Source organism: Rhinoraja longicauda, chromosome 1 (assembly GCF_053455715.1).
Source record: "Rhinoraja longicauda isolate Sanriku21f chromosome 1, sRhiLon1.1, whole genome shotgun sequence".
Classification (NCBI taxonomy): Eukaryota; Metazoa; Chordata; class Chondrichthyes; order Rajiformes; family Arhynchobatidae; genus Rhinoraja; species Rhinoraja longicauda.
Window position 1 is genome coordinate 5,491,037 of NC_135953.1, and position 72,089 is coordinate 5,563,125.

Consider the following 72,089-nt stretch of genomic DNA (forward strand, 5'->3'; position numbering starts at 1 on the left):
GAGCTGTCACTTGTCCCGGATCGGTCGCAGTTAAATTCCCCACTAGTTAAAATTCCCCATTGTTTATTTTGGCTTGTTTTTTTACAGTGCTGGAGCGTCGTTGTCACTGGAGCCGAAGCTGCGCTCCAGCGACCACCTGGGCCGGAAAACGGGTTGCTACGCAACCTCCGTTAGGTAGTGCCCGGCCCTCCGGACCGACAGCGGCCCCCGGACCTACAGTGTCCGGACCTACACTGTCCGGACCTACGCTGCCCGGGCCTACAGCATCCGGACCTACAGTGTCCCGGGCCTACAGCATTAGGGCCTACAGCGACCCCCCCCCAGGCCTACAGCATCCGGGCCTACAGCGCCCCCCCGGGCCTAATACAGGACAAGGGCAGTCCCGTACGGGACAAACCAATTTAGCCCAAAATACGGGATGTCCCGGCTAATACGGGACAGTTGGCAACCCTAGCTCCAAGGTGTATTCTGCCATGGAACTAGCAACTAGTGTTTCCAATGCAACTATCTTTTCAGCTTTCAATGTCCAAAGGTCATGAGGTCACAAGGAATAGGAGTAGAATTAGGCCATTCGGCCCATCAAGTCTACTCCGCCATTCAATCATGGCTGATCTATCTCTCCCTCCTAACCCCATTCTCCTGCCTTCTCACCAAAACCTCTGACACCCGCACTAATCAAAAATCTATCTATCTCTGCCTTAAATATATCCACTGACTTGGCCTCCACAGCCTTCCGTGGCAAAGAATCCCACAGATTCACCACCCTCTGACTAAATAAATTTCTCCTCATCTGTTTCCTAAAGGAACTTCCTTTAATTCTGAGGCTGTGACCTCTGGTCCTAGACTCTCCCACTAGTGGAAACATCCTCTCCACATCCACTCTATCCAGGCCTTTCACTATTCTGTACGTTTCAATGAGGCCCCCCCTCATTCTTCTAAATCCCAGTGAGTACAGGCCCAGTGCCGACAAACGCTCATCACAGGTTAACCCACTCATTCCTGGGATTATTCTCGTAAACCTCCTCTGGACCCTCTCCAGAGCCAGCACGTGCTTCCTCCGATATGGGGCCCAAAACTGCTCACAATACCCCAAATGCGGCCTGTAGTTCTTCAAGCAACGCCCTGGGGGGAGGAAGCCGACGATCCCGGACCCTGCTCGCCCCCCATGGACCGGAGAGGAAGGGGTCGGAGCCAGTACGGGGCGGCCGGTGAGCAGACCGGCTACGGGCGGGAGGGAGTTTAGGGCCTTGACGGGGGAGTGGGCCCGCTGGAGGCCCTGCAGCAGCCTGGGGCACGATTAGACCGTGCACTGCTGGAGGCCCAGCAGCAGCCTGGGCTCGATTAGACCGTGCAGTGCTGGAGGCCCAGCAGCAGCCTGGGCTCGATTAGACCGTGCAGTGCTGGAGGCCCAGCAGCAGCCTGGGCTCGATTAGACCGTGCAGTGCTGGAGGCCCAGCAGCAGCCTGGGGCAAGATTAGACCGTGCACTGCTGGAGGCCCAGCAGCAGCCTGGGGCAAGATTAGACCGTGCACTGCTGGAGGCCCAGCAGCAGCCTGGGGCAAGATTAGACCGTGCACTGCTGGAGGCCCAGCAGCAGCCTGGGCTCGATTAGACCGTGCAGTGCTGGAGGCCCTGCAGCAGCCTGGGGCTCGGCTGGACCGGGCACCGTTCCAAGAGGCCGAGCACGTGGACTGCACGCGGCCGACAGCGGTGGAACGGTGCCAGAGGACGCTGCGGCTACGCTTGGCCAGGCCGACCCTGCAACGCCGCCAGGACACCAGACCTTCATGGTCAGGTCAAGTTCCCTGCACTTACAACATCTGGGACTTGGAAATGGCACCAAACAGGCGACTCTGTACACTGTCTCAGTGTACTACTGCTGTACACTGCTATACACTGCTATTCACTCCCTCTTCTTCCCCTCTCAATAGACAATAGACAATAGGTGCAGGAGGAGGCCATTCAGCCCTCCGCGCCAGCACCGCCATTCACCGTGATCATGGCTGATCATCCACACGCAGTACCCCGTTCCTGCCTTCTCCCCATACCCCCTGACTCCGCTATCCTTAAGAGACCTATCTCCCATCGGGCCAAAGGTAACGTGTGAAAACGCACACCTCCAGATTCAGGGACAGTTTCTTCCCAGCTGTTATCAGGCAACTGAACCATCCTACCACAACCAGAGAGCAGTGCTGAACCACTATCTACCTCATTGGTGACCCTCGGACTATCCTTGATCAGACTTTGCTGGAATTACATTGCACTAAACGTTATTCCCTTGTCATGTATCTCTACACTGTAAATGGCTGGATTGTAATCATGTGTTGTCTTTCCGCTGACTGGTTAGCACGCAACAAAGACTTTTCACTGCACCTCGGTACATGTGACAATAAACTAGACTAAACTGAACTATACGTGTACTGTATCTAAGATGTGCTTATGTACAGTAATACTTGTACTGAACTGTACGCAGCAGTGAATTTCACGGTACCTCGGTACATGTGACAATAAAGATTCATTGAACAACTTCTCAGGTATCTATGGCAAACCTGCCCTCATCAATGCCATTCCCATTTGGGTAATCTTAGCCACATAGAGTGTTAGAGTCATAGTGTGGAAACAGGCCCTTCGGCCCAACTCACCCACATCGGCCAACAATGTCCCAGTTACACTAATCCCGCTTGCCTGCGCTTGGTCCATAACCCTCCAAACCTGTCCTATCCATGTACCTGTCCAACTGTTTCTTAAACGACGGGATAGTCCCTGCATCAACTACCTCCTCTGGCAGCTCGTTCCATACATCCACCATCCTGGAAATCCGTTCCCAGTCATTGTTTGTCATAAGGTCATGAGTGATAGGAGCAGAATTAGGCCATTCAGACCATCAATTCTACTCCGCCATTCAATCATGGCTGATCTATCTCTCCCTCCTAACCCCATTCTCCTACCTTCTCCCCTGACACCCGTACTAATCAAGTATCTACCTACCTCTGCCTTAAAATTATCCACTGACGGCCTCCAGAGCCTTCTGTGGCAAAGAATTCCACGGATTCACCGCCCTCTGACTAAAGAAATTCCTCCTCATCTCCTTCCTAAAGGAACGTCCTTTAATTCTGAGGCTGTGCCCTCTGGTCCTAGACTCTCCCACCAGTGGAAACATTCTCTCCACATTCACTCTGTCCAAGCCTTTCACTATTCTGTAAGTTTCAATGAGGTCTCCCCTCATTCTTCTAAACTCCAGCGAGTACAGGCCCAGTGCCGACAAACGCTCATCATACGTTAACCCACTCATTCCTGGGATCATTCTTGTAAACCTCCTCTGGACCCTCTCCAGAGCCAGCACGTCCTTCCTCAGATACGGTGCCCAAAATTGCTCACAATGCCCCAAGTGCGGCCTGACCAGCGCCTTTTGGAGCCTCGGCATTACCTCCCTCTTTTTGTACACAAGCCCCCTTTGAAATAAATGCTAGCGTTGCGTTTGCCTTCTGCACTACCGGTTCTAGCCAGCGAATCTATCAAGCCATTGCCAACACATCCAGAACAAGTAGGTCAGAAGCACGTGGGAAAGCCCTTGTCCATTGCCCGAAATTGTGGGCGAAACCGAAAATCCTCTTTCCTCTCACACTCCAGAGTTCTTCCATGAACAGGAAAGCTTGAAGGTCGTTGTCATGTGAACAGAGAGGGCCACAGACCCAACAAGAAACCTCTGAGATAAATATAGGCTTTTCAAGGAAATTGCGAAGGCACGCGGTAGTTTAGACTTTAGAGATACTGCGCGGAAACAGGCCCTTCGGCCCATCGAGTCCTTGCTGACCAGCGATCACTAACACTATCCTACACACACTGGGGACAATTTACAATTTTGTCGAAGCCAATTAACCCACAAACCTGTACGTCTTTGGAGTGTGGGGAGAGAAACCGGAGCACCCGGAGAAAACCCACGCAGGTCACGGGGAGAGCGTGCAAACTCGGTACAGACAGCACCCGTAGTCAGGATCGAACCCGGGTCTCCTGGCGCTGTGAGGCAGCGACTCTACCGCTACGCCACCGTGCCTCCCCAATACTCCCAGTGTCTTCGTCCAGCCTTAACTCGTCGTTAATAACAATAAGGTAAATAAAAATAATTGAAACGAGATAATAGCTACAATAATAATTATACACATTTTTACAGATTCTGTACAATGGGGTTTCCTGAATGAAGTACACACATTATCAAGCAGAACAAAGTCAAAGAAGATGAGAGAACATTTCAATGATTGGTAAACACCGGTGTGATTTTTTGCCATTGGCAAAACCCAGGGTGAAGGTTCAACGGTCAGAGAGCAGGACACCATCTTCTCGGGTCAATTCAGGATGTCAAATAAGCTCTATCCGTGTCACATCCCGCGAATGAAGTGAAAAGGAAAGACACAAAAGGAATTCTAAGAGCCAGGACAAGCCGGAATAGAGGGATTTTAAGGATAGGAAAGTTGAGGGCGCACTTGGAGTAATGTGTTCAGTTTTGGGCATCGTGTTATCGGAAAGATGTTGTCAAGCTGGAAAGGGTGCAGAGAGAGGATTTATGAGGACGTTGCCAGGACTCGAGGGTCTGAGCTATAGGGAGAGGTTGGGCAGGCGTAGGATTCTATTCCTTGGAGCGCAGATAGGCGATCTTGTCGAGATTTCTTTTTTTTTGTTTTAGTTTTAGACTTGCAGTGTGGAAAAGGCCCTTCAGCTTGTTCCATACACACACTAACCTTTGTGTGAAAAAGTTACCTCTCGGATTCCTATTAAATCTTTTCCCCTTCACCTTGAACCTGGTCCTCGATTGCCCTACGTGTGTGCGTGCAGCGCAGGTTTACTAGGTTAATTCCCGGAATGGCGGGACTGTCATATGTTGAAAGACTGGAGCGACTGGGCTTGTGTACACTGGAATTTAGAAGGATGAGAGGGGAACTTATCGAAACGTATAAGATTATTAAGGGGTTGGACACGTTATAGGCAGGAAACATGTTCCCAATGTTGGGGGAGTCCAGAACAAGGGGCCACAGTTTAAGAATAAGGGGTAGGCCATTTAGAACTGAGATGAGGAAAAACTTTTTCAGTCTGAATCTGTGGAATTCTCTGCCTCAGAAGGCAGTGGAGGCCAATTCTCTGAATGCATTCAAGAGAGAGCTAGATAGAGCTCTTAAGGATAGCGGAGTCAGGGGGTATGGGGAGAAGGCAGGAATGGGGTACTGATTGAGAATGATCAGCCTTGATCACATTGAATGGCGGTGCTGGCTCGAAGGGCCGAATGGCCTCCTCCTGCACCTATTGTCTATTGTCTATTGTCTACTCTGGGCAAAAGACTCTGTGCATCTACCCGATCTATTCCTCTCATAACATGCCATGCTTTGTCCTGTATCTCTCCTCTTCCAGCTTTCTTCACCCCCCCCCCCCCCCCCCCACCACCCTTACAATCAGTCTGAAGAAGGGTCCCGACCCGAAACGTCACCTTCAACCAGAATGTGATGAATCTGTGGAATTAATTTACCAGGGGAGGCTGTGGAGGCCGAGACGTGGTGTTTTTGTTTGTTCTGGAGGAGATGAATAGATTCTTGATAAGTGCGGGTGTCCGAAGGTTACGGGGAGAAGGGGTTGAGAGGGAAAGGTAGATCAGCCATGATTGGATGGCAGCGTAGAATTGATGGGCCAAACGGCCTAATTCTACACCCATTACTTACGAATCCACGCGTGTTTTTTTCATCGAGCGAAGGCTTTAAACTGCAAGCCAGAACAACGAGTGGCCTCGACCCGAACCCGAGACCCTGGGGCAAAACTGTCCATCTCATAAATAACCTGGGCGCACACTCAAACACACGCTCACGCACACACGCACACACACACGCGCACACGTACAAACACGCCCAGTTTCCCTTTAAATAGTGGTCAGCTCAGAACACTCCCTTCCACGAGTATAAAAATAGAGCATCTTTACGTTTTGATTTTTAAAAGAAAAAACCAAACGCAAGTATTGATCCCGGGGACAGTCAGTGGTTGGTCGGTCGGTCGGTGGAGGGAGTTCCCTCCCTCTCAGCCCCTGCCTTTCCGCTGGTGCCGGTTTCTCCGAGTCCTTTTGGTCACCGTGGTGAATTTGAAAGGCTTGTGGTGGTCCTCCTTGTCCTTGGGCAGCCTCTTCATGAAGTGCACCTCCCGCTGGTTCTGCTCCGTTTTGGAGCCCTTCCTGGGCCTCCCCTTCCTGGTGAAGCCCAGGTACCACCCCTTGTACTTGGCCGACATCAGGGCGGTGTAGTTGTTCTCCAGCACCTCCTCCACGAACACGCACTCCCGGTTCTTGCCGTTCAGCTGCGTGAAGAGAGAGGGGGGAACGTGAGGGCGGGCCGCGCGGAGGGAGGCACAGAGAGAGAGAGAGAGAGAGAGAGAGAGAGAGAGAGAGAGAGAGAGAAAGAGAGAGAGAGAGAGAGAGAGCCGCGGGGTGACACAGGCCCTTCGGCCCGACCAATGGAATGTTGGCCTTCATAACAAGAGGAGATGAGTACAGGAGCAAAGAGGTCCTTCTGCAGTCATACAGGGCCCTAGTGAGACCGCACCTGGAGTACTGTGTGCAGTTTTGGTCTCCAAATTTGAGGAAGGATATTCTTGCTATTGAGGGCGTGTAGCGTAGGTTTACTAGGTTAATTCCCGGAATGGCGGGACTGTCATATGTTGAAAGACTGGAGCGACTAGGCTTGTATACACTGGAATTTAGAAGGATGAGAGGAGATCTTATCGAAATGTATAAGATTATTAAGGGGTTGGACACATTAAAGGCAGGAAACATGTTCCCAATGTTGGGTGAGTCCAGAACAAGGGGCCACAGTTCAAGAATAAGGGGTAGGCCATTTAGAACGGAGATGAGGAAAAACTTTTTCAGTCAGAGAGTTGTGAATCTGTGGAATTCTCTGCCTCAGAAGGCAGTGGAGGCCAATTCTCTGAATGCATTCAAGAGAGAGCTAGATAGAGCTCTTAAGGATAGCGGAGTCAGGGGGTATGGGGAGAAGGCAGGAACGGGGTACTGATTGTGAATGATCAGCCATGATCACATTGAATGGCGGTGCTGGCTCGAAGAGCCGAATGGCCTACTCCTGCACCTATTGTTTATTGTCTATTGTCTATTGCCCCACCTACACAAGTCCCACCTGCCTGCGTTTGGCCCATATCCCTCACAACTTATCACGAACGATCTCTTAGTGTAAGGAAATAACTGCAGATGCTGGTACAAATCTAAGGTATTTATTCACAAAATGCTGGAGTAACTCAGCAGGGCAGGCACCATCTTACTCCAGCATTTTGTGAAACCCATTCCTTCTCTCCTGAGATGCTGCAAGAATGATATCTTGTTATCCACTTTGCTGCTGTAACATTGTAAATTTCCCCGGTGTGGGACGAATAAAGGAATATATATATATATATATATATAAACCTGTCAATAGACAATAGCCAATAGACAATAGGTGCAGGAGGAGACCATTTGGCCCTTCGAGCCAGCACCGCCATTCAATGTGATCATGGCTGATCATCCACAATCAGTAACCCGTGCCTGCCTTCTCCCCATATCCCTTGATTCCACTAGCTCCTAGAGCTCTATCTAACTCTCTTTTAAATTCATCCAGTGAATTGGCCTCCACTGCCCTCTGTGGCAGAGAATTCCACAAATTCACAACTCTCTGCGTGAAAAAGTTTCTTCTTACCTCAGTTTTAAATGGCCTACCCCTTATTCCTAGACTATGGCCCATGGTTCTGGACTCCCCCAACATTGGGAACATGTTTCCTGCCTCCAGCGTTTTCAATCCCTTAATAATCTTATGTGTTTGAATAAAATCTCCTTTCATCCTTCTAAATTCCGGTGAATACAAGCCCAGTCGCTCCAATCTTTCAACGTACGTCAGTCCCTCCATCCCGGGGATTAACCTGGTGAACCTACGCTGCACTCCCTCAATAGCAAGGATGTCCTTCCTCAAATCTGGAGACCAAAACTGTCCTATCCATGTACCTGTCTAACTGTTTCTTAAACGTTGGGATAGTCCCAGCTTCAACCACCTCCTCTGGCAGCTTGTCCCATACACCCACCACCCTGTGTGTGAAGTTTAGTGCAGAGATGCGGCGCGGAAACAAGGCCCTTCGGCCCTTCGAGTCCGTGCCGACCCGAGATCACCCTGCACACTAGTGCTATCCTACACACACACACACTGGGGACAATTTACAATCTTACCGAAGCTAATTAACCTACAAACCTGCGTAGGAACGAACTGCAGATGCTGGTTTAAAACAAAGATGGACACAAAAAGCTGGAGTAACGCAGCGGGACAGATAGCATCTCTGGAGAGGAATGGGTGACGTTTCGGTTTGACCCGAAATGTCACCCATTCCCTCTCTCCAGAGATGCTGCCTGTCCCGCTGAGTTAAGCCAGCCTAATGTACAAACCTGTTTGTCTTTCCGGGACCGCTGGGAGTTGAATACATCGTTGACAATGAGCGTATGATAGTTGTATAATAGTTGAACATTTGTCTTGTATTATGGTGGTGGGTTCTATTTTGGTTTTATTGTATTGTAAATATTATTTTAATATTTGAATAAATATTTTTGATTTAAAAAAAACCTGTTTGTCTTTGGAGTGTCTTTTCCCCTTTCTCTCCCCACACCCCTATCTCTCTATCCTGTGACAATAGACAATTGACAATAGGTGCAGGAGGAGGCCATTCGGCCCTTCGAGCCAGCACCGCCATTCAATGTGATCATGGCTGATCATTCTCAATCAGTACCCCGTTCCTGCCTTCTCCCCATACCCCCTGACTCCGCTATGCTTAAGAGCTCTATCTAGCTCTCTCTTGAATGCATTCAGAGAATTGGCCTCCACTGCCTTCTGAGGCAGAGAATTCCACAGATTTACAACTCTCTGACTGAAAAAGGTTTTTCCTCATCTCCGTTCTAAATGGCCTACCCCTTATTCTTAAACTGTGGCCCCTGGTTCAGGACTCCCCCAACATTGGGAACATGTTTCCTGCCTCTAACGTGTCCAACCCCTTAATAATCTTATATGTTTCGATAAGATCCCCTCTCATTCTTCTAAATTCCAGTGTATACAAGCCTAGTCGCTCCAGTCTTTCAACATATGACTGTCCCGCCATTCCGGGAATTAACCTAGTGAACCTACGCTACACGCCCTCAATAGCAAGAATATCCTTCCTCAAATTTGGAGACCAAAACTGCACACAGTACTCCAGGTGCGGTCTCACTAGGGCCCTGTACAACTGCAGAAGCTTTTCACGGTACACGTGACAATAAACTAAACTGAACTAAAGTAAACTAAACTAAACTAAACTAAACTAAACTGCCTAAACTATTTATACACCAGCCTTTATTTTTATTTTTGCTCTCTTTATGTTTCCTAGGCCGTGCCATGAGGCATCACACATCAGACCCATGCCAACACTGTGTGCCTTGGTCACTCGAACCTCCCCCATCATTAACTACACACCGGTCGGTCACAGTGGCGCGGCAGTAGAGTTGCCGCCTCACAGCGCCAGAGAACCGGGTTCGATCCCGACTACGGGCGCTGTCTGTATGGAGTTTGTACGTTCTCCCCGTGACCTGTTTCGGTTTTCTCCTGAGATCTTCGGTTTCCTCCCACACTCCAAAGACGTACAGGTTTGTAAGTTAATTGGCTTGGTGTAAGTATAAAATTGTCCGAGTGTGTGTGTAGGATTATGTTAATATGCTGGGATCGCTGGTTGGCATACACTAATGTGGGCCGAAGGGCCTGTTTCCGAGCTATAAACTAAATTAAACATTGTAAATTGCTCGAGTTACTCAGCGGGACAGACAGCATCTCTGGAGGTGACGTTTCGGTTTGACTCCTTTTTTCAGACTCCTTCAGTCTTCTTCACTCTGAAGAAGGGTCTCGACCGGAAACGTCACCCGTTCCTTCTCTCCAGAGATGCTGCCTGTCCCGCTGAGTTACTCCAACATTTTGTGTCTGCCTTCGATTTGACCATAGAAACATAGAAAATAGGTGCAGGAGTAGGCCATTCGGCCCTTCGAACCTGCACCGCCATTCAATATGATCATGGCTGATCATCCAACTCAGTATCCCGTACCTGCCTTCTCTCCATACCCCCTGATCCCTTTAGCCACAAGGGCCACATCTAACTCCCTCTTAAATATAGCCAATGAACTGGCCTCAACTACCTTCTGTGGCAGAGAATTCCACAGATTCACCACTCTCTGTGTGAAAAACAACTTTCTCATCTCGGTCCTAAAAGACTTCCCCCTTATCCTTAAACTGTGACCCCTTGTTCTGGACTTCCCCAACATCGGGAACAATCTTCCTGCATCTAGCCTGTCCAACCCCTTAAGAATTTTGTAAGTTTCTATAAGATCCCCCCTCAATCTTCTAAATTTAACCATAGAAACATAGAAAAATAGGTGCAGGAGTAGGCCATTCGGCCCTTCAAGCCAGCACCGCCGTTCAGAATACAGAATACAGAATAGAATACAGAGCTTTATTTGTCATTCGGTACTGAGGCACCGAACGAAATTACATTCAATATGATCATGGCTGATCATTTAAAATCACGTTCCTGCTTTCTCCCCATATCCCTTGATTCCTTTAGCCCCAAGAGCTAAATCTAATTCCATCTTGAAACCAGCATCTGCAGTTCTTTCCTAAACTAAACTAAACTAAACTAAACATACCACAGCAGCTTTCCCTGGATACTCCAGGTGATTCAGGCTTATATAGAGTTTACTGATTATCAGTGGGGCGGGGATGGAAAAAACCTTTGTTGGTTCTGGGCTTGGTCTGATGCCAAGGTTTGTGTTGGTTGGCAGCCCTGGTGAACTTCTCCACCTTGCATGACTGTACTGGGCCCCAGGGAGTTTCCTAAGGCCTGTCCACAATCCACTGCTATGCCTCGGACACTGCCTGTGCTCTGATGAAGAACAACACTGATCTGAAGGGAGTTGAATCAACCTTTCCATTGCCTTGCGTAGGGAGGAACTGCAGGTGCCAGTTTAAACCGAAGACAGGCACAAAATGCTGGAGTAACTTGGTGGGACGGGCAGCATCTCTGGAGAGACGGGACAGGTGACGTTTCGGATGGAGAAAAGTGCGGCCATTACTGGAGTATTACTGGAGTACCTCCGCTCAGTCCGCCTTAACCGACCTGATCTCCGGTGGCTCAGCACTTCAACTCCCCCTCCCATTCCCAATCTGATCTTTCTGTCCTGGGCCTCCTCCATTGTCAGAGTGAGGCCCAGCGCAAATCGGAGGAACAGCACCTCATATTTTGCTTGTGTAGTTTACACCCCAGCGGTATGAACATTGACTTCTCTAACTTCAGATGGTCCCTCTGTTCCTCTCTAACCCCTCCCCCTTCCCAGTTCTCCCACTAGTTTTCCTGTCTCCGACTGCATTCTATCTTTGTCCCGCCCCCTCCCCTGACATCAGTCTGAAGAAGGGTCTCGACCCCAAACGTCACCCATTCCTTCTCTCCTGAGATGCTGCCTGACCCGCTGAGTTACTCCAGCATTTTGTGTCTACCTACTGGAGTATAAAAGTAGGGAGGTCAAGTTGCAGTTGTAAAGACAATAGACAATAGACAATAGGTGCAGGAGGAGGCCATTCGGCCCTTCAAGCCAGCACCGCCAAGCAATGTGATCATGGCTGATCATTCTCAATCAGTACCCCGTTCCTGCCTTCTCCCCATACCCCTTGACTCCGCTATCCTTAAGAGCTCTATCTAGCTCTCTCTTGAATGCATTCAGAGAATTGGCCTCCACTGCCTTCTGAGGCAGAGAATTCCACAGATTCACAACTCTCTGACTGAAAAAGTTTTTTCCTCATCTCAGTTCTAAATGGCCTACCCCTTATTCTTAAACTGTGGCCCCTGGTTCTGGACTCCCCCAACATTGGGAACATGTTTCCTGCCTCTAACGTGTCCAACCCCTTAATAATCATACGTTTCGATAAGATCCCCTCTCATCCTTCTAAATTCCAGTGTATACAAGCCTAGTCGCTCCAGTCTTTCAACATTTGACAGTCCCGCCATTCCGGGAATTAACCTAGTAAACCTACGCTGCACACCCTCAATAGCAAGAATATCCTTCCTCAAATTTGGAGACCAAAACAGCACACAGTACTCCAGGTGCGGTCTCACTAGGGCCCTGTACAACTGCAGAAGGATCTCTTTGCTCCTATACTCAACTCCTCTTGTTATGAAGGCCAACATTCCATTGGCTTTCTTCACTGCCTGCTGTACCTGCATGCTTCCTTTCAGTGACTGATGCACTAGGACACCCAGATCTCGTTGTACGTCCCCTGTTCCTAACTTGACACCATTCAGATAATACTCTGCCTTCCTATTCTTACCACCAAAGTGGATAACCTCACACTTATCTACATTAAACTGCATCTGCCTTGCATCCGCCCACTCACACAACCTGTCCAAGTCACCCTCCTACCTCATAGCATCTTCCTCACAGTTCACACTGCCACCCAGCTTTGTATCATCTGCAAATTTGCTAATGGTACTTTTAATCCCTTCATCCAAAGGACGTTGGTGAGGCCACATTTAGAGTATTGTGTTCAGTTCTGGGCACCATGTTATAGGCAAGATGTTGTCAAGCTGGAAAAGGTTCAGGGTGGATTTACGAGGATGTTGCCAGGACTCGAGGGCCTGAGCTGTAGGGAGAGGTTGAGCAGGCTGGGAACTCCGTGAGAGCTGGAGGATTGAGGGGTGATCTTATAATTGCTAGTTGGTGCGGACTCGATGGACCGAAGGGCCTATCCCCACGGGTGATAGAGGTGCTGCCTTACAGCACTTGCAGCGCCGGAGACCCGGGTTCGATCCCGACTACGGGTGCTGTCTGATTGGGTAAGGCCGCACTGGTGAGTAAGGCAAGGCAGCGCCTTTACCACCTCAGACAGCTGACGAAATTCAGAGTGTCTCTGAGGATCCTTCAATGCTTCTACTCTGGGGCTGTAGAGAGCATCCTGTCCGGCAACATTACAGTCTGGTTTGGGAACAGCTCTGCCCAGGACAGGATGGCCCTGCAGAGAGTAGTGTGTTCGGCAGAACGCACCATGGGAACTACACTCGTCCCCCTGCAGGACCTATACATCAGGAGGTGCAGATCCAGAGCAAGCAAGATTATGGGGGACCCCTACCACCCCAGCAACGGACTGTTCCAGCTGCTACGGTCAGGCAAACGCCTCCGCTGTCACGCAGTGAAAACGGAGAGGATGAGACGGAGTTTCTTCCCACAGGCCATCAGGACTGTTAACTATTATAACTCCAGGGACTACATTTTCTTTTCTCTATTAATTTTAATTTATATGCTGTAATTGTAATTTTTTTAGCACAATCCGCAGGCATTGCCACTTTCATTTCACTGCACATCGTGTATGTGTATGTGACAAATAAACTTGACTTGAGTTTGTACGTTCTCCCCGTGACCTGCGTGGGTTTTCTCCGAGATCTTCGGTTTCCTCCTACACTCCAAAGACGCACAGGTATGTAGGTTAATTGGCTTGGTAAATGTTTTTTAAAAATTGTCCATAGACAATAGACAATAGACAATAGGTGCAGGAGGAGGTCATTCGGCCCTTCGAGCCAGCACCGCCATTCAATGTGATCATGTGAAGGATGGTGTTAGTGTGCGGGGATCGCTGGTCGGCGCGGACCCGGTGGGCCGAAAGGGCTTGTTTTCGCACTGCGTCTCTCTAAACTAAACCACACTGCATCTCCAATCTAAACTAGAGTAGGAAGGCGTGACAGAGCTTGTCGGTGGGTCCAGCGCTCAGACTGCAAACGTTACCTTGCCCAGAATCTTCCCACGTTTGCTCATGCAGATATAATGGGCCGTCTCTTTGCCCTTGATCCTCACGTGACTACCGAAGGTGTCAGTCTCCACCACGAGAAGAGCTGCAATGTGAACGGAAGAAGAAAATGCGGAGTGAGTACACAACCACGCGTACAGACTCGGCCCACCGAGCCGACCGACCATCACCCCGACCGAACCAGGCGTTCCAGAACCGGGGGCCACACCGTCTGAGAATAAAGGGGAGGCCGTTTAAAACTGAGGTGAGAAAAAACTTTTTCACCCAGAGAGTTTGTGAGCTTGTGGAATTCTCTGCCACGGAGGGCAGTGGAGGTCAAATCACTGGATGAATTTAAAAGAGAGTTAGATGGAGCTCCAGGGGCTAGTGGAATCAAAGGATATGGGGAGAAGGCAGGCACGGGGTACTGATTGTGGATGATCAGCCATGATCACGATGAATGGTGGTGCTGGCTCGAAGGGGCGAACAGCCTCCTCCTGCACCTATTTTCTACGTTTCTATGTTACACTCGTTTCAGTTTAGCTTCGTTTAGTTTAGCGACACAGCGCGGAAACAGGCCCTTCGGCCCACCGAGTCCGTACCGACCAGCGATCCCCGCACACTAACCCTACCCTGCACGCACTGGGGACACACCAAGCCAGTTAACCTACAAACCTGCACGTCTTTGGAGTGTGGGAGGAAACAGAAGATCTCGGAGAAAACCCACGCAGGTCACAGGGAGAACGTACAAACTCTGTATAGATCGGGATGGAACCCGGGTCTCTGGTGCTGCACGCGCTGTAAGGCAACACCTCTACCGCTGCGCCACCGTGATCGGCCACTAGTTTTAGTTCAGTTTAGTTTAGTTCAATCTGCCACAGGCAATGATGGTCCAATTCTATACTGCCATCGTAGAGTCCGTCCTCTCCTTCTCCATCATGGTCTGGTTTGGCTCAGCCAACAAGCACGACATCCGGAGGCTGCAACGGATCGTTCGCACAGCTGAGAAGGTTGTTGGCTGCAACCTTCCCCCCATTGACGAACTGTACACTGCAAGGGCCAGGAAGCGAGTGGGCAAGATCATCTCTGACCCCTCTCACCCTGGCCACAAACTCTTCGAATCACTTCCCTCTGGAAGGCGACTCCGGACTGTCAAAGCAGCCACAGCCAGACATAAAGACAGCTTTTTTCCCCACGAGTGATAGTTCCACTCAATAACCAAAGTCTGTAGTCTCTTTTTTGCGCTGGTTTGTTTTCACCCACATGTTTAGACCATAACGGTGTATCCTTATTGCTTTGATGTGGTTATGCTTTATTCTTAATTGTTAACTGTATGTTTGTGTTGTCATTTGTGAACGGAGCACCAAGGCACATTCCTTGTATGTGCTCATACATGGCCAATAAACTTAAACTTAAACTTAAAACTTAAACACGGCAGAAACAGGCCTACTAAAAATCATAAGACCATAAGACATAAGAGCAAAATTAGGCCATTCCCCCATCGGGTCTACTCCACCATTTGTTCATGGCTGATCTATCTTTCCCTCTCAACCCCCTTCTCCCCATAAGACAATAGACAATAGACAATAGACAATAGGTGCAGGAGTAGGCCATTCACTAGGGCCCTGTACAACTGCAGAAGGACCTCTTTGCTCCTGTACTCAACTCCTCTTGTAATGAAGGCCAACATTCCGTTGGCTTTCTTCACTGCCTGCTGTACCTGCATGCTTCCTTTCAGTGGCTGGAAAGAGTGCAGAGATGATTTACGAGGATGTTTCCAGGACTTGAGGGCCTACGTTGCACGCCCACAATAGCAAGAATATCCTTCCTCAAATTTGGAGACCAAAACTGCACACAGTACTCCAGGTGCGGTCACTTGTTCTGGACTCCCCCAACATTGGGAACATGCTTCCTGCCTCTAACGTGTCCAAACCCTTAATAATCTTATACGTTTCGATAAGATCCCCTCTCATCCTTCAAGTAACGTTTGCATTCCCTCTCTCTCCATCCCTCCCCCACCCTAGTTCTCCAACCAGTCTGACTGTCGCCCTGATTAAATTTTATCTTTGCATGCCTCCTTGTCACATTCCCTTACCTAACAATGACCTATTCTACATTTTCTTCGAGCTCTGTCCCCTTTGATGTCCCGTTTTCACACCTTACCCTTCCATATCTCTGTGTGCCCCATCCCCTGACTCTCAGTCTGAAGAAGGGTGTCGACCCGAAACGTCACCCATTCCTTCCCTCCAAAGATGCTGACTGTCCAGCTGAGTTACTCCAGCATTTTGTGCCTATCTTTGGTGTAAACCAGCATCTGCAGTTCCTTCCTACGCAGCTCTTGAAAGGAAATCTCTGCACCTGATGATCCATCCAGTCTCCTGAGTAAGTTGTACTTAATTTTACTTTAGGGATACAGTGCATAAACTGGCCATCCGGCCCACTGAGTCCACGCCGACCAGCGACCCCGACTCACCAACGCTGTCCCACACACACTAGGGACAATGTTACAACAGTGGCACGGTGGCGCAGCGGTAGAGTTGCTGCCTCACAGCGCCAGAGACGCGGGTTCGATCCTGATTACGGGTGCTGTCTGTACGGAGTTTGTACGTTCTCCCCGTGACCTGCGTGGGTTTTCTCCGGGTGCTCTGGTTTCCCACCACACCCCCAAAGACGTACAGGTTTGTAGGTTAATTAGCTTTGGTAAAATTGTAAATTAGACAATAGACAATAGGTGCAGGAGTAGGCCATTCGGCCCTTCGAGCCAGCACCACCATTCAATGTGATCATATCATATATATACAGCCGTAAACAGGCCTTTTCGGCCCACCAAGTCCGTGCCGCCCAGCGATCCCCGTACTAACACTATCCTACACCCACTCGGGACAATTTTTACATTTACCCAGCCAATTAACCTACATACCTGTACGTCTTTGGAGTGTGGGAGGAAACCGAAGATCTCGGAGAAAACCCACGCAGGTCATGGCTGATCATTCTCAATCAGTACCCCGTTCCTGCCTTCTCCCCATACCCCACTGACTCCGCTATCCTTAAGAGCTCTATCTAGCTCTCTAGTGTCCCTAGTGTGCTTAGGTTAGTGTTAGTCTAAGGGGATCGCTGGTCGGCACAGACTTGGTGGACTAAACTAAACCAAACTAAACTAAACTAAACTAAACTAAACTAAACTAAACCAGCTGTTATCAGGCAACTGAACCATCCTACCACAACCAGAGAGCGGTGCTGAACTACTATCTACCTCATTGGAGACCCTCGGACTATCTTTAATCAGGCTTTACTGGACTTTGTCTTGCATTATACGTTATTCAAGCAATTCCCTTTATCATGTACGTACTGTACACTGTGAATGGCTCGATTGTAATCATGTATTGTCTTTACCTCTGACTGGTTAGCACGCAACAAAAGCTTTTCACTGTACCTCGTTACAAATGTCATTAGACTCAAACTAAACTAAACTAAACAAAGCTAAACTATTGTGAGCAATATTAGGCCGCATATCTGAGGAAGGGTCTGCTGGCTCTGGAGAGGGTCCAGAGGAGGTTTACGAGAATGATCCCAGGAATGAGTGGGTTAACGTACGATGAGCGTTTGACGGCACTGGGCCTGTACTCGCTGGAGTTTAGAAGGATGAGGGGGGACCTCATTGAAACGTACCGAATAGTGAAAGGCCTGGATAGAGTGGATGTGGAGAGGATGTTTCCACTGGTGGGAGAGTCTCAGAACAGAGGCCACAGCCTCAGAATAAAAGGACGTTCATTTAGGAAGGAGATGAGGAGGAATTTATTTAGCCAGTTTAGTTCAGTTTAGTCTAGTTTATTGTCACGTGTGCCGAGGTACAGTGAAAAGCTTTATGTTGCGTGCTAACCAGTCAGCGGACAGACAATATATGATTACAATCAATCCATTTGTAAATGTACAGATACATGATAAGGGAATAACGTTCAGTGCAAGGTAAAGCCAGCAAAGTCCGGTCAAAGATAGTCCGAGGGTCACCAATGAGGTAGATAGTAGTTCAGCACTGCTTTCTGGTTGTGGTAGGATGGTTCAGTTGCCTGATAACAGCTGGGAAGAAACTGTCCCTGAATCAGGTGGTTAGGGTGGTGAATCTGTGTAATTCTTTGCCACAGAAGGCTGTGGAGGCCAAGTCAATGGATATTTTTAAGGCGGAAATAGATAGATTCTTGATTGGTCCGGGTGTCCGGGGTTATGGGGTGAAGGCAGGAGAATGGGGTTAGGAGGGAGAGACAGATCAGCCACGATTGAATGGCGGGGTAGACTTGATGGGCTGAATGGCCTAATTCTGCTCCTGTCACTTACAAACTGAACTCAACTAAGCTAAACTCCACACGCAGACAGCAGCCGAGGTCAGGATCGAACCGGGGTCTCTGGCGCTGTGAGGCAGCAGCTCTACCGGCAGGATTAGTGCTAAGCACTGTCCATAACATCACAGGCCAGGCAGCCTTTGACTATTTACACTGAGAAAGAGAAACATACCACTGAAGCAGCTGCCGTGCTGTTTATCCAGCGAGGCGTCGGTACAGAAAACAGAACTCAGACCAAGGTTGCCACAAGCACTGGCAGTGAATGCCCTGCGATGTTCTGACCCGCACACAGGTCACATCAGAGGCAGCGTGGGTCTCCCAAGCTGAAGGCTGACACAAAACGCTGGGGTAACTCGAAGATAGACACAAAACGCTGGAGTAACTCATAAGGTCATAAGTGATAGGAGTAGAATAAGGCCATTCGGCCCATCAGGTCTACTCCGCCATTCAATCATGGCTGATCTATCTCTCCCTCCTAACCCCATTCAAGAGAGAGCTAGATAGAGCTCGTAAGGATAGCGGAGTCAGGGGGTATGGGGAGAAGGCAGGAACGTGGTACTGATTGAGAATGATCAGCCATGATCACATTGAATGGCGGTGTTGGCTCGAAGGGCCAAACGGCCTCCTCCTGCACCTATTGTCTATTGTCTAACCCCATTCTCCTGCCTTCTCCCCTTAACCTCTGACACCTGTACTATTCAAGAATCTATCAATCTCTGCCTTGAAAATATCCACTGACGGCCTCCACTGCCTTCTGTGACAAAGAATCCCACAGATTAACCACCCTCTGACTAAAGAAATTTCTCCTCATCTCCTTCCTAAAAGAACGTCCTTTAATTCTGAGGCTGTGCCCTCTGGTCCTAGACTCTCCCACCAGTGGAAACATCCTCTCCACATCCACTCTATCCAGGCCTTTCACTATTCTGTACGTTTCAATGAGGTCCCCCCTCATTCTTCTAAACTCCAGCGAGTACAGGCCCAGTGCCGACGAACGCTCATCATAGGTTAACCATGTCATTTTAGATGTGGAAAGAAACCGGAGCACCCGGGGGGAGACTTGTGAGTGTCTGGAGATGCCACCTGACCCACAGAGTTAGACAATAGACAATAGACAATAGACAATAGGTGCAGGAGGAGGCCATTAGGCCCTTCGAGCCAGCACCGCCATTCAAAGTGATCATGGCTGATCATTCACAATCAGTACCCCGTTCCTGCCTTCTCCCCATACCCCCTGACTCCGCTATCTTTAAGAGCTCTATCTAGCTCTCTCACTTGAAAGCATCCAGGGAATTGGCCTCCACAGATTTACGACTCTCTGACTGAAAAGTTACTCCGGCACTTTGTGTCTACCTTCGGTGTTAAAGCAGCATCCGCAGGTCCTTCCTACACATTTGGCTTATGCCGACTTTGAAGAAGTTGCCCTGAGATGCTGCCTGGCCCACCGAGTTACTCCAGCACTTTGCGCCTGACTGCCTTCCCAGCTAAACACTGGGTGGGTGCCGGGAATGTGAGAAATTCCACGACAGCACGTACTAGGGAGGTCAGAGTCACAGCATGAAGAATCCTGGAGCTGGTTCATGAGTTGGGTTATAGAATCATAGTGTCAAACAGCACCGAAAGACTGTGGTGGAGGGGAGGGGAGAGAGCTGGAAGAGAGGTGGGGAAGGACAAAGCCTGGCAGGACTAGGGATGCCAACTGTCCCGTATTTTGGGCTAAATTGGTTTGTCCCGTACGGGACCGCCCTTGTCCGTACGGGACAAACCAATGGGAGCTAAAGGAATCAGGAGATAAGGGGAAAAAGCAGGAACGGGGTACTGATTTTAGATGATCAGCCATGATCATATTAAATGGCGGTGTTGGCTCGAAGGGCCGAATTGCCTACTCCTGCACCTATTTTCTATGCTTCAATGTTTCTATTTTTCTAACCCGGGTCTCTGGCGCTGTAAGGCAGCAACTCTACCGCTGCGCCACTGTGCAGCCAATGCAGATTTAGAACAGCTTAGGAACGGGCAGAGGAACGGCAGGTGGAGTTTAATCTGAGCAAATGTGAGTCCGGATATCGACTGGATGGATGAAAATGTACGATGAGCATTTGACGGTACTGCGCCTGAACTCGCTAGAAGGACAATAGACAATAGGTGCAGGAGGAGGCCATTCGGCCCTTCGAACCAGCACCGCCATTCAATGTGATCATGGCTGATCATTCTCAATCAGTACCCCGTTCCTGCCTTCTCCCCATACCCCCTAACTCCGCTATCCTTAAGAGCTCTATCTAGCTCTCTCTTGAATGCATTCAGAGAATTGGCCTCCACTGCCTTCTGAGGCAAAGAATTCCACAGATTTACAACTCTCTGACTGAAAAAGTTTTTCCTCATAGACAATAGACAATAGACAATAGGTGCAGGAGTAGGCCATTCAGCCCTTCGAGCCAGCACCGCCATTCAATGCGATCATGGCTGATCACTCCGTTCTAAATGGCCTACCCCTTATTCTTAAGCTGTGGCCCCTTGTTCTGGACTCCCCCAAAATTGGGAACATGTTTCCTGCCTCTAATGTGTCCAATCCCCTAATTATTGGGCGGCACGGTAGCGCAGCGGTAGAGTTGCTGCTTTACAGCGAATGCAGCGCCGGAGACTCAGGTTCGATCCTGACTACGGGTGCTGCACTGTAAGGAGTTTGTACGTTCTCCCCGTGACCTGCGTGGGTTTTCTCCGAGATCTTCGGTTTCCTCCCACACTCCAAAGACGTACAGGTATGTAGGTTAATTGGTTGGGTAAATGTAAAAATTGTCCCTAGTGGGTGTAGGATAGTGTTAATGTACGGGGATCACTGGGCGGCACGGACTTGGAGGGCCGAAAAGGCCTGCTTCCGGCTGTATATATATGATATGATATCTTATATGTTTCAATAAGATCCCCCCTCATCCTTCTAAATTCCAGTGTATACAAGCCTAATTGCTCCAGCCTTTCAACATACGACAGTCCCGCCATTCCGGGAATCAACCTAGTGAACCTACGCTGCACGCCCTCAATAGCAAGAATATCCTTCCTCAAATTTGGAGACCAAAACTGCACACAGTACTCCAGGTGCGGTCTCACCAGGGCCCGGTACAACTGTAGAAGGACCTCTTTGCTCCTATACTCAACTCCTCTTGTTACGAAGACCAACATTCCATTGGCTTTCTTCACTGCCTGCTGTACCTGCATGCTTCTTTTCAGTGACTGATGCACTAGGACACCCAGATCTCGTTGAACATCCCCTCTTCCTAACTTGACACCATTCAGATAATAATCTGCCTTTCTATTCTTACTTCCAAAGTGAATAACCTCACACTTATCTACATTAAACTGCATCTGCCATGTATCCGCCCACTCACACAACCTGTCCAAGTCACCCTGCAGCCTTATTGCATCTTCCTCACAATTCACACTACCCCCCAGCTTAGTATCATCTGCAAATTTGCTAATGGTACTTTTAATCCTTTCATCTAAGTCATTAATGTACCTACCCCTTATTCTTAAACTGTGGCCCCTTGTTCTGGACTCCCCGAACATTGGGAACACGTTCCCTGCCTCTAGCGTGTCCAACCCCTTAATAATCTTATATGTTTCGATAAGGGGTACTGATTGAGAATGATCAGCCATGATCACATTGAATGGCGGTGCTGGCTCGACGGGCCGAATGGCCTCCTCCTGCACCTGTTGTCTCTTGACTCGATGACCCAGTCCGAGTATCTTGCATCTTGTGTCTATCTTCAAGAAGGGTTGTAAGCTGCCTTTAAGAGCCACAGTAAAAAGGATCTTGACCCGAAACGTCACCCATTCCTTCTCTCCAAAGATGCTGCCTGTCTCTCTGAGTTATTCCTGCATTTTCGTGTCTATATTCGGTTTAAACCAGCATCAGCAGTTACTTCCGACACTTTCCTATTTAATTCATGGACTGGTGTTTAAACAAGGAGACTAATTGGCCGAGTGTAAATATAAAGAGCTTGTGCACATAAATGGGATTGACATACACGCCTCAATCTCCCTTTGGGTTTCCAGATAGATACAGTTGGGTCATTCAATAAGCACTGATGTGATATTATTGGGGCAGGCTGATATACACTCAGTCAGGATCAAAGTACATACAGGGTACTTTATTAATAATAATAATAATAATAATAACTTTATTTATATAGCACTTTTCATGCAATTGCGCGCAGCCCAAAGTGCTTTGCGCAAAAACAAACACATGTCTAAACAAACATACGATTTAAAACAGTAACGACATAGGTTGTTAATAGGATACAAAGCACATAGAAACATAGAAACATAGAAACACAGAAACATAGAAAATAGGTGCAGGTGGAGGCCATTTGGCCCTTCAAGCCAGCACCGCCATTCATTGTGATCATGGCTGATCATCAACAATCAGTAACCCGTGCCTGCCTTCTCCCCATATCCCTTGATTCCGCTAGCCCCTAGAGCTCCATCCAACTCTTTTAAATCCATCCAGTGAATTGGCCTCCACTGTCCTCTGTGGCAGAGAATTCCACAACTTCACAACTCTATGGGTGGAAAAGTTTCTTCTCACCTCAGTTTTAAATGGCCTCCCCTTTATTCTCAGACTGTGGCCCCTGGTTCTGGACTCCCCCAACATTGGGAACATTTTTCCTGCATCTAGCTTGTCCAGTCCTTTTATAATGTTATACGTCTCTATAAGATTCCCTCTCATCCTTCTAAACTCCAGTGAATACAAGCCCAGTCTTTCCAATCTTTCCTCATATGACAGTCCCTTCATCCCGGGGATTAACCTGGTGAACCTACGCTGCACTGCCTCAATAGCAAGGACGTCCTTCCTCAAATTCGGAGACCAAAACGGCACACAATACTCCAGGTGCGGTCTCACCAGGGCCTGGTACAATTGCAGAATGACCTCTTTGCTCCTGTACTCAAATCCTCTCGCTATGAAGGCCAAGATGCCATTAGCTTTCTTCACTGCCTGCTGTACCTGCACGCTTACTTTCAGTGACTGGTGCACACGGACACCAAGGTCTCGTTGCACTTCCCCTTTACCTAATCTGATTTACGAAAAATTTAAAATATAAAATTGTAAAATTGAGAATATAAAACGACAAAGGAAGTAAAATTAGTTGAAAGCAAGATTAAAAAGATATGTTTTCAACTGCTGTTTAAAAATGTCAACTGACTTGACGTCTCTCATAGCCCTGGGTAGGTTATTCCACAGCATTGGGGCCTAGTTGATAAAGGCTGCTTGACCAATTGTTTTATGGCAGCTCCATCGAGTGGCTAACAGGCCAACATCAGTAGACCTGAGCGCGCGAGTAAGGGCGTACGGAAGGAGGGACTCTGTAAGATATGCTGCTCCTAATCTATTTAGGGCTTTGTAAACAAGAAAGTGCTGAGCTTGCACAATAAAAAAATAAAAAGGCTCTACAAAATAAAGAGATGGACTCACGACCTGTGGAAAAGAGTTACCCAGCAGCGGTTTTACTGATGGAATAGAGATCGGGTGTGGCACGGTGGCGCAGCGGTAGAGTTGCTGCCTTACAGCGCCAAAGGCCCAGGTTCGATCCTGACTATGGGTGCTGTCTGTACAGAGTTTGTACTTTCTCCCCGTGACCTGTGTGGGTTTTCTCCGAGATCTTCGGTTTCCTCCCACACTCCAAAGACCTACAGGTTTGTAGGTTAATTGGCTTGGTAAAATTATAAATTGTCCCCAGTGTGCGTAGGATAGTGTTAGTGTGCGGGGATCGCTGGGCGGCGTATCCAACCAAGGATGGTTGGAGAACGAAGGGCCTGATTTCATGCTGTATCTCTAAACTAAACGATACAAAAGTGTTTAACATCATGAGAGCAATAGATCGGGTAAACGCAAAGTCTTTTGCCCAGAGACATGGGAATCGAGAACCATAGGTTTAAGGTGAGGGGAGAGCAGTTTCACACAAAGGGTGGTGGGAGTATGGAACGAGCTGCCGGAGGAGGCAGTTGAGGCTGGGACTATCACAACATTTAATCAACACTTAGACAGGTACACAGATAGTTTATCGGAAGGAACTGCAGATGCTGGTTTACACCGAAGGTAGAAACCAAACGCTAGATTAACTCAGAGGGTCATACAGCATCTATGGAGAAAAGGAAACTGATCGAGACCCTTCTTGTCACATGTACCGAGCGAGGTACAGTGAAAAGCTTTTGTTGGGTACTAACCAGTCAGAGGAACCAGATTATACATGATTATGATCGAGTTGTCCAAAATGTACAGATAAAGGAATAACGTTTAGTGCAAGGCAAAGTACAGTAAAGTCCAAGGGTCTCCAATCAGGTAGATGGTAGCTCAGGACTGCTATTGAGTTGGCGATAGGATTGGACAGGTTTGGAGGGATATGGGCCAAACGTGGGCAGGTGGGACTAGTGTAGATGGGGCATGTTGGACGGTGTGGGCAAGTTGGGCTGAAGGACCTGTTTCCACACTGTATCACTCTATGACTCTACGACTATGACTGAAGAGTTGTGAAGTGTGAAGCCAGAGAAGAGAAGGGGGAGAGAGTAGGGAGAAGGGGAGAAATGGGTACAAATCCAGGTGGGGCCCAAAGAAGAAAGGGGTCAGGAAGGAAAAAGGGGTGTTACCGTAGGTTACCAAGTCATGGAGTGATTCAGCGTGGAAACAGGCCCTTCGGCCCAACTTGCCCACACCGGCAAACATGTCCCAGCTACACTAGTCCCACCTGCCAGCGTTTGGTCCATATCCCTCCAAACATGTCCTATCCATGTACCTGTCTAACTGTCTCTTAAATGTTGGGATAGTCCCTGCCTCAACTGCCTCCTCTGGCAGCTTGTTCCATACACCCACCACCCTCTGTGTGAAAAGGAAACAATCACAAAGGTAGATGAGATTTGGAAGGACACCATGTTTATGGATGAACAGTAAAACTACCTTTAAAGGTCTGCCAATGAAAAGAGATAGCAGGTAGACACAAAATGCTGGAGTAACTCAGCAAATCAGGCAGCATCTCAGGAGAGAAGGAATGGGTGACGTTTTGGGTCGAGACCCTTCTTCAGACTGAAGAAGGGTCTCGACCCAAAACGTCACCCATTCCTTCTCTCCCGAGATGCTGCCTGACCCCGCTGAGTTACTCCAGCATTTTGTGTCTACCTTCGATTTAAACCAGCATCAGCAGTTTTTTTTCCTACAAAAGAGAAACCAAACTAAACTAACCAAACAAAACTAAACTATGCTGTACTAACTAAACTAAGAACCGCTGTGTCGGAGGCAACTCCCAGCCAGGTGCTGGTTTACACTGAAGATGGACACAAAATTCTGAGCTCAGCCTGAAGAGGAGTCTCGACCCCTCCCCTCCACAGATGCTGAGTTACTCCAGCATTTTGTGTTAAAGTAAGAACAGGCCTCCGCTGACCCACACCGTCCGGGCTTCTTCTTGATCAGTACGGGTGTCGGGGGTTATGGGGAGAAGGCAGGTGGATGGGGTTAGGAGGGAGAGATAGCTCAGCCATGATCGAATGGCAGAGTGGACTTGATGGGCCGGATGGCCTAATTCTGCTCCTATCACTTATGATCTTATGATCTTATGACCTTATGACCTTATGACCTTATGACCTATGAGCTTATGGCCTCACGGTTCACGCGGTTTACCGTATTTTCCACCGTCCTCGCCGTTGGCGTTGATCTTCTTGCCCAGCACCTGGACATGTTTGCCGCTGGTCCGGCTGTACAGCTGGTAGATCCGTATTTGTTTACGGCTCAAGTCGTCCGAGTGTCTGGTGTGGTTTTCCACGTACGTCCTGAAGTGGGCCGTGGTCTGCCTGGAGTCCTGCAAACTCAGAAAGACCATCCACCAGTTACATTCACAATCTGGGCAAGCATGGAGGTTTAGTTTAGTTTAGCTTAGTATAGCTTAGCTTAGTTTAAAGTTTAGCTTATTTTAGTTTAGTTTAGCTTACTTTAGCATTGTTTAGTATTGTTTAGTTTAGCTTAGCTTAGCTTAGTTTAGTATCATTTAGTTCAGTTTAGTTTAGTTTAGTTTAGAGATACAGCGCGGTAACAGGCCCTATGGCCCACCGAGTCCGCGCCGACCAGCGATCCCCGCACATTAACACTATCCTACACACAGTAGGGACAATTTTACACTTGCACCAAGCTAATTAACCTGCAAACCTGTACGTCTTTGGAGCGTGGGAGGAAACCGAAGATCTCGGAGAAAACCCACGCAGGTCACGGGGAGAACGTGCAAACTCCGTACAGACGGCGCCCGTAGTCAGGATCGAACCTTAGTCTCTGGCGCTGCGAGGCAGCAAGCCTACCGCTGCGCCACCGTGCCGAACAACATTTATACCAAGCTGATTAACATCTTTGGAGGAGCATCCAGGTGGCTGATAGCATAGAACATAGAGCTGTACAGCACAGTCTGAGGAAGGGTCCCGACCCGAAACATCATGGACAGTGCCTCGGACGTCAATGTTATATCTTGCGGTGAATATTCTACCCTCGGTACAAGGAGGCTGAAAGTGGCCGTGCGAGAAGAGGCCCACACAGACCAACATGTCCCAGCTACACACGTCCCACCTACCAGCGTTTGGCCCATACCCCTCTAACTAAACCTGTCCTATCCATGCACCTATCTGAATGTTTCTTAAACGTTGTGATTGTCGCTGCCTCAATTACTAATGGATTCAATGGGGCTTTATTGGTCACATGTGCAACTGCACAGTAAAATTATTCTTACCTATAGACAATAGACAATAGACAATAGGTGCAGGAGGAGGCCATTCGGCCCTTCGAGCCAGCACCGCCATTCAATGTGATCATGGCTGATCATTCTCAATCAGTACCCCGTTACTGCCTTCTCCCCATATCCCCTGACTCCGCTATCCTTAAGAGCTCTCATATATTACACATGCGGGTGCTGCCATGTTTTTCCGCCATTATGCAAAGTCCAAAGTCCGGTCGGCCCGCACCCTCGATGTACTGGAGCAGTTCCCGTGAACCGATGTCCCTCCCCTCTCCTCTCCTCTCCCATCCTCTCCTCTCCCCTCCTGTCCTCTCCTCTCTTCTTCCTCTCCTCTCCTCTCCTCTCCTCTCCTCTCCTCTCCTCTCCTCTCCTCTCCTCTCCTCTCCTCTCCTCTCCTCTCCTCTCCTCTCCTCTCCTCTCCTCTCATCTCCCACTTCTCTCCTCCTCCCCTCTCTTCTTCTTTCCTCCTCTCCTCTCCTCTCCTCCTCTGCTCTCCTCTCCTCTTTTCCTCTCCTCTCCTCTTCTTTCCTCTCCTCTCCTCTCCTCTCCTCTCCTCTCCTCTCCTCTCCTCTCCTCTCCTCTCCTCTCCTCTCCTCTCCTCTCCTCTCCTCTCCTTTCCTCTCCTCTCTTCTTCTTTCCTCTCCTCTCCTCTCCTCTCCTCCTCTCCTCTCCTCTCCTCTCCTCTCCTCTCCTCTCCTCTCCTCTCCTCTCCTCTCCTCTCCTCTCCTCTCCTCTCCTCTCCTCTCCTCTCATCTCCTCTCATCTCCTCTCCTCTCCTCTCCTCTCCTCTCCTTTCCTCTCCTTCTTTCCTCTCCTCTCCTCTCCTCTCCTCTCCTCTCCTCTCCTCTCCTCTCCTCTCCTCTCCTCTCCTCTCCTCTCCTCTCCTCTCCTCTCCTCTCCTCTCCTCGCTCGGCCATGTTTGTGTCCCGGGGCGCCTCCTACAGCCGACTTTGAAGGCTGCAGCTGGAGGCATTACCCAGCCCTTGCTCCTCATGTCCCATGATTCCAGCTCCCTCCCGGTTATGTCCTGGCAGGTCCTCCCCTGGTAGCTCGCTCCATAAACCCATCTCCCTTTAGAGTCATCACGTCCTAGAGTGATACAGCGTGGAAACATGCCCTTCGGCCCAACTTGCCCACACTGACCAACGTTTCCCATCTACATTAGTCCCACCTGCCTGCGTTTGGCCCACATCCCTCCAAACCTGTCCTATCCATATACCTGTCTAAATGTTTCTTAAGCGTTGGGATAGTCCCTGCCTCAACTACCTCCTCTGGCAGCTCGTTCCATACACCCACCACCCTTTGTGTGGAAAAGCTACCCCTCAGATTCCTATTAAATCTTTTCTCCTTCACCTTGAACCTATGTCCTCTGGTCCTCGATTCCCCTACTCTGGGCAAGAGACTCTGTGCATCTACCTTTTCTATTCCTCGCATGATTTTGTACACCTCTATAAGATCTCCCCTCATTCGTACAGTACTTCATAGCACTTGCCACAACAACCACCTCCGGTAGCTCGTTCCATGCACCCACCACCCTTTGTGTGAAAATGTTACCCCCTCAGGTTCCTATTAAATCTTTCCCCCCTCACCTTAAACCTGTGTGAGTCCCGGGGTGACAGTTCTCACATATGATGAAAGAATGGGTCGACTGGGCTTATATTCACTGGAATTTAGAAGCATGAGAGGGGATCTGATAGAAACATATAAAATTCTTAAAGGATTGGACAGGCTAGATGCGGGAAAAATGTTCTCGATGTTGGGGGAGTCCAGAACCAGGGGTGCACAATTTAAGAATAAGGGCTGGGCCATTTAGAACTTAGACGAGGAAAAACCTTTTTCAGTCAGAGAGTTGTGAATCTGTGGAATTCTTTGCCTCAGAAGGCAGTGGAGGCCAATTCTCTGAATGCATTCAAGAGAGAGCTAGATAGAGCTCTTATGGATAGCGGAGTCAGGGGGTATGGGGAGAAGGCAGGAACGGGGTACTGATTGAGAATGATCAGCCATGATCACATTGAATGGCGGTGCTGGCTCGAAGGGCCGAATGGCCTCCTCCTGCACCTATTGTCTTTTGTCTATTGTCTATTGTCATCGCTGGTCAGCATAGAATCGGTGGGCCGAAGGGTCTGTTCCCACGCCGCCTCTCCGAGCTAAACTCTAAACCCGTGTAAAGTACCGTCACTGTTATAAAACTCCATGAGTGGTAATAAGATAATCAGCACTGACAGATGATTAACAGATTTTAAAAATGGGCAATTTTGGAAGTGTTCATCGCGCTGTGGAATTTGTACATTTATCAAATGTTAATAATGAATTTCTGAACATGATTATTCTGTGCGCTAATTGCTTTAAAAAAAAAAAATCAAATCCATTCTCATCTTATCCATGAAAATCTGGACTCATTATTTTGCTCGTTGGAATGTAACTGGGCTTGTTCCTTGTCCACCATCTGTGTAGGTATTTCCAGCTCCTGATCGATGCCCTATTCCCATTCCCTTTAATCTTGGCAGGGTCCCTTTTCTACCACACGATGATTAATATGTCGCGTCTGGTATTCATTGAATTATAGACACGATGCAAAAAAATCACAACAAAGACATTTGGCCCACCGTGCCCCAGTCTGTGTAGATATTCTCATAACACCTACTGTGGCGACACGGTGGCGCAGCGGTAGAGTTGCTGCCTCACAGCGCCAGAGACCCGGGTTTGGATCTTGTCGAAACGTATAAGATTATTAAGGGATTTTCCTGCATCTAGCTTGTCCAGTCCTTTTATAATGATATATTTTTACACGTTTCTATCAGTCCAGAGCTCAATGTTGAAAGACTGGAGTGGCTAGGCTTGTATACACTTGAATTTAGAAGGATTAGAGGTGATCTTATCGAAACGTATAAGATTATAAAGGGGTCGGACACGTTAGAGGCAGGAAACGTGTTCCCAATGTTGGGGGAGTCCAGAACAAGGGGCCACAGTTTAAGAATAAGGGGTGGGCCATTTAGAACGGAGATGAGGAAACACTTTTTCAGTCAGAGAGTTGTGAATCTGTAGAATTCTCTGCCTCAGAGGGCAGTGGAGGCCAATTCTCTGAATGCATTCAAGAGAGAGCTAGATAGAGCTCCTAAGGATAGCGGAGTCAGGGGGTATGGGGAGAAGGCAGGAACGGGGTACTGATTGAGAATGATCAGCCATGATCACATTGAATGGCGGTGCTGGCTCGAAGGGCCGAATGGCCTCCTCCTGCACCTATTGTCTATTGTCTATTGTCTATTGAATCTGACTGTGGGTGCTGTCTGTACGGAGTTTGTACGTTCTCCCCATGAACTGAGTGGGTTTTCTACGGGTGCCCCGGTTTCCTGCGACACTCCAAAGACGTGCGGGTCTGGAGGTTAATTGTCTTCAGTAAATAGGAACAATAAATTGTCCCTAGCATGCAGGATAGTGCTAGTGTACGGGGTGATCGCCGGGCCGAAGGACGAGTTTTGCGTTGTGTCTCTAAAGTTTAAAGTCTACTATTCCTTAAAATATATTCATAAGTCATTGCGGAAGAATTAGGACATTCGTCCTATCGAGTCTACTCCGCCATTCAATCATGGCTGATATATCTCTCCCTCTCAACCCCATTCTCCTGCCTTCTCCCCTATAACCCCTGACACCCGCACTAATCAAGAATCTGTCAATCTTCGCTTTTAAAATATCCACTGACTTGACCTTCACAGCTTTCTGCGGCAATGAATTCCACAGATTCATCACCCTCTGACTAAAGAAATTCCTCCTCATCTCCCTTCCCTTTATTCTGAGGCTGTGCCCTCTGGTCATTGCCACAGAGTCACGGAGTGTTAAAGTGTGGAAACAGGTCCTTCGGCCCAACTTGCCCACACTGGCTAACATGCCCCAGCTACACAGAGATAGATCAGCCATGATTAAATTGCGGAGTAGACTTGATGGGATGAATGGCCTAATTCAACTCCTATTCCTTATGACCTTGTGACCTTATAAGCTAAGCTGCCAAGGTAAATGTGCAAAAAAACTCATTACCCCCCTTTTTCTATTGCAAACACCACCCCCCTCTCTCCCCCCCTTCCCTCCCTGTGCCTCATCTGTACTCCCACGTATTTCTCCACTACACTCACCCCCACTGTCCTGCCAATTTCCTCCCTCTGGCTTTACAATTTGCAACTCCTCAACCTGTCTCACACCTTTCTTTCTTATCTCTGAACCTTGTTCCATCCATCTGCCTATCAATCCACCCCCCCCAAAGTCGACCTATCAGCTGCCACTTTTTGTCCTGCCTCTTCCTTCTCCCAGCTTTCTTCCCGCCCCTCTACAATCAGTCTGAAGAAGGGTCTCGACCCGAAACGTCGCCTACCCATGTTCTCCTGGTATGCTGCCTGAACCGCTGAGTTTAGTTTAGTTTAGAGATACAGCGCGGAAACAGGCCCTTCGGCCCACCGCACCGACCAACGATCACCCCGCACACTAACACTATCCTACACCCACTAGGGACAAGTTTTACATTTACCAAGTCAATTAACCTGCAATTCTGCACGTCTTTGGAGTGTGGGAGGAAACCGAAGATCTCGGAGAAAACCCACGCAGGTCACGGGGGAGAACGCACAAACTCCGTACAGACAGCGCCCGTAGTCAGGATCGAACCCGGGACTCAGCCACCTGAGTTATTCCTGCACCATGTGTGACCTTTTGTGTAAAGGAACACCAGCTGTACTTTAGATTTTGCAAGTGGGTAAAGGGAGCGTGAATCATTTGTATAAACGAACAGTCGGCCAATGACTGGAGTACAGACTGAGCTGTCCAGTTATAGAAAGAAAAACTGAAACCATGGAAAGTATGCAGTGTGATTCACAAGGTTAATTTAGATTTTCAGATTTAGAGATACAGCGCGGAAACAGGCCCTTCGACCCACCGGGTCCGCACCGCCCAGCGATCCCCGCACACTAACACTATCCTACACCCACTAGGGGCAATTTTTACATTTGCCCAGTCAATTAACCTACATACCTGCACGTCTTTGGAGTGTGGGAGGAAACCGAAGATCTCGGAGAAAACCCACGCAGGTCACGGGGAGAACGTGCAAATCCGTAGTCAGGATCGAACCTGAGTCTCCGGCGCTGCATTCGCTGTAAGGCAGCAACTCTACCGCTGTGCCACCGTGCCGTCCAGGGGTGAGAAACTACTGGACTAACACTTGAGGTAAAAATAGGTGCAAGGTGGCCAGTGAATTTGGGGCGGCAATTTAGCGCAGCGGTAGAGTTGCTGCCTTACCTCGCCAGAGACCCCGGTTCGATCCTGACCTGTGACGGATGTGGAGGCCAAGTCAGTGGATAATTTTAAGGCAGAGATAGAGAGATTCTTGATTACTACGGGTGTCAGGGGTTATGGGGAGAAGGCAGGAGAATGGGGTTGGGAGGGAGAGATAGACCAGCCATGATTGAATGGTGGAGTAGACCTGATGGGCCGAATGGCCTAATTCTATTCCTATTCCTTATGAACTTAAGAACTTATGAATGACTACAGGTGCTGTCTGTACATAGTTTACACGTTTTCCCAGTGACCGTGTGGGTTTTCTCCTGGTGCTCTGGTTTCCTCCCAATCTCCAATCTCTTTACGTACAGGTTTGTAGGTTAATTGGCTTCGGTAAAATTGTAAATTGTCCCTCGTGTGTTGGATACAACTAGTGTAAGGCGTGATCATTGGTCGGCGCGGACTCGGTGGGCCTAAGGTCCTGATTCCCCGCTGTATCGCTAAAGTCTTAAGAAGGTAGTTTGCTGCAACATGGGGTTAGAGATTCATAGTGATGCAGCGTGGAAACTGGCCCTTCGGCCCAACTAGCTCATGCCTACCAAAATGCCCCATCTACAATAGTCGCACCTGCCCACGTTTGGCCCATATTCGTCGAAGCCTTTCCTATCCATGTACTTGTCCAATGGCTTTTACATAACGTCATGGAGTCATACAGTGTGGAAACAGGCCCTTCAGCCCAACTTGCCCACGCCGATCAACATGTCCCAGCTACACTAGTCCCACCTGCCTGCATTGGGCCCATATCCCTCAAAATCTGTCCTATCCATGCGCCTAATTGTTTCCTAAACCTTGTGATAGTCCCTGCCTCAACAACCTCCTCAGACACAGTCTAAGAATAAAGGGGAGGCCATTTAAAACTGAGGTGACAAAGAAACTTTTTCACCCAGAGAGTTGTGAATTTGTGGAATTCTCTGCCACAGAGGGCAGTGGAGGCCAATTCACTGGATGAATTTAAAAGAGAGTTAGGTAGCGCTCTAGGAGCTAGTGGAATCAAGGGATATGGGGAGAAGGCAGGCACAGGTTACTGATTGTGGATGATCAGCCATGATCACAACGAATGGCAGTGCTGGCTCGAAGGGCCAAATGGCCTCCTCCTGCACCTATTTTCTATGTTTCTATGTTTATGTTTCCATACACCCACCACCCTTTGTGTGAAAAAAGATACCCCTCAGCTTCCTAGTAAGTCTTTCCCCCCTCACCTTCAACCAACTTTTAAATGTTGTTATCGTACCTGTCTCAACTAACTTGGAAAAAGATTTCACCTGTGCTTTAAATGGTGATAATTTGTCATGAATCCACTTGATGTTTTGAAGCCAGCTGTTGTTTTTATGCTTTTTATTGCCTTGGCGACTTGGACAAGAATTCCTCTGAAATGGTGTTGAATTTGGCCATGTTGGTATATTTTTCCTTGGTTTCAGTAGGTCCTCTGGGAGCTGCCATTCTGGGTGGTTGGAGAGAGTTGTTGTGTACAAAGTTGCCTCGCTGGACAGAATGAATGACCATTGCCCGATAGTCTATCTATTCTGGTCTTTCCCGTGCGTACACACCCACACACACACACCTCGGGCACCTCCAGTGGCAGCAATGTGGCACAGTGCCACCTCCCTGAACACCCATCCTTACGCATAGTGCCAGCAAGCTTTTACATTTTCTCAGACTTTTCTTTCAGACATTGTAGAGATACAGCTGGAGTACTGTGTGCAGTTTTGGCCTCCAAATTTGAGGAAGGATATTCTTGCTATTGAGGGCGTGCAGCGTAGGTTTACTAGGTTAATTCCCGGAATGGCGGGACTGTCGTATGTTGAAAGACTGGAGCGACTAGGATTGTATACACTGGAATTTAGAAGGATGAGAGGGGATCTTATCGAAACGTATAAGATTATTAAGGGATTGGACACGCCAGAGGCAAGAAACATGTTCCCAATGTTGAGGGAGACCAGAACCAGGGGCCACAGTTTAAGAATAAGGGGTAGGCCATTTAGAACTGAGATGCGGAAAAACTTTTTCAGTCAGAGTTGTGAATCTGTGGAATTCACTGCCTCAGAAGGCGGTGGAGGCCGATTCTATGGATGCTTTCAAGAGAGAGCTAGATAGAGCTCTTAAAGATAGCGGAGTCATGGGGTATGGGGAGAAGGCAGGAACGGGGTACTGATTGAGAATGATCAGCCATGATCACATTGAATGGCGGTGCAGGCCCGAAGGGCCGAATGGCCTCCTCCTGCACCTATTGTCTATTGTCTATTGTCCCACCGAGTCCGCGCCCACCAGCGATCACCCCGTACACTGGTACTAAAGAACGGTATGGGATCGTGTGGCCTCACTCTGACAATGGAGGAGGCCCAGGACAGAAAGGTCAGTGTGGGAATGGAGGGGGGGAGTTAAACTGTTTGGCAACTAATGAACATCATTATTATTTAATGATTATTTAATGGGCGGTCACGGTGGCGCAGCGGTAGAGTTGCTGCCTTACAGCGAATGCAGCGCCGGAGACTCGGGTTCCATCCTGACTACGGGCGCCGTCTGTACGGAGTTTGTACGTTCTCCCCGTGACCTGCGTGGGTTTTCTCCGAGATCTTCGGTTTCCTCCCACACTCCAAAGACGTACAAGTTTGTAGGTTAAATTATATAAGAAAATAACTGCAGATGCTGGTACAAATCGATTTATTCACAAAATGCTGGAGTAACTCAGCAGGTCAGGCAGCATCTCGGGAGAGAAGGAATGGGTGACGTTTCGGGTCGAGCAGGGTCTCGACCCGAAACGTCACCCATTCCTTCTCTCCCGAGATGCTGCCTGACCTGCTGAGTTTCTCCAGCATTTTGTGAATAAACAGGTTTGTAAGTTAATTGGCTTGGTAAACGTTAAAAACAAATTGTCCCTAGTGTGCGCAGGGCAGTTTTAATGTGCGGGGATCGCTGGTCGGCGCGGACTCGGTGGGCGAAGGGCCTGTTTCCACGCTGTATCTCTAAAAATAAAAACTATCCCCCTCACCAGGATTTAATAGGCACCTGAAAGAATCTGAAGGGTGGTGGGTGTGTGGAATGAGCTGCCAGATGAGGCAGTTGAGGAAGGGACCATCACAAGGTTTAATAAACAATTAGACAGGTACATGGATAGGACAGGTTTAGAGGGATATGAGCCAAACACGGGCAGATGGGACTAGTGGGACATTTTGGTCGGCGCGGGCAAATGGAGCTGATGGGCCTGTTTCCACGCTGCAGGATTCAATGGCTCTGTACGTTTGATTTTAGATTTAGAGATACAGCGCAGAAACAGGCCCTTCGGCCCACCGGGTCCGCGCCGCCCAGCGATCCCCACACACTAACACTATCCTACACCCACTAGGGACAATTTTTACATTTGCCCAGCCAATTAACCTACAAACCTGTACGTCTTTGGAGTGTGGGAGGAAACCGAAGATCTCGGAGAAAATCCACGCAGGTCACGGGGAGAACGTACAAACCCCGTACAGACGGCGCCCGTAGTCAGGATCAAACCTGAGTCTCCGGCGCTGCATTCGCTGTAAGGCAGCAACTCTACCGCTGCACCACCGTGCCGCCCAGTCTACTCCTCTCACGATGTTGTAGACCAGCGTGGACCGAGTCCTTCTGTTGTTTGATCAACCGCCCAAAGCAATACAAAGCAATTAGATGGGAGCCACCGCTCTTCACAGGGCTGCCAATTGACTGAAGCCACTCGGTGCCAAGGTGCCACTCTCCCCACTGCTCTCTGCATTTAGCACAGGGCATCGATCCAAGGAAGGCCCACACATGGTATCGATGGGCAGTGGGCCCCGGACAGATAATCAACAACCTGCTCACTTGGGTTGGATCCTAATGCAAGACGACAGAACGGGACAAGCTAGATGCAGGAAAATGTTTCCAATGTCGGGCGAGTCCAGAACCAGGGGCCGCACAGTCTAAGAATAAAGGGGAGGCCATTTTTAAACTGAGGTGAGAAGGAACTTTTTTCACCCAGAGAGTTGTGAGTTTGTGGAATTCCCTGTCACGGAAGGCAGTGGAGGCCAAATCACTGGATGGATTTAAGAGAGAGTTAGATAGAGATCTGGGGGCTAGTGGAATCAAGGGATATGGGGAGAAGGCAGGCACGGGTTATTGATTGTGGATGATCAGCCATGATCACAATGAATGGCGGTGCGTACAGGCTCGAAGGGCCGAATGGTCTCCTCCTGCACCTATTTTCTATGTTTCTACGTTTCTATGGGACAATTCTCCCATAGAATATATGGGATATACCGTCAGATAAGTTCATACAGTGATGGGAGCAGAATTAGGCCATTCAGCCCATCAGGTCTACGCCACCATTCTGATCTGTCACGGCTGATCTATCTCACCCTCTTAAACCCTGCCTTCTCCTGCCTTCTCCCCATAACCCCTGACACCCCCACTAATCAGAAGATGATAACATTCATAAATGATGAGCAGAATTAGGCCATTCGGCCCATCAAATCTCTCCGCCATTCAATCATGGCTGATCTATCTTTCCCTCCTAACACCATTCTCCTGCCTTCTTCCCATAACCTCTGTCACCCGTACTAATCAAGAATCTACCAATCTCTGCCTCCACAGCCTTCTGTGGCAAAGAATTCCACATATTCACCACCCTCTGACTAAAGAAATTCCTCCTCATCTCCTTCCTAAAAGAACGTCCTTTAATTCTGAGGCTGTGACCTCTGGTCTTAGACTCTCCCACTAGTGGAAACATCCTCTCCACATCCACTCTATCCAGGCCTTTCACTATCCTGTACGTTTCAATGAGGTCCCCCCTCATTCTTCGAAACTCCAGTGAGTACAGGCCCAGTGCCGACAAACGCTCATCATAGGTTAACCCAGTCATTCCTGGGATCATTCTTGTAAACCTCCTCTGGACCCTCTCTGGAGCCAGCACATCCTTCCTCAGATATGGGGCCCAAAACTGCTCACAATATTCCAAATGCGGCCTGACCAGCGCCTTATGGAGCCTCAGCATTACAACCCTGTTTTTGTATTCTAGCCCTCACGAAATAAATGCTAGCAAATCAAGAATCTCAGTTCGGTTTCATTTTAGTTTATTGTCCCGTGTGCCAAGGTACAGTGAAAAGCTTTTGTTGCGTGCTAACCAGTCAGCGGAAAGACAATACATGATTACAATCAAGCCAATTGCAGTGTATAGGTACATGATAAGGGAATAATGTTTAGAATCTATCTACCTCTGCCTTAAAAATATCCGTTGACTTGGCCTCCACAGCCCTCTGTGGAAAGATGCAGCTGACTTGTCAGAAAATGATTCATGATTCAGGGCACGTTGGCCGGTGTGGGCAATTTGGTCTGAAGAGGCCTGTTTCCATGCTGTGTGACTATCTTTAGTTTAGTTCAGAGATACAATAGACAATAGACAATAGGTGCAGGAGTAGGCCATTCAACCCTTCGAGCCAGCACCGCCATTCGCCGTGATCATGGCTGATCATTCACAATCAGTCCCCTGTTCCTGCCCTCTCCCCATACCCATACCCCCTGACTACGCTATCATTAAGAGCTCTATACAGCGTGGAAACAGGCCCACAAAGTCCACGGCGACCAGCAATCAACGCACACATACACTATCCTACACATTCTGCGGACAATTTACATTTATACCAAGCCAATTAACCTACCAATCTTCAGTGACCAACAGTCACTGAAAGTAAGCATGCAGCTACAGCAGGCAGTGAAAAAAGCTAATGGCATGTTGGCCGACATAACGAGAGGATTTCAGTATAGCAGTAAAGAGGTCCTTCTGCAGTTGTATAGGGCTCTGGTGAGACCACATCTGGAGTATTGTGTGCAGTTTTGATCTCCTAATTTGAGAAAGGATATCCTTGCTATTGAGGCAGTGCAGTGTAGGTTCACGAGGTTAATCATTCGGATGGCGGGACTGTCATATGAGGAAAGATTGGAAAGACTGGGCTTGTATTCACTGGAGTTTAGAAGGATGAGAGGGGATCTTATAGAGACGTATAAAATTATGAAAGGACTGGACAAGTTGGATGCAGAAAAATGTTCCCAATGTTGGGTGGAGTCCAGAACCAGGGGCCACACAGTCTAAGAATAAAGGGGAGGCCATTTAAAACTGAGGTGAGAAAAAACCTTTTCACCCAGAGAGTTGTGAATTTGTGGAATTCTCTGCCACAGAGGGCAGTGGAGGCCAATTCACTGGATGAATTTAAAAGAGTTAGATACTCTAAGGGCTCGTGGAATCAAGGAATATGGGGAGAAGGCAGGCACAGGTTACTGATTGTGGATGATCAGCCATGATCACAATGAATGGCGGTGCTGGCTCGAAGGGCCGAATGGCCTCCTCCTGCACCTATTTTCTATGTTTCTAAGTTTCTATGTCTTTGGAGTGTGTGCGGAAACCCAGAGATCCCGGAGGAAACCCAGAGATCCCGGAGGAAACCCACGCAGGTCATGGGGAGAAAATTCAAACTCTGTACAGACAGCACCCGTAGTCGGGATCGAACCCGGGTCTCTGATGCTGTAAGGCAGCAGCTCGACCGCTGCGCCACCGTGCCACCCTGCTATCAGACTTCAGAACGGTCCTCCCATCAGCTCGGGTATAGTCCTGATCTCCCAACCTACCTCTTTGCAGACTTTGCATTTTTCATCATCTGTATATTCTCTATAACTGCAGCACTGTGTAAACATATATTCTATTGTTTTCTGTGCACGACCAGCATGTGAAAGGCCTGGATAGAGTGGATGTGGAGAGGATGTTTCCACTAGTGGGAGAGTCTAGGACCAGAGGGCACAGCGTCAGAATAAAAGGACGTTCCTTTAGGAAGGAGATGAGGAGGAATGTCTTTAGTCAGAGGGTGGTGAATCTGTGGAATTCATTGCCGCAGAAGGCTGTGGAGGCCAAGCTAATGGATATTTTTTAAGGCAGAGATAGATAGATTCTTGATTAGTGCGGGTGTCAGTGGTTATGGGGAGAAGGCAGGAGAATGGGGTTGGGAGAGAGAGATAGGTCAGCCATGATTGAATGGCGGAGTAGACTTGATGAGCCGAATGGATAATTCTGCTACTATCACCTATGAAATTATGATTGTACTCAGATGATATGGCTTGATGACACGCAAAGTTTTCACTGAATCTCAGCACACTTGACAATAATAAACCAAATACAGTTACATAGAAACATAGAAACATAGACAATAGGTGCAGGAGTAGGCCATTCGGCCCTTCGAGCCAGCACCGCCATTCAATATGATCATGGCTGATCGTCCAAAATCAGTTCCCCCTTCCTGCTTTCTCCCCATATCCCTCGATTCCGTTAACCCTAAGAGCTATATGTAACCCTCTCTTGAATACATCAAAAGAGATCACCCCCCATCTTTCTGCGCTCCAAGGAATAGTCATAAGCTTTAAGCAGCCGATCCTAATATGAATTTAAAAGCGAGTTAGATCGAGCTCTTGGGGCTAGTGGAATCACGGGATACGGGGAGAAGGCAGGCACAGGTTTCTGATTGTGGATGCTCAGCCATGATCACATTGAATGGCGGTGCTGGCTCAAAGGGCCAAATGGCCTCCTATTTTCTATGTTTCTATGAGATCATGCAATGTCTGAATACCCAAATTTCTATGTTGACGGGATGTCAGGAGGGAGCCAAGAGAGGGGATTTGAAGGGGAACCTTCAAATGGCTTTTAAATGTCGTTACAGTCATTGAGCCATAGAGCGATACAGTGTGGAAACAGGCCCACCGGCCCACCTCGCCCACACCGGCCAACAACAATGTCCCAGCTACACTAGTCCCACTTGCCCGCGTTTGGCCCATATCCCTCTAAACCTGTCCTATCCATGTACCTGTCTAACTATCTCCTAAACGTTGCGATAGTCCAGGAGACTGAAAACTGTAACGTCCAGGTTCAGGATCAGCTTCTTCCCCACAGTCATTCGGCTATTAAACACCACAACCTCAAATCAACTCTGAAATACGTAGACTATTATTGTTATTATTGCACTATTATAGTATTTTTTATGTGTATGTATGTGTGTGAGTGTATATATATAAATATATATATATATATATATATATGTGGCGCCACCTGGGGGTCAAGCCACTTACTGATCGAACCTTCCTCACCAGAACTGGAATGATCACGTGACAGGGAGATGACAGTTGACAGTATGGAGATGACAGTTGACAGTGTCAGACGTGTGGTGCTCCTCTCAACAGCAACAAGCATCTAACTGTTCTCCTAATTAAGCGCGCACGTGTTCAACCACTGTTTCGTTAATAAAACCTGTTTGATTCACAATGTTTGGTTTACTACACACACACACACACACACACACACACACACACACACACACACACACACACACACACACACACACAAATATATATATATATGTGTGTGTGTGTGTGTGTGTGTGTGTGTGTGTGTGTGTGTGTGTGTGTGTGTGTGTGTGTGTGTGTGTGTGTGTGTGTGTGTGTGTGTGTGTGTGTGTGTGTGTGTGTGTGTGTGTGTGTGTATGTGAGTATGTGTATATACATACACACTGAACTTTTTCTATCACATTTATTACACTGTTTATAGTGTACTGTGTTTGCATATTCTGTTGTGATGCTGCCAGTAAGAATTTCATTGTTCTATCTGGGACATATGACAATGAAACACTTTTGCCTCTTGAACTATCTCCTCCGGCATCTCGTTCCATACACCCACCACCCTTTGTGTTAAAAAGTTACCTGTAAGGTTCCTATTAAATCTTTCCCCCCTCATCTTAAAACTTTGTCATCTGGTTCTTGATTCCCCTACTCTGGGCAAGAGACTCTGTGCGTCTCTCCGATCTATTCCTCTCGTGATTTTGTACACCTCTATAAGATCACCCCTCATCCTCCTGCGCTCCAAGGAATAAAGCCCTAGCCTGCTCATCTTCTCTCTATAGCTCGGGCCTTCCTTGAGTCCTGGCAACATCCTCATAAATCTTCACCGCACCTTTTCCAGCTTGACAATATCTTTCCTATGGCATGGTGCCCAGAACTGAACACAATACTCTAAATGCGGTCTCACCAACGTCTTATACAACATGGCCTCCCAACTTCTACCCTGAATATAGACACAAAAAGCTGGAGTAACTCAGCGGGACAGGCCCCATCACTGTACCTCAGTACACTTGACAATAAACTAAACGGAAATTGAGAACTTGTCAACCTTCTGTCCCATGAGTTGGCTTACAACCTTCCCTTGACTGAAATTGTTTTAAGATCCTTCCTCCTTTTGGACTGTTAATTTATTGGATTGGTTTATTATTGTCACGTACTGAGATACAAACTCGAGTTAGATCCCGACTACGGGAGCTGTCTGTACGGAGTTTGTACGTTCTCCCCGTGACCTGCGTGGATTTTCTCCAGGTGCTCTGCCTTCCTCCCACACTCCAAAGCCCAACAGGTTTGCAGGTTAACTGTCTTGGTATAAGAGTAAATTGTCCATAGTGTGTGTCGGATAGTGTTAGTGTACAGGGATCGCTGCCCAGCGCGGACTCGTTGGGCCGAAGGGCCTGTTTCCGGACTTTATCTCTAAACTAAATAGACAATAGCTGCAGGAGCAGGCCATTCGGCCCTTCGAGACAGCACCGCCATTCAATGTGATCATGGCTGATCATTCTCAATCAGTACCCCGTTCCTGCCTTCTCCCCATACCCCCTGACTCCGCTATCCTTAAGAGCTCTATCTCGCTCTCTCTTGAATGCATTCAGAGAATTGGCCTCCACTGCCTTCTGAGGCAGAGAATTCCACAGATTCACAACTCTCTGACTGAAAACATTTTTCCTCATCTCCGTTTTAAATGGCCTACCCCTTATTCTTAAACTGTGGCCCCTGGTTCTGGACTCCCCCAACATTGGGAACATGTTTCCTGCCTCTAACGTGTCCAACCCCTTAATAATCTTATACATTTCGATAAGATCCCCTCTCATCCTTCTAAATTCCAGTGTATACAAGCCTAGTCGCTCCAGTCTTTCAACATACGACAGTCCCGCCATTCCGGGAATTAACCTCGTGATCCCACGCTGCACGCCCTCAATAGCAAGAATGTTCTTCCTCAAATTTGGAGACCTAAACTGCACACAATACTCCAGGTGTGGTCTCACTAGGGCCCTGTACAACTGCAGAAAGCCTTCGACAAGGTTCCACATAGGAGATTAGTGGGCAAAATTAGAGCACTTGGTATTGGAGGTAGGGTACTGACATGGATAGAAAGTTGGTTGACAGACAGAAAGCAAAGAGTGGGGATAAATGGGTCCCTTTCAGAATGGCAGGCAGTAACTAGTGGGGTACCGCAAGGCTCGGTGCTGGGACCGTAGCTATTTACAATATACATTAATGACTTGGATGAAGGGATTAAAAGTACCATTAGCAAATTTGCAGATGATACAAGGCTGGGTGGTAGTGTGAACTGTGAGGAAGATGCTATAAGGTTGCAGGGTGACTTGGACAGGTTGTGTGAATGGGCGGCTGCATGGCAGATGCAGTTTAATGTGGATAAGTGTGAGGTTATCCACTTTGGTGGTAAGAATAGGAAGGCAGAGTATTATCTGAATAGTGTCTAGTTCAGAACAGGGGACGTACAACGAGATCTGGGTGTCCTAGTGTATCAGTCACTGAAAGGAAGCATGCAGTTACAGCAGGCAGTGAAGAAAGCCAATGGAATTTTAGCCTTCATAACAAGAGGAGTTGAGCATAGGAGCAAAGAGGTCCTTCTGCAGTTGTACAGGGCCCTGGTGAGACCGCACCTGGAGTACTGTGTGCAGTTTTGGTCTCCAAATTTGAGGAAGGATATTCTTGCTATTGAGGGCGTGCAGCGTAGGTTTACTAGGTTAATTCCCGGAATGGCGGGACTATCATATGTTGAAAGACTGGAGCGACTAGGCTTGTACACACTGGAATTTAGAAGGATGTGAGAGGATCTTATCGAAACGTATAAGATTATTAAGGGGTAGGCCCGGACACTGTAGGCCCGGACACTTTAGGCCCGGACACTGTAGTCCCGGACACTGTAGACCCGGACACTGTAGACCCGGACACTGTAGGCCCGGACACTGGAGGCCCGGACACTGTAGGCTCGGACATTGTAGGCCTGGACACTGTATGCCCGGACACTGTAGGCCCGGACACTGTAGGCCCGGACACTGTAGACCCGGACACTGTAGGCCCGGACACTGTAGGCCCGGACACTGTAGGCCCGGACACTGTAGGCCCGGACACTGTAGGCCCGGACACTGTAGGTCCGGACATTGTAGGCCTGGACCCTGTAGCCCGGGGGCCTCAGCAGTCCCCGGCCATGTAGGCCTGGGCGCTGCCTAACGGAGGTTGCGTAGCAACCCACCACCCAGCCCGGGCGGCTGTCATTGGTGGAGTGGGAGCACGTGGCCGCTGGCTGGGTGAGGTCACGTGGGGCGCGGGGCGGTGACGTCACCTTGTCCCTTATTTGGGAGTGAGATAGTTGGCAACCCTATACTGGGTGGATATGGTGATATTGGACAGAACAGAAGTTGGGATGCTTTTATATCTTTCGCAACGCAAAATATTTATTCAAACTCCCTGCCATTTCCATAATTCCCAGCATCAGGACCCCTGTCCCTTAGTCTAAGGAGTCAACATTTACCTTGGCTCATCTCTTCATGTTTATAGAGATATAGAAGCTCTTATGCTCTGTTTATGTTTTTATTCCTAGTTTACTCTCATCACCCACTTTAGTTTTCATGTGAATCTTTGCTGCTTCTGAAAATGTTGGCTGACCACTAACGTTCACAACGCTAAAGTGTTTACATGTCTCTCTGCATGGACGAGCTTAAAAATGAGGTTTGTGCAGGAAGGAACTGCAGACGCTGGTTTAAAACGACGATAGACACAAGAAGCCGGAGTAACTCGGGCGACACAGAGGTGCAGCGGCAGAGTTGCTGCCTCGCAGCGCTGTCTGTGTGGAGTTTGCACATCCCCCCTGTGACCGAGTAGCCTTTTTTCTCCGGGTACTCCGGTTTCCTCCCACACTCCAAAGAGGTGCAAGTTTGTAGGTTAATTGGCCCTCTATAAAATTGCCCCTATGGTGCAGGGAGTGGATGAATAAGTGGGATAACATAGAACTAGTGTGAACGGGTGATCGATTGTTGGTGTGCAGCCATTGTGCCAAAGGGCTTGTTTCCATGCTGTAAACATGTCCATGTTTCTAAACTAAACTAAACTAAACTAAACTGAACTGAACTGAACTGAACTGAACTGAACTAAACTAAACTAAACTAAACTGAACTGAACTGAACTGAACTGAACTAAATTAAACTGAACTGAACTGAACTGAACTGAACTAAATTAAACTGAACTGAACTGAACTGAAGTGAACCGAACCGAACCGAACCGAACCGAACTGAACTAAACTAAACTAAACTAAACCAAACCAAACCAAACCAAACCAAACCGAACCGAACCAAACCGAACGTAACGTAACTGAACTGAACTGAACTGAACTGCTGAACTGAACTAAATTAAACTAAACCAAACCAAACCAAACCAAACCAAACCAAACCAAACCAAACCAAACCAAACCAAACCAAACTAAACTAAACTAAACTAAACCAAACTAAACTAAACTAAACTAAACCAAACTAAACTAAAATACACTAAACATTTAAACGACATTTGGACAGATACATAGATCGAAAAGGTTTAGAGGGATATGGGCCAAACATGGGCCGATTAGACCAGATTAGGCTGCCTCCTCTCTCGTTCAGTTCTGTTCAGTTCAGTTCAGTTGAGTTTATTGTCACGTGAAAAGCTTTTGTTGCGTGCAAAAAGACAATACATGATTACAATCGAGCCGTTTACATTGATACATGATAAAAGAATAAAGTTTAGTGCAAGATACAGCCCATATCAAAGTCCAATCAATGATAGTCCAAGGGTCACCAATGAGGTAGATAGTAGTTCAGGACAGCTGCACATTTGTGTCTAAACAAGCTGAGGTTGTAGGGTGTTTAGCAGGATGGTTCAGTTGCCTGAGTTTAGTTTAGTTAAGAGATGCAGCGTGGAAACAAACCGGTCAGCCCACCGAGTCCGCACCGACCAGCGGCGATCATCACACACTAACACTATCCTACACACACTGGGGACAATTTACAATTACACCAAGCCAATTAACCTACAAACCCGCACGTCTTTGGAGTGTGGGAGGAAACCGAAGATCTCGGGGAAAACCCTCGCAGGTCACGGGGAGAACGTACAAACTAAGTACAGGCAGCGCCCGTAGTCAGGATCGATCCCGGGTCTCTGGCGCTGAAAGCGCTGTAAGGCAGCAACTCTACCGCTGCGCCACCGTGCCGCACGGGAAGAAACCAAGAACCAAGAAACTGTCCCTGAATCTGGAGGTGTGCGTATTCACACTTCTGTACCTCTTGCCCGATGGGAGAGGGGAGAAGAGGGAGTGGCCGGGTCTGTCTTCAGGGGCCGGGTTCGGCCGATGGGGCATCACGGGTAAGTTGGGCCGAAGGGCCTACTTCCACGCTGTGACTCTATGCCACTTGGATAGGTACGTGGAAGGAAAGGTTACAGAGGGATATGGGCCAAACGCGGGCAGGTGGGGCTAGCTTAGATAGGGGTCTTGTTCGGCGTGGATGAGTTGGGCTGAAGGGCCTGTTTCCGTGCTACATAACTATGACTCACACAGTGGAGGGAAATGGACAGTCAGCCTGGTTTTGACCCAAAACATCACCTGCTCATTCATTCCACAGATTATGCCCGAACCGTTGAGTTACTGCTCTTTAAATAAACATTTTGTGTCTAAACAAGCTGAGGTTGTAGGGTGTTTGCTGGACTGCTGCTTGTGAATCATATCCACCTCACACTGTGGTTTCGTAGTGCTTTCACGAAACATTTTGACCATTAAAAGCCACCTTGGTTTAGTTTAGAGATACAGCGCGGAAACAGGCCATTCGGCCCACCGAGTCCGCGCCGACCAGCGATCCCCGCACATTAACACTAACCTACACACACTGGGGACAATTTTCGTTTTTATACCAAACCAATTAACCTACAAACGTGCACGTCTTTGAAGAGTGGGAGGAAACCGAAGATCTCGGAGAAAACCCACACAGGTCACGGGGAGAACTTACAGACAGCACCCGTAGTCTAGTTTAGTTTATAGGCAATAGACAATAGACAAAAGACATAAAAAATAGGTGCCGGAGGAGGCCATTTCGGCCCTTCGCGCCAGCACCTCCATTCACTGTGATCATGGCTGATCATCCACAATCAGTTCCTGCCTTCTCCCCATACCCCTTGACTCCGCTATCGTTAAGAGGTCTATCTTTGTGCTGTTATTTTTGTGTGCCATTGTATGTTCGTTTCTTAATACCTGAACTGATGTACAGCACTTTGGTCAACGTGGGTTGTTTTAAAATGTGCTATACAAATAAAATTGACTTGAGTTGACTTGACTAAATCTCTCTTGAAAGCAGCCAGAGAATTGGCCTCCACTGCCTTCTCATATCATATCATATCATCATATATCTACAGCCGGAAACAGGCCTTTTCGGCCCTCCAAGTCCGTGCCGCCCAGTGATCCCCGTACATTAACACTATCCTACACCCACTAGGGACAATTTTTACATTTACCCAGCCAATTAACCTACATCCCTGTACGTCTTTGGAGTGTGGGAGGAAACCGAAGATCTCGGAGAAAACCCACGCAGGTCACGGGGAGAACGTACAAACTCCTTACAGTGCAGCACCCGTAGTCAGGATCGAACCTGTGTCTCCGGCGCTGCATTCGCTGTAAAGCAGCAACTCAACCGCTGCGCTACCGTGCCGCCCTGTGGCAGAGAATTCCACAGATTCACAACGCTCTGGGTGAAAAGGTTCTTCCTCATCTCCGTTCTAAATGGCCTACCCCTTATTTTTAGTTTATTTTAGTTTCGTTTATTATTGTCACGTGTGCCAAAGTACAGTGAAAAGCTTTTGTAGTCAGAATGTAACCAGGGTTTCTGGCGCTGTAAGCGCTGAAAGGCAGGAAATCCACCGCTGTGCCACCGTGCCACCCTTCTAAAAGCTACTGCTTTAACCGAGCTTTCGTTCAATGTACCAAAGCTGTCTTGGGTGGTTCAGTAGAGAGGATAACATGGTAACCTCTAGAAAGCTCTGAACTACGTAGACTTGTGGGGATTGGTTTTGTCTTTTTGCACTATTATTCTTTGTGTGTTTTTTATGTGTACATATACGTATGTGTGTGTGTGCTGTGCGTGCATGTGTGTGAATTGTGGACACAGCCCAGACCATCGCACTAACTAACCTCCCTTCCATTGACTCCATCTACACCTCACGCTGCCTCGGCAAGGCCAGCAGCATCATCAAGGACCAGTCTCACCCCGGCCACTCCCTCTTCTCCCCTCTCCCATCGGGCAAAAGGTACAGAAGTGTGAAAACGCACACCTCCAGATTCAGGGACAGTTTCTTCCCAGATGTTGAAAGGCTGGAGCAATTAGGCTTGTATACACTGGAATTTAGAAGGGTGAGGGGGGATCTTATTGAAACATATAAGGTAATTAGGGGATTGGACACATTAGAGGCAGGAAACATGTTCCCAATGTTGGGGGAGTCCAGAACAAGGGGCCACAGTTTAAGAATAAGGGGTAGGCCATTTAGAACGGAGATGAGGAAGAACTTTTTCAGTCAGAGAGTGGTGAAGGTGTGGAATTCTCTGCCAGTTCGTTGGATGCTTTCAAGATGCTTTCAAGAGAGAGCTGGATAGAGCTCTTAAAGATAGCGGAGTGAGGGGGTATGGGGAGAAGGCAGGAACGGGGTACTGATTGAGAGTGATCAGCCATGATCACATTGAATGGTGTTATTGGCTCGAAGGGCTGAATGGCCTACTCCTGCACCTATTGTCTATTGTCTATTGTCTATTGTTATCAGGCAACTGAACCATCCTACCACAACCAGAGAGCAGTGCTGAACTACTATCTACCTCATTGGTGACCCTCGGACTATCTTTGATCGGACTTTACTGGCTTGACACTGCACTAAATGTTTTTCCCTTATCATGTATCTGTACACTGTGAATGGCTCGATTGTAATCATGTATAGTCTTTCCGCTGACTGGTTAGCACGCAACAAAAGCTTTTCACTGTACCTCGATAAACGTGACAATAAACTAAACTGAAACTGTAGTATAAGAAAATAACTGCAGATGCTGGTACAAATCCAAGGTATTTATTCACAAAATGCCGGAGTAACTCAGCAGGTCATGCAGCATCTCAGGAGAGAACTGAAACTGTATGTATGTATAGGAGTGTATATGTAGACATATGTGGACATTTTTCTAGTTTATTATATTGTTTACAGTGTACTATGTTTACATATTCTGTTGTGCTGCAGCAAGTAAGAATTTAATTTTTCTATCTGGGACACACGACAATAAAACACTTGAATCTTTCTCTTCGAAGGTATTTATTCACAAAATGCTGGAGTAACTCGGCAGGTCAGGCAGCATCTAGGAGAGAAGGAATGTGTGACGTTTCAGGAGAGGGTGAGGGACAAAGATAGGATGTAGTAGGAGACAGGAAGACAGTGGGAGAACTGGGAAGGGGGAGGGGAAAGAGAGGGACAGAGGAACTATCTGAAGTTAGAGGTCAATGTTCATATCGCTGGGGTGTAAGCTGCCCAAGCGAAATATGAGATGCTGTTCCTCCAATTTGCGCTGGGCCTCACTCTGACAATGGAGGAGGCCCAGGACAGAAAGGTCAGACTGGGAGAGTCTGGGCAGTTTACACCCTAAGCGGTATGAACATTGACTTCTCCAACTTCATATAGTTCCACTGTCCCTCTCTTTCCCCTCCCCTTTCCCAGTTCTCCCACTAGTCTTCCTGTCTCCGACTACATCCTATCTTTGTCCCGCCCCCCTCCCCTGACATCAGTCTGAGGAAGGGTCTCGACCCGAAACGTCACCCATTCCTTCTCTCCCGAGATGCTGCCTGACCCGTTGAGTTACTCCAGCATTTTGTGTCTGCCTTCAATTTGAACCAGCATCTGCAGTTATTTTCCTAAACTAAACTAAACTAAACTAAACTAAACTAAATAGACAATAGACAATAGGTGCAGGAGGAGGCCATTCGGCCCTTTGAGCCAGCACCGCCATTCAATGTGATCATGGCTGATCATTCTCAATCAGTACCCCGTTCCTGCCTTCTCCCCATACCCCCTGTCTCCGCTATCCTTAAGAGCTCTATCTAGCTCTCTCTTGAATGTATTCAGAGAATTGGCCTCCACTGCCCTCTGAGGCAGAGAATTCCACAGATTCACAACTCTCTGACTGAAAAAGTTTTTCCTCATCTCAGTTCTAAATGGCCTACCCCTTATTCTTAAACTGTGGCCCCTTGTTCTGGACTCCCCCAACATTGGGAACATGTTTCCTGCCTCTAACGTGTCCAACTCCTTAATAATCTTATACGTTTCGATAAGATCTCCTCTCATCCTTCTAAATTCCAGTGTATACAAGCCTAGTCGCTCCAGTCTTTCAACATATGATAGTCCCGCCATTCCGGGAATTAACCTAGTAAACCTACGCTGCACGCCCTCAATAGCAAGAATATCCTTCCTCAAATTTGGAGACCAAAACTGCACACAGTACTCCAGGTGCGGTCTCACTAGGGCCCTGTACAACTGCAGAAGGACCTCTTTGCTCCTGTACTCAACTCCTCTTGTTATGAAGGCCAACATTCCATTGGCTTTCTTCACTGCCTGCTGTACCTGCATGCTTCCTTTCCGTGACTGATGGAACTAAACTAAACCAAACTAAACTAAACTAAACTAGACTCACCTTTGATACCCACCGACCCAATACCATCCCCCCCGCCCTCCCTCCCTCCCCCACCCGTCATCTAGAAACATCCGCCACTCCAGCCTCAATTACAGTCTGCAAAGCTGAGAGATCACAGAGGTACAGGAGAGGGCAGCTGATTTTATCGCGGCCTAATGGATCGCAAATGTGCCACGCACCACTGCACATGACACTCACCGCAAAACCCACCCGCCAGAGCAGCAGAGAGACCGGGAACGCCACCCCCTCCCTCTACTCAAACTGGGAATTCCTTGCACGCATGGACCTCCCTTCGACGGTCGGTCTCCCTCTTTGCATCGAGACCACCCCCCCTCCCCCCTTCAGTCCGTCCGTCCGTTTGAAAGAATGCATTTTGCAAAAACAACAGTAAAAGCACCCTGCACTCTGCAAGGTTATCAACAGATCTGTGTAACTATGTGCGATTGTGAGGCTCACTCATGTTATTTCTTGTTCGTACGAATTATTCCGAAGTATATCAGTCTGACGAAGGGTCTCGACCCCGAAAGGTCGTCAGTCTGAAGATGCACAGTTAGAGTCATCGAGAGTCATAGAGTGATACAGTGAGGAAACGTGTAGGCCCTTCGGCCCAACTCGCCCACGCCGCCCCTTTGCAAGTTGAATCACAGGTAGATAAGAGTGGTCAAGAAGGCTTTCGGCACATTGGCCTTCATCAGTCAGGGTAATGAGTATAGATATTGGGAGAGACGCAAAATGCTGGAGTATCTCAGCGGGACAGGCGGCACGGTGGCGCAGCGGTAGAGTTGCTGCCTTACAGCGAATGCAGCGCCGGAGACTCAGGTTCGATCCTGACTACGGGCGCTGTCTGTGCGGAGTTTGTACGTTCTCCCCGTGACCTGCGTGGGTTTTCTCCGAGATCTTCGGTTTCCTCCCACACTCCAAAGACGTACAGGTCTGTAGGTTAATTGGCTGGGTAAAATGTAAAATTTGTCCCCAGTGGGTGTAGGATAGTGCTAGTGTGCGGGGATCGCTGGGCGGCGCAGACTCGGTGGGCCGAAGGGCCTGTTTCCGCGCTGTATCTCTAAATCTAAAAATCTAGAATGGGTGAAGTTTCAGGTCGAGACCCCTCTTCAGACTGAAGCAGGGTCTCGACCTGAAACGTCACCCATTCCTTCTCTCCAGAGATGCTGCCTGACCCGTTGAGTTACTCCAGCATTTTGTGCCTACCTTCGATTTAAACCAGCGTCCGCAGTTCCATCCTACACGTTATTCTGGAGCACGCTGCTTCCGATGGAGAGTGAATGTCCTCTTTATCTTCAGTTCAATTATCTCATAGTTCCTTCTCTCCCTGCGATCCATTCTTACTGTCTGTAATTCTATTGGCGTTGCAAGGAACTCCAGATGCTGGTTTAAACCGAAGGTAGACACGAAATGCTGGAGTAACTCAGCGGGTCAGGCAGCATCTCGGGAGAGAAGGAATGGGTGACGCTTCGGGTCGAGACCCTTCTTCAGACTGATGCCTCTTGTAGCTCCTTTGGGTCCAACTGGTACTGGGCCCCATAAGGCGGCGATCAGACCACATTTGTGAGCAATTGTGAGCAATTTTGGGCACCATTTCTGAGGAAGGATGTGCTGGCTCTGGAGAGGGTTTACAAGAATGACCCCAGGAATGAGTGGGTTAACCTAAGATGAGCGTTTGTCGGCACTGGGCCTGTACTCGCTGGAGTTTAGAAGAAAGAGGGAGGACCTCATTGAAACGTACAGAATAATGAAAGGCCTGGATAGAGTGGATGTGGAGAGGATGTTTCCACCAGTGGGAGAGTCTAGGACTAGAAGTCATAGCCTCACAATTAAAGGACGTTCCCTTTGGAAGGAGATGAGGAGGAATTTCTTCAGTCAGAAGGTGGTGAATCTGTGGAATTCTTCGCCACAGAGGGCTGTGGAGGCCAAATCAGTGGATATTTTTAAGGCACAGATAGATAGAGTCTAGATTAGTACGGGTGTCAGGGGTTATGGGGAGAAGACAGGAGAATGGGGTTAGGAGGGAGAGATAGATCAGCCATGATTGAATGGTGGAGTAGACTTGATGGGCCGGATGGCCTCATTCTGCTCCTATCTCATATGACGTTATGATCTAACTGATCAACTGATTGATTCTTTATTAGCACATGTCACAGTAAAACTCTTTGAATTGCCTACCATACACAAGGTATGCAAAGAGTCGCCACATAAAGGGCGTCAACAAAGTTACAAAGTGTTCAACGTAGTCCCCAATGGTCCCTCTTTGTTCTCGGCGGCGCTGCCTTGCCACACCTCCATGGGTCCTCACGCTGCCTCAGCAAGGCCAGCAGTATAACCAAGGACCAGTCTCACCCCAGCCACTCCCTCTTCTCCCCTCTCCCATCATGCAAGAGGTACAGAAGTGTGAAAACGCGCATCTCCAGATTCAGGGACAGTTTCTTCCCAGCTGTAATCAGGCAACTGAACCATCCTACCACAACCAGAGAGCAGTGCTGACCTCCCATCTACCTCATTGGTGACACTCAGATTATCTTTATTCGGACCTTATCGGAATTTATCTTGCACTAAATGTTATACCCTTTATCCTTTATCTGTACACTGTGGACAACTCGATTATAATCATCTATAGTCTTTTCGTTGACTGGTTAGCACGCAAACTAAAGCTTTTTACTATACCTCTTCACACATGGCGATAATAAACTAAACTAAACTAAACTAGTTCACTAAACTAAATTGTAATTAATGACTGTAAACCTGAACCAACATCTCGAAGGATGGACTGTTAATTTCTTATCACTGTAAAGTCAATAGATGTTTTATTGCCACATGCACAAAGTGCAGGTATCACAAAATGCTGGAGTAACTCAGCAGGTCAGGCAGCATCTAGGAGGATCCTCCGAGATGCTGCCTGACCTGCTGAGTTACTCCCAGCATTTTGTGATACCTTCGATTTGTACCAGCATCTGCAGTTATTTTCCTGCACATCCCGTGCAAAGTGCAAATCACAACGTCACAGGGTCATAAATGATAGGAGTAGAATTAGGTCATTTGGCCCATCAAGTCTACTCCGCCATCAAATCAACTTGCCCATGCCGATCAAGATGCCCCCATGCAATCATGCAGCCATGGACATAAGAGATTAGTATGCAAACTTAAAGCACACGGTATTGTGGGTTCAGTATTGACGTGGATAGAGAACTGGCTGGAAGACAGGAAGCAAAGAGTAGGAATAAATGGGTCCTTTTTAGAATGGCAAGCAGTGACTAGAGGGGTACCGCAAGGCTCAGTGCTGGGACCCCAGCTATTTACAATATATATTAATGATTTGGACGAGGGAATTGAATGCAAGATCTCCAAGTTTGCGGATGACACGAAGCTGGGGGGCAGTGTTAGCTGTGAGGAGGATGCTAGGAGGCTGCAACGTGACTTGGATAGGTTAGGTGAGTGGGCAAAGGCATGGCAGATGCAGTATAATGTGGATAAATGTGAGGTTATACACTTTGGTGGCAAGAACAGGAAAGCAGACTATTATCTGAATGGTGGCTGATTAGGAGAAGGGGAGATGCAACGAGACCTGGGTGTCGTGGTACACCAGTCATTGAAAGTAGGCATGCAGGTGCAGCAGGCAGTGAAGAAAGCGAATGGTATGTTGGCATTCATAGCGTGGGGATTTGAGTATAGGAGCAGGGAGGTTCTGCTGCAGTTGTACAGGGCATTGGTGAGACCACACCTGGAGTATTGCGTACAGTTTTGGTCTCCTAATCTGAGGAAAGACATTCTTGCCATAGAGGAAGTACAGAGAAGGTTCACCAGATTGATTCCTGGGATGGCAGGACTTTCATATGAGGAAAGACTGGATAGACTCGGCTTGTACTCGCTGGAATTTAGAAGATTGAGGGGGGATCTTATAGAAACTTACAAAATTCTTAAGGGGTTGGACAGGCTAGAGGCAGGAAGATTGTTCCCGGTGTTGGGGAAGTCCAGAACAAGGGGTCACAGTTTAAGGATAAGGGGGAAGTCTTTTAGGACCGAGATGAGAACGTTTTTTTTCACACAGAGAGTGGTGAATCTGTGGAATTCTTTGCCACAGAAGGTAGTTGAGGCCAGTGCATTGGCTACATTTAAGAGGGAGTTAGATGTGGCCCTTGTGGCTAAAGGGATCAGGGGGTATGGAGAGAAGGCAGGAATGGGATACTGAGTTGGATGATCAGCCATGATCATATTGAATGGCGGTGCAGGCTCGAAGGGCCGAATGGCCTACTCCTGCACCTATTTTCTATGTTTCTATGTTTCTATGTCCTTTGTTACTCCTCTCTGGGTGGTGGGTGTATGGAACGAGCAGCCAGATGACGTACAGGTATGTAGGTTAATTGGCTGGGTAAATGTAAAAAAAAAAAAATTGTCCCTAGTGGGTGTAGGATAGTGTTAATGTACGGGGATCGCTGGGCGGCACGGACTTGGAGGGCCGAAAAGGCCTGTTTCCGGCTGTAGATATATGATATGATATGATATGATATGAGGTAGTTGGGGTAGGTGCTATCACAACATTTAAGAAGGAATTAGACAGGTACATGGATAGGACAAGGTTAGAGGGATATGGGCCAAACTCAGGCAGCTGCGACTTGTGTAGATGGGACATGTTGGTCGGTGTGGGCAAGTTGGGCCGAAGGGCCTGTTTGCACACAGTACGACTCTATGACTATGTTATAACAAGTGACACCAATTTATAACATGAGCGAAATCTGTTCCAAGGTTGTTGAGACAGAAACAATAATATCATTTAAAAGACATTTGGACAGGTACGTGAATAAGGAAGGTTTAGAGGGGTTTGGACTAAAAGTGAGAAGGTGGGACTAGGGGGAAAGATGTAATAGGAAACTGAAGGGTAACGTTTTTGCACAAAGGGTGGTGTGCATATTGGAACGAGCTGCTGGAGAGGATACTTGAGGCAGGGACTATCACAATGTTTAAAAAACATTTCGCCCTGTGGATGGTATGAATTGGCTTCCTGGCATGCAACGTTTTTCACTGTATCTCGCTACATGCAAGGAGATAATAATAACAACAAGAACAAGAACAACGACAATGACAATGACAATGACAGCGACGACAACAACAACAACAACGACAACGACAACGACAACGACAACGACAACGACAACGACAACGACAACAACAACAACAACAACAACAATAATAATAATAATAATAATAATAATAATAATAATAATAACAATAATAATAATAATAATAATAATAATAATAATAATAATAATAATAATAATAATAATAATAATAATAATAATAATAATAATAATAATAATAATAATAATAATAATAATAATAATAATAATAATAATAATAATAATAATTATAATAATAATAATAATAATAATAATAATAAATACTGCTTTTGGTATCTTGTTGTGTACAAATTGGTTGGTGCATTTCTTGCACAGAAGTAGAACTTGTAAAAACCATCATTTCTTACATTGAGGTCATGTAAGGTTTTTATAGAAATACGAGTTATTTGTATCTTAAAGTTAATTTGGAACCGTCTCAATTTGTCGATTAAATCAAAGTTAGGCAGGAAGGCACTGAAACAATAGAGGACTTATATAAAGTAGTCTGAATAGTTCAAGACATTGCACAATGGGGTAGAAATGTCAGCTCGGGTTTACGAAAGAATTGGAAGCAAAGTCGATAAGCGATACAAACGAAGTAATTGGGTTGGTAAGTTATATTTCTGAAGTAGTGGAGGTTAAATGATAGACAATGGACAATAGACAATAGGTGCAGGAGTAGGCCATTCGGCCCTTCGAGCCAGCACCACCATTCAATGTGATCATGGCTGATCATTCTCAATCAGTACCCCGTTCCTGCCTTCTCCCCATACCCCCTGACTCCGCTATCCTTAAGAGCTCTATCTAGCTCTCTCTTGAATGCATTCAGAGAATTGCCTTCTGAGGCAGAGAATTCCACAGATTTACAACTCTCTGACTGAAAATGTTTTTCCTCATCTCCGTTCTAAATGGCCTACCCCTTATTCTTAAACTGTGGCCCCTTGTTCTGGACTCCCCCAACATTGGGAACATGTTTCCTGCCTCTAATGTGTCCAACCCCTTTGAGCTACATGGAACTGCAGATGCAGGTTTACAACAACAAAAAAACACAAATTGCTGGAGTAACTACACAGTGTGTAGTATGCAACCTACATAGTGAATGGTAGGGCTCTGGGGAGTGTTGTAGAGCAGAGGGATCTAGGAGTGCAGGTACATAGTTCCTTGAAAGTGACATCAAAGGTAGATATATATATATATATATATATATATATATACACCGATGAGACAAAACGTTATGACCTGATGAGCCAAAACATTATGACCACCTGCCTAATATGCTGTTGGTCCTCCGTGTGCAGCCCCATACGCAGCAGGGTGCGATGCACTGTGTATTGTGACACATTCCTCCCGTGACCACCATTAACATTTTCTGTGACTTGTGCCACAGTCGACCTTCTGTCGGTTCGGACCAGACGGGATAGCCTTCGTTGCCCTCGCGCATCGATGAGCCTTGGGCGCCCAACACCCTGTCTGTCGCCGGTTTGTGGTTTGTCCCTCCTCGGACCACTGTCGTTCGGTACTCACCACTGCTGACCGGGAGCACCCCACAAGCCTTGCCGTTTCAGAGATGCTCTGATCCAGTCGTCTGGCCATAACAATGACCACCTGCCTAATATGCTGTTGGTCCTCCGTGTGCAGCCCCATACGCAGCAGGGTGCGATGCACTGTGTATTGTGACACATTCCTCCCGTGACCACCATTAAAGTCGCTCAGGTCTTTACTCCTGCCCATTTCTCCTGCATCCAACACGTCAACTTCAAGAACTGACTGTTCACTTGCTGTCTAATATATCCCAACCCCTTGACAGGTGCAATTGTAACAAGATTATCAATGTGATTCACTTCGCCTGTCAGTGGTCATAATGTTTTGGCTCATCGGTGTGTATATATGCATCGACGGGGGAGTGGGCCGCTGGAAGCCTTGTAGCAGCCTGGGGCTCGATTAGACCGTGCACCACTGCTGGAGGCCCTGTAGCAGCAGCCTGGGGCTCGATTAGACCGTGCACTGCTGGAGGCCCAGCAGCAGCCTGGAGCTCGATTAGACCATGCACTGTTGGAGGCCCTGCAGCAGCCTGGGGCTCAATTAGACCGTGCATTGCTGGAGGCCCTGCAGCAGCCTGGAGCTCGATTAGACCATGCACTGTTGGAGGCCCTGCAGCAGCCTGGGCTCAATTAGACCATGCTTTGCTGGAGGCCCTGCAGCAGCCTGGGGCTCGATTAGACCGTGCATTGCTGGAGGCCCTGCAGCAGCCTGGGGCTCGGCTGGACGCCATGGCTACGCTTGGCCAGGCCGTCCCCGCAACACCGCCAGGACACCAGACCTTCATGGTCAGGTCAAGATCCGTGCACTTACAACAAATGGGACTTGAAAATGGCACCAAACTGGCGACTCTGTACACTGTCTCAGTGTACTACTGCTGTACACATGTACTGTATCTGAGATGCTCATCTAAGATGTTTCTAAGTGCTTATGTATAGTGATACATGTATTAAACTGTATTAAAAAATGAATTAATAGGTAGCTGAGGGGCAACCTTTTTTTATTTTATTGTTTTTTTTAGAAATACAGCGTGGAAACAGGCCCTTCAGCCCACCGAGCCCGCACCGACCAGCGATCCCCGCACTCTAATACTATCCTACACACATTAGGGACAATTTTTACACAGACACCACGCCAATTAACCTACAAACCTGTACGTCTTTGGAGTGTGGGAGGAAACCGAAGATCTCGGAGAAAACCGACGCGGTCAAAGGGAGAACGTACAAACACCGTACAGACGGCGCCCGTAGTCGGGATCGAACCTGGCGCTGCGCGCTGTAAGGCAGCAACTTTACCGCCGCGCCACCATGGTGCCCAATGTATGGTAGCATGGTACACAAAGCATTGTAGGGTATGGAATGAGCTGCCGGAGGATGTAGTTGAGGCAGGGACTATGGCAACATTTAGACAGGTACATGGTCAGGACAGGTTTAGAGGGATATGGGCCAAATGCAGGCAGGTGGGGCTAGTGTAGATGGGACATGTTGGTCAGCGTGGGCAAGTTGGGCAGAAGGGCCTGTTTCCACACTGTATCACTCTATGACTCTAAGAAGTTGCTAAACACAAAGTATTTGAGGAACTCAACAGGCCAGGCAGCATCTGTGGAGGGAAATGGACGTATGAAGTTTCAGGTCAGAACCCTTCTTCAGACGGAACATTATGTCCCAGCCAAATCTCCCTTGTTTAACTACCTGCAGAACATTTAAGGTCTGAATTTAGGTTTATTATTGTCACGTGTACGGAAGTACAGTGAAGAGCTTTATTTTGTTTTTAAAAAAAATTATATTTATATATCTATTTATGTTTTATTTATCATATTTAAAGATACAGTACGGAAACTCCACCGAGTCCACGCCGACCAGCGATCCCCGCGCACTCAGGGGCGCGGCGGTAGAGTTGCTGCCTCACAGCGCTAGAGACCCGGGTTCGATCCTGACTATGGGTGCTGTCCGCATGGAGTTTGTGCATTCTCACTGTGACCTGCATGGGTTTTCTCCGGGTGCTCCGGTTTCCTCCCAAACTCCAAGATGTACAGGTTTGGACAATAGACCATTGGTGCAGGAGGGGGCCATTCGGCCCTTCGAGCCAGCACTTGGCCTCCACTGCCTTCTGAGGCAGAGAATTCCACAGATTCATAACTCTCTGACTGAAAAAGTTTTTCCTCATCTCCGTTCTAAATGGCCTACCCGTTATTCTCAAACTGTGGCCCCTTGTTCTGGACACCCCCAACATTGGGAACATGTTTCCTGCCTCTAACGTGTCCAACCCCTTAATAATCTTACACGTTTCGATAAGATCTCCTCTCATCCTTCTAAATTCCAGCTTTGGAGGTTTGGTGGTTAATTAGCTTGGTATAATTATAAATTGTCCCTAATGTGTGTAAGATAGCGTTAGAAAGCAGGGATCGCTGGTCGGCGCGGACGCGGCAGGCCGAAGGACCTCTTTTTCTAAACTAAATTAAACTAATTTAAACTAACTCTAAACTAAACTAAACTAAACTAAAGATAATTCTGTATCTCTAAACTAAAAATTTAAACTAACACGATCCTATATACACTAGTTACAAATTACAATTTACCAAAGGTAGTTAACCTACAAACCTGTACGTCTTTGGAGTGTGGGAGGAAACCGAAGCACCCGGAGAAAACCCACGCAGGTCACAGGGAGAACGTACAAACTCTGTACAGACAGCACCCGTAGTCAGGATTGAACCCGGGTCTCTGGCGCTGCGAGGCAGCAACTCTACCGCCGCGCCATAGTGCCGCCCTGTTCTATCCAAACAGTTCATATATACGATGCATAAATCCAATCAAGTCAAACTCAGGTACCATTGATAGAGCAGAGTGCAGAATATAGTTCTCAGCACTGAGGGTCTCGACCCGAAACGTCACCCATTCCTTCTCTCCTGAGATGCTGCCTGACCCACTGAGTTACTCCAGCATTTTGTGTCTACCTTCGGTTTGAACCAGCATCTGCGGTTATTTTCCTACTAATATTATACCTAAATACAATCAAGTCAAACTCAAGTTCAATAAGTAGACCACAGGGAAAGATACAGAGTGCAGAATATAGTTCTCAGCATTGTAGCGCATCAGTTCCAGAGACATTATGGACTGTCTTTAGATTCACTCCAGACTACAGATTTATTTTTACTGGTATTGTGGTTATTTATTTTGGGGATTTTTTTGTCAATTATATATTATCTGTGTGTAGGTTTAGATTTATTATTGTCACGTGCACCAAGGCACAGCGAACAGCTTTGCTTTGCATGCTCTTCAAATCAACGATCCGATAATGCTGTACATAAATACAATCAAGTCAAACTCAAGTACAACAGGTCGAGCAAAGGGAGAGGTACAGAGTGCAGAATATAGTTCTCAGCATTGTAACGCATCAGTTCCAGAGACAAAGTCCAATGTCCACAATGGGGTAGAGGTGAATCAGACAGTACGCGAGCTTATGGAAGGGCCGTTCAGAAGCCTGATAACATAGGGGAAGAAGCTGTTGCTGAGTCTGGTGGTGCGCGCTTTCAAGCTTCGTTACCTTCTGCCGGACGGGAGCGGGAAGAAGGAGGAATCGGCAGAGACCGTTCCCTCCGTAACTCCCTGGTCCACTCGTCCCTTCCCACCCAAACTACCCCATCCCCGGGCACTTTCCCCTGCAACCGCAGGAGATGCAACCTGTCCCTTTACCTCCTCCCTCAGCTCCATCCAAGGACCCAAACAGTCTTTCCAGGCGAGACAGAGGTTCACCTGCACCTCCTCCAACCTCATCTATTGTATCCGCTGCTCTAGATGTCAACTTCTTTACATCGGCGAAACCAAACGCAGGCTCGGCGATCGTTTCGCTCAACACCTTCGCTCAGTCCGCCTTAACCAACCTGATCTCCCGGTGGCTGAGCACTTCAACCTCCCCTCCCACTCCCAGTCTGACCTTTCTGTCATGGGCCTCCTCCAGTGCCATAGTGAGGCCCACGGGAAATTGGAGGAACAGCACCTCATATTTTGCTTGGGCAGCTTGCAGCCCAGCGGTATGAACATTGACTTCTCCAACTTTAGATAGTTCCTCTGTCCCTCTTTTCCCCTCCCCCTTCCCAGTTCTCCCTCTATCTTCCTGTCTCCACCTATATCCTTCCTTTGTCCCGCCCCCCCTGACATCAGTCTGAAGTAGGGTCTCGACCCGAAACATCATCCATTCCTTCTCTCCTGAGATGCTGCCTGACCCGCTGAGTTACTCCAGCATTTTGTGAATAAATACCTTTGATTTGTACCAGCATCTGCAGTTATTTTCTTACACTATTTGTACTACTTTCAAAGTCGTCTTGTTGAGTCTCATTGTATGTAACTCGTTCTCACCTTGCCCACAGTTAACAATGGTCTGTTTCATATCATATCATATCATATATATACAGCCGGAAACAGGCCTTTTCGGCCCTCCAAGTCCGTGCCGCCCAGCGATCCCCGCACATTAACACTATCCTACACCCACTAGGGACAATTTTTACATTTACCCAGCCAATTAACCTACATACCTGTACGTCTTTGGAGTGTGGGAGGAAACCGAAGATCTCAGAGAAAACCCACGCAGGTCACGGGGAGAACGTACAAACTCCTTACAGTGCAGCACCCGTAGTCAGGATCGAACCTGAGTCTCCGGCGCTGCATTCGCTGTAAAGCAGCAACTCTACCGCTGCGCCACCGTTCCTTTATCATCGTTACATTTTTGCATATCTTCAATTCATTTGTTCTATATCTCTCTACATCACTGTCTATAACTCTCGTTTCCCTTTCCCCTGACTCTCAGTCTGAAGAAGGGTCTCGACCCGAAACGTCACCTAATTATTTTCTCCAGAGATACTATCTGACCCACTGAGTTACTCCAGCTTTGTCTATCTCTCATTGTGCCTCAGACTATCTTTGATCGGACTTTACTGGCTTTATCTTGCACTAAATGTTATTCACCGTATCCCTTTATCATGTATCTATCTGTACACTGTGGATGGTTCGATTGTAATCATGTATTGTCTTTCCGCTGACTGGATAGTAAGCAACAGAAGGTTTTCACTGTACCTCAATAAAGAAAACTTAACTAAACTAAACCTCATACACATAGAGACACAGTCACACAACACCGATAATGCACTGATCATTATATACCCCTGCTGAGTTCCTCCAGCACTTTGTCCTTTGCTCAAGATTCCAGCATCTGCTGTTCTTGTATCTCCAAAACGTCAAATAATACTTGACAATAGACAATAGGTGCAGGAGGAGGCCATTCGGCCCTTCGAGCCAGCACCGCCATTCAATGTGATCATGGCTGGTCATTCTCAATCAGTACCCCGTTCCTGCCTTCTACCCATACCCCCTGACTCCGCTATCCTTAAGAGCTCTATCTAGCTCTCTCTTGAATGCATTCAGAGATTTGGCCTCCACTGCCTTCTGAGGCAGAGAATTCCACAGATTCACAACTCTCCGACTGAAAAGGTTTTTCCTCATCTCCGTTCTAAATGGCCTACCCCTTATTCTTAAACTGTGGCCCCTTGTTCTGGACTCCCCCAACATTGGGAACATGTTTCCTGCCTCTAACGTGTCCAACCCCTTAATAATCTTATACGTTTCGATAAGATGCCCTCTCATCCTTCTGACTAAAATATAATTAATAGGAATAACCAGGTTAGTTCCCGGGATGGCGGGACTGACATATGATGAAAGAATGGGTCGACTGGGCTTTTATTCACTGGAATTTAGAAGGATGAGAGGGGATCTAATAGAAACATATATAATTGTTAAGGGATTAGACAGGTTAGATGCAGGAAAAATTTTCCCGATGTTGGGGGAGTCCAGAACCAGGGGTCACAGTTTAAGAATAAGGGGGAGGCCATTTAGGACTGAGGAAAGAAATTTTCACCCAGAGAGTTGTGAATCTGTGGAATTCTCTGCCATAGAAGGCAGTGGAGGCCAATTCACTGGATGTTTTCAAGAAGCTAGATTTAGCTCTTAGGGCTAAAGGAATCAAGGGATATTGGGGAAAAAAGCAGGAACGGGGTACTGATTTTAGATGATCAGCCATGATCACATTGAATGGCGGTGCTGGCTCGAAAGGCCGAATGGCCTACTCCTGCACCTATTTCTTTCTATGTTCTATGTTTCTATAAAGTGCCGGGGTAACTCAGCGGGTCAGGCAGCATCTGTGGAGGGATTGGATAGGCGACGTTTTGGGTCTGAAGAAGATTTTCACAGTACCTGAATAAACTAAACTAAACTAAACTAAACCTTGTACACGAAGAGATACAATCACACAACACCGACAACAACGGACTGGTTATCAAACACCTAATAATGTCTGAAGAAGGGTCTCCATCCGAAACGTCACCTGTTCCTTTTCCCCAGAGATGCTGCCTGACCCGCTGAGTTTTACTCTCCCTTCTTCAGACTGATCTGTTTAAGATTCCTGCATCTCCAGTTCCTCATCTCATCTCCACGCCAATTCTGCACCGTCCCCCCTCCCCCCCCCCCCACACCCCCCCCCCCCCAATTCTTCTGTCTTCACACACAGTGGGCGACTTGCAGTGGTCAATTGGCCAAGAAGTTGCGGTGTGGGGAAAGGAGGACCTCACAGAGAGAAAGTGCAAACTCCACACAAAACACAGACAGCGACCCAGGTCAGGGTCGAACCCGGGTCTCCGGCACTGTAAGGCTTTGCAGATACGGCGTGGAAACCGTGACCTGTCCTGGGTGCCCGTTCTCTCTCTCTCTCTCTCTCTCTCTCTCTCTCTCTCTCTCTCTCTCTCTCTCTCTCTCTCTCTCTCTGTGTGTGTGTGTGTGTGTGTGTGTGTGTGTGTGTGTGTGTGTGTATCTATCTATCTATCTATCTATCTATCTATCTATGAATTTTTCAATTTTAATTTAAAAAGCTTTATTGGCATGATAAGATACATCATTATATTGCCAAAGTATAGAACATAACATACATATTTAAAATGCATGAATATAAAAACAAGTATACAATGCATGGGTTGATATGCTCCTGTGTCTGTCTGTCTGTCTGTCTGTCTGTCTGTCTGTCTGTCTGTCTGTCTGTCTGTCTGCCTGTCTGCCTGTCTGTCTGTCTGTCTGTCTGTCTGTCTGTCTGTCTGTCTGTCTGTCTGTCTGTCTGTCTGTCTGTCTGTCTGTCTGCCTGTCTGCCTGTCTGCCTGTCTGTCTGTCTGTCTGTCTGTCTGTCTGTCTGTCTGTCTGTCTGCCTGTCTGCCTGTCTGTCTGTCTGTCTGCCTGTCTGTCTGTCTGTCTGTCTGCCTGTCTGTCTGTCTGCCTGTCTGTCTGTCTGTCTGTCTGTCTGTCTGCCTGTCTGTCTGCCTGTCTGTCTGTCTGTCTGTCTGTCTGTCTGTCTGTCTGTCTTTCTTTCTTTCTTTATCTGTCTCTGTCTCCCTCTCTCCTGACTCTCAGCCTGAAGAAGGGTCTCAACCCGAAACGACCCCCACTCTTTCTCTCCGGAGATGCTGAGTTACTCCAGCTTTTTTTGTGTTCTCTGTGTTCAGCATCTCTGGAGAATATGGACAGGCGACGTTTCGGGTCGGGACCGTTCGTCAGACCCAGTCACCGATCCATGTTCTCCAGAGATGCTGCTGCCTGTCCCGCTGAGTTACTCCAACACTTTGTGGGTGTTTTGTTTTTGTGATCAGCATCTGCAGCTTCTTGTGTTTGAGTCGATATACTCGTGCATGTGGGCACATACCTTGATATCGCAATCGCGTGTGTCTTGTGTGTATGCATGGCCGCCTGCCTCTATGTGTCAGTCGCCTGTCATGTATGTGTGTGTAAATACCAGTCTCTCTGCCATTCACGAGTGTCATAATGTGTGTGTATGCGTTACCTGTCCTGGGTGCCCGTCCTCTCTCTCTCTCTCCCTCTCTCTCTCTCTCTCTCTCTCTCTCCCTCTCTCTCTCTCTCTCTCTCTCTCTCTCTCTCTCTCTCTCTCTCTCTCTCTCTCTCTCTCTCTCTCTATCTATCTATCTATCTCTTTCTATCTCTCTCTCTCTTTCTATCTATCTATCTATCTAACTATCTATCTATCTATCTATCTATCTATCTATCTGTCTATCTGTCTGTCTGCCTGCCTGTCTCTCTCTCTCTCTCTCTCTCTCTCTCTCTCTCTCTCTTTCTATCTATCTATCTATCTATCTATCTATCTATCTATCTATCTATCTATCTATCTATCTGTCTGTCTGTCTGTCTGTCTGTCTGCCTGCCTGTCTCTCTCTCTCTCTCTCTCTCTCTCTCTCTCTCTCTCTCTCTCTCTCTCTCTCTCTCTCTCTCTCTCTCTCTCTCTCTCTATCTATCTATCTACCTCTCTCTCCCAGGGTCCAGCTTTTTGTGCCTATCTCCCGCGTGTCTCAGTGAACGCATCGAGTGTGTGTTGGATCGGCGGCCAGGAGAGCCGGGCTCCAATCCACCTGCTCGCCCTCACCTTCCCCGGGTCAGGGGGAGCGCTCTTCCACTTTAACCCACATAAACTCGATTGGAAACTTTAAAAAGGAAGGTTTGGCCCAGGCTGCCCGCTCCCACCTACAGAGGGGCGAGTGAATGTACCCGCGTCCTTGTGTTCTGACAACAGGTAGTGCAAGCAAATAACTAACTGCAGACGCTGGTACAAATCGAAGGTATTTATCTCACAAAATGCTGGAGTAACTCAGCAGGTCAGGCAGCATCTCAGGATGTTCTGACAACAGATTAGTAAACTGACAGGAAAGAAAAAACTTGCAGATGCTGGTTAAAATCGAAGGTAGACACAAATTGCTGGAGTAACTCAGTGGGTCAGGCAGCATCTCTGGAGGGAAGGAATGGGAGAGGTTTCGGGTCGAGACCCTTCTTCAAACTCTCACGACCAGGCACAGCCTCAGAATTAAAGGTCACTCTTTTAGAAAAGAAATGAGGAGGAACTTCTTCAGTCAGAGGGCGGTGAATCTGCGGATCTCTTTGCCACAGAGGGCTGTGGAGGCCAAGTCAGTGGATAGACAGATAAGGCAGAGATAGACAAATTATCGATTAGAACGGGTGTCAGTGGGTTATGGGGAGGGCGTGCAGCGTAGGTTTACTAGGTTAATTCCCGGAATGGCGGGACTATCATATGTTGAAAGACTGGAGCGACTAGGCTTGTATACACTGGAATTTAGAAGGATGAGAGGGGATCATATCGAAACGTATAAGGTTATTAAGGGGTTGGACACGTTAGAGGCAGGAAACATGTTCCCAATGTTGGGGGAGTCCAGAACGAGGGGCCACAGTTTAAGAATAAGGGGTAGGCCATTTAGAACTGAGATGAGGAAAAACTTTTTCAGTCAGAGAGTTGTGAATCTGTGGAATTCTCTGCCTCAGAAGGCAGTGGAGGCCAATTCTCTGAATGCATTCAAGAGAGAGCTAGATAGAGCTCTTAAGGATAGCGGAGTCAGGGGGTATGGGGAGAAGGCAGGAACGGGGTACTGATTGAGAATGATCAGCCATGATCATATTGAATGGCGGTGCTGGCTCGAAGGGCCGAATGGCCTCCTCCTGCACATATTGTCTATTGTCTAATGGGATTAGGAGGCAGATAGAGGTCGGCCGTTCCTTCTCTCCAGAGATGCTGCCTGACCCGCTGAGTTACTCCAGCATTTCGAGTCCTTCTTCGGTTTAAACCAGCATCTGCAGCAGACTCTTCCCACGCCAGTGCTTTCAAGAGATCTTGTGCCTTGCTTGACTCACGCCAAGACGACCAAAAGCGACCGCGTTTAATAATAACTCGAGTGTCCCCAGACTTGTGGACACAGGGGAAAAAAAGCTGGAGTAACTCAGCGGGTCGGGCAGCATCTTTGGAGAGAAGGAATGGGTGACGTTTCAGGTCGAGTCGAGACCTTTCTTGCCCAGTCTGAAGAGGGGTCTCGACCCGAAATGTCACCCATTTCATACCTTCTCTCCTGAGATGCTGCTGCCTGTCTGTCCCGCTGAGTTACTCCAGCTTTTTTTTTGTGTCTGCCTTCGGTTTAAAGCGGCATAGAAACATAGAAAATAGGTGCAGGAGTAGGCCATTCGGCCCTTCGAGCCTGTACGCACCGCCATTCAATATGATCATGGCTGATCATCCAGCTCAGTATCCCGTACCTGCCTTCTCTCCACACCCCCTGATCCCTTTAGCCACAAGGGCCACATCTAACTCCCTCTTAAATATAGCCAATGAACTGGCCTCAACTACCTTCTGTGGCAGAGAATTCCACAGATTCACCACTCTCTGTGTGAAAAAAAACGTTCTCATCTCGGTCCTAAAAGACTTCCCCCTTATCCTTCAACTGTGACCCCTTGTTCTGGACTTCCCCAACATCGGGAATAATCTTCCTGCATCTAGCCTGTCCAACCCCTTAAGAATTTTGTAAGTTTCTATAAGATCCCCCCCCTCAATCTTCTAAATTCCATCTTCAGACCCTTCCTGCACTTTCCCCAGAAGTATGCTGCCCGGATTAATATGACACACACAACGCCGTTGATACCAAGCGCAGGCGGGCGTTAACATTTTAACACTAAAAACAAATACAGAAGAATGTTTTAAACAAAAATAACCTCTCACCTGGATCAGGGACGAAAGGGTAAGTGAGTGCAGGAATCTGCGGAGCAGAAGAGAAACGTATCAGCACTAAAGTACAACATTTTCTTAAATAAAACCCAGACAAAATAAGCAGTGGTATTTCTAAATAAAAAACAGAAAAATACACAACGTCACGCAATGTGTGAAAATATCAAACTTACAGCCACACGATTCTCGGGGGTAGACGAGGCATCTTCTCCCAATGACGATCGGAGTCAGGGTTTAAGTCCAAGATATCGGGAAGATATTCTCAATTTAGTGGGGTGTTTTTTTTTGGTTTTTTGTTTCAAAGTCAAGCAGAGAAATACAAATCCAAAGTTTCCCTCTCCGAGTTTGAAAGATCTTCCGAAAAGAACTTTGGTTCTTGCTGCTACCTGATCTACGCGTGGGGTTCAAATGAGACTAAAACACAAACACACAAACTCTCTCTCTCTCTCTCTCTCCTTCTCTCTCTCACTCTCTCTCTCTCTCTCTCTCTCGCTCTCTCTCTCTCTCTCACACACACACAACATTCGGGTTAAGTGCGGGAGGAAAAAAAATAAAAGCTATCCAAACAAGCGGGTAAATATTTGTTCAACCAGACGCGATGAATTGCAAACCTGTGCGTGTGTGTGTGTGTGTGTGTTGGTTGGTGTGTGTAAGTTTCCCTTTCTAAAACAAAAAAAAATCCAAGTGTTAGACTGGGGTTTCCTCTCCAGAGATGATTTTAAGAAGCTGCTGCTCTGCGGCCATTCACTCGGATCTCCTACGAATTGGCATTGTTATTTTTTCCTCTCTTGCTCTGTGCTTTTTTTTCTCTCTGTTGTTGTCGTTGCTGTTATTGTCCAAACTCACTCTCCGAAGTATATGTATTTTTTTTCTCTCTCTCATCCAAATAACATCTGTGGAATTGCAGCCGGGTCCACTTGAGAAAGCTGAGAGCCGGCGACTTGTCTCGACATTCAGCAGCCACCGTTCTGATGGAACCCGATTAGTCCCCTGTTTCTTTTCCCCCCGAGGGGAGGTGACTGCGAATGAGAGTTCATTTGTACCTGCGATAACATCGTAGACTTGCGTGGTTGTGTGTGTGTGTGTGTGTGTGTTTACGGAAAGGGGAAGAACGACAAAGATGAAAGTGGAAAATAGGAATTAATTTGCACCAGGAAGGAACTGCAGATGCCAGTTTACACCCAAGATAGACCCAAAGGGCTGGAGTAATTCAACAGGTCAGGCAGCGTCGCAGAAGAACATGGACAGGTGGCCTCTTGGCAATGAAGAAGGGTCTCGACCCGAAATGTCACCTATTCCTTTTCTCCAGAGATGCTATTTGATCCGTTGAGTTACAGAGTCATAGAGTGATACGGTGTGGAAACAGGCCCTTCGGCCCAACTTGCCCACACCGCCCAACATGTCCCAGCTACACTAGTCATAGAGTGATATAGTGTGGAAACAGGCCCTTCGGCCCAACTTGCCCACACCGTCCAACAATGTCCCAGCTACACTAGTCATAGAGTGATACAGTGTGGAAACAGGCCCTTCGGCCTAACTTGCCCACACCCCCCAACAATGTCCCAGCTACACTAGTCATAGAGTGATACAGTGTGGAAACAGGCCCTTCGGCCTAACTTGCCCACACCCCCCAACATGTCCCAGCTACACTAGTCATAGAGTGATACAGTGTGCAATGTGGAAACAGGCCCTTCGGCCCAACTTGCCCACACCGCCCAACATGTCCCAGCTACCCTAGTCATAGAGTGATACAGTGTGGAAACATGCCCTTCGGCCCAACTTGCCCACACCGGCCAACAATGTCCCAGCTACACTAGTCATAGAGTGATACAGTGTGCAGTGTGGAAACAGGCCCTTCGGCCCAACTTTCCCACACCGGCCAACAATGTCCCAGCTACACTAGTCCCACCTGTCCGTGTTTGTTCCATATCCCTCCAAACCTGTCCTATCCATGTACCTGTCCAACTGTTTCTTAGACAATAGACAATAGGTGCAGGAGGAGGCCATTCGGCCCTTCGAGCCAGCACCACCATCATTCAATGTGATCATGGCTGATCATTCTCAATCAGTACCCCGTTCCTGCCTTCTCCCCATACCCCCTGACTCCGCGATCCTTAAGAGCTTGTTGCGATACGTTGTGGATAGTCCCTGCCTCAACTACCTCCTCTGGCAGCTCGTTCCATACAACCACCACCCTTTTGCGTGAAGACGTTGCCCCTCAGGTTCTTATTAAATCTTTCTCCGCTCGTTCTCAAGAGGTCTAGACACCAAATGTCACGTACCATGTCCTCCAGAGAAGCTGCCTGATCCGCTGAGTTCCTCCAGCACTGTGTGTCTTTTTACACACCAATTCTATGTCTATCCAATTTCTCGTCCACTCTCTCGGCACACTAGTAGTGGGCAATTTGCAGAGGGTAAGTTAACCTACAACCCTTTAGCGTCTTTGGCGTGCGAGAGGGAAACCGGGGCACCCGGAGGAAACCCACGCGGTCACACAGACTCCACTCAGACAGCAACCCGAAGTCATGATGTAACCTGGGGTCTCTCTGTTCTTTCTGCAGATGTTACCTGAGTTTCTAGGGACAGCTTCGTGGAGCCACACAGCGCTGAGACAAACCCTTTTTCAATGTGGTCTCGTCAAGCACAAATTGCTGGAGGAACTCAGCGGGTCAGGCAGCGCCTGTGGAGGGAATGGACCGACCATGTTCCGGGTTGGGACCCTTTCAAGGCAGAGCGGCTGGGGGGGGGGGGGGGGGGGGAGTTTCGCCTCTTCACTTCCCTGTGTCTCATTTTAAAAGTTTGTTCTTACGCGATTGACAACATTGGTCAACAACTGTTTGTAAAATCAATGCCTTTTACAAATCGAGTTAAAGGATACTATAACTAGCACGTAACTTGTGGATTCCAAACCTGTCGTCTAAAGTATGTATATATATATATATATATATATATATATAGATACATATCTATCTCAGTCTGAAGAAGGGTCTCGACCCGAAACGTCACCCATTCCTTCTCTCCTGAGATGCTGCCTGACCTGCTGAGTTACTCCAGCGTTTTGTGAATAAATACCTTCGATTTGTACCAGCATCTGGTTATTTTCTTATACTATATATAGTATAAGAAAATAACTGCAGATGCTGGTATATATATATAGTATAAGAAAATAACTGTATATATATATAGTATAAGAAAATAACTGCAGAAGCTGGTACAAATCGAAGGTATTTATATATATATATATCTGTCTCTCCCGTCTCTCCCTCTCACTCTCTCACTCTCTGTCTCTCTCACTCTTTCCTTTCAAACACAATAGCTTCACAATATGTGAAGCATATATATATGACCACATTTCCTCGATTTCTGCAAACCTTCCATTCATTTGTCCGAAGGACCGTCGAAATCGTCCGTTCCCCTCCCCTCTGACTCTCAGTCTGAAGAAGGGTCCAGACCCGAAACGTCGCCCATTCCTTCTCTCCAGAGATGCTGCCTGTCCCGCTGAGTTACTCCAGCATTTTGTGTCTGATTTCGGTTTGAAATTAACTCTCTCTCTCTCTCTCTCTCTCACTCTCTCTCTCTCTCTCTCTAATAATAATTATTTTTTAAATTTAAAAACGTTATTGGCATGATAAGTTACATCGTAATATTGCCAAAGTATAGACCATAACATATATATTTAAAATGCATGAATATAAATACAAGTATACAATGCATGGGTAAATATGCCCCTGTACATATATATATATATATATGTACAGGGGCATATATATGTACATTATAGATGAGGCTCTCACTAGGGCCTCTTCTATATATATAGAAGAGGCCCTAGTGAGAGCCTCATCTATAATGGAAGAGGGGAAGCCCCGTTTCCTGAAGAATATATATATATATATATATATATATATATATATATATATATATATATATATATATATACACAATACATTTATAGCTTTTTATCGATTGATACTCGTTCTTGCAGTTGTAAGCAGTACAGCAAGGTAGCAAGTTGAGCAGCTCAATATTAATTTTCTTAGGTATTTATTCACAAAATGCTGGAGTAACTCAGCAGGTCAGGCAACATCTCAGGAAAGAAGCATCTCTCCTGAGCTGCTGCCTGACCTGCTGAGTTACTCCAGCATTTTGTGAATAAATACCTTCGATTTGTCCCAGCATCTGCTGTTATTTTCTTACACTATTCATGGGGTGGGAGTCGTTGTCCAGCAGCGATGTTAACTTTGCCATCATCCTCCTTATATAATATGGTCATATTTCCCACCCGGTCTCCTGCTAAAAGTCTATCCCCTACTCCGAATTCCTCCGTCTACGCCGCATCTGCGCCCGGGATGAGGTGTTTCACACTAGGGCTTCCGAGATGTCCTCGTTCTTCAGGAAACGGGGCTTCCCCTCTTCCATTATAGATGAGGCTCTCACTAGGGTCTCCTCTATATCCCGCAGCTCCACTCTTGCTCCCCCTCCCCCATTCGTAACAAGGACAGAATCCCCCTCGTTCTCACCTTCCACCCCACCAGCCAGCGGATACAACAAATCATCCGCCAACATTTCCGTCACCTACAACGGGACCCCACCACTGGCCACATCTTCCCATCCCCTCCCCTTTCTGCGTTCCGCAGAGACCGTTCCCTCCGTAACTCCCTGGTCCACTCGTCCCTTCCTACCCAAAACACCCCATCCCCAGGCACTTTCCCCTGCAACCGCACGAGATGCAACACCTGCCC

The 72,089-nt window shown here is 47.7% G+C and overlaps 1 protein-coding gene across 1 annotated transcript; it reads right to left on the reverse strand.

The window, feature by feature from the left end:
• Positions 1 to 6,054: 6,054 nt before the first annotated feature.
• Positions 6,055 to 26,034, reverse strand: fgf24 (fibroblast growth factor 24). The gene is made up of 3 exons (XM_078408733.1): positions 25,836 to 26,034; positions 13,841 to 13,947; positions 6,055 to 6,327 (listed from the first exon to the last, which is right to left on the reverse strand). The coding sequence occupies exons 1-3, from the start codon at positions 26,032 to 26,034 to the stop codon at positions 6,055 to 6,057; spliced, it is 579 nt and encodes a 192-aa protein (XP_078264859.1).
• Between the last annotated feature and the right edge of the window lie 46,055 nt (positions 26,035 to 72,089).

Excerpts from the sequence above, each read along its gene's own strand:
- fgf24 (XM_078408733.1), bottom strand. The coding sequence starts at position 26,034 with ATGGTCTTTCTGAGTTTGCAGGACTCCAGGCAGACCACGGCCCACTTC. Across the intron at positions 13,948-25,835 it reads CGAGGACGGTGGAAAATACG|CTCTTCTCGTGGTGGAGACT; the intron begins GTAAACCGCGTG and ends TTCACATTGCAG. Across the intron at positions 6,328-13,840 it reads GTGGGAAGATTCTGGGCAAG|CTGAACGGCAAGAACCGGGA; the intron begins GTAACGTTTGCA and ends CTCTTCACGCAG.